This window comes from Neoarius graeffei, chromosome 9, assembly GCF_027579695.1.
Source record: "Neoarius graeffei isolate fNeoGra1 chromosome 9, fNeoGra1.pri, whole genome shotgun sequence".
NCBI classification, from domain to species: Eukaryota; Metazoa; Chordata; class Actinopteri; order Siluriformes; family Ariidae; genus Neoarius; species Neoarius graeffei.
The window spans coordinates 10,304,611-10,376,699 of record NC_083577.1 but is presented as its reverse complement, the minus strand read 5'-3'; the positions used below and the strand labels follow the sequence as shown (position 1 = coordinate 10,376,699).

The window sequence follows — 72,089 nt, the reverse complement described above, 5'->3', positions numbered from 1 at the left end:
TGTGGTGTCACGCATTCAGGGCTGGCTTGCTTAGCGGGGCAGCTCGAATGCCAACTTTGCAGTTGATTTTAACTCTCAAAAATATATTTTTTTTATTCCCATTTATGCAGCATACAAGAGTCAAGGATGGAGATACTATCCACTCAGAAATGTATTTAAAAATAAAGGTTCCAAGTATCTCCTTTAAGCCCAGTGGAACTGCTTTTAATAACAGGAGGAGTGAAGGCGAGCTTCTGGAGCCTCAAAACCAGCTGCTTTGGGTAGATGTTACTCATTAGCATGGGAATGCACACCATTTTGGAGAAGAAAAACTCTGATTCAAAATCTCTGCTGCCTTGCGGCTATAGCTTCAGGAGAAGAGAAGGCAAAGGAGTAAACCCTTCAGAAATCCAGAGAGGAGCCCCTAAGGCAGTAGGACGATGTATTATGTCTCCTTTCTGACAACTCCTGCAGTCAAGCTGATGCCAAATGTACTGCTGCACATTCCTTTGGATTGCATCTGCAAGGCCGAGAGGGGGATCTTGATGTCTGGGCAGCTTAGGATCTCCATATTCACTGCCCAGGTTTGCGTCCCGGAGAGGCCACTCTAGTGCTGCTGCAAAGTGGCAAAAGATCTTGGAGTATCCCTCTGGGGCAACATGGGGGCCATACACCTCCTGAACAGCAACAGATATGTTTAATTATGAACATGTACAATGGTGCGTGAAAGTTTGTGAACCCTTTAGAATTTTCTATATTTCAGCATAAATATGATCTAAAACATCATCAGATTTTCAGCCAAGTCCTAAAAGTAGATAAAGAGAACCCAATTAAACAAATGAGACAAAAATATTATACTTGGTCATTTATTTATTGAGGAAAATGATCCAATATTACATACCTGTGAGTGGCAAAAGTATGTGAACCTCTTGGATTAGCAGTTAATTTGAAGGTGAAATTAGAGTCAGGTGTTTCCAATCAATGGGATGACAATCAGGTGTGAGTGGGCACCCTGTTTAATTTAAAGAACAGGGATCTATCAAAGTCTGATCTTCACAACACATGTTTGTGGAAGTGTATCATGGCATGAACAAAGGAGATTTCTGAGGACCTCAAAAAAAGTGTTGTTGATGCTCATCAGGCTGGAAAAGGTTATAAAACCATCTCTAAAGAGTTTGGACTCCACCAGTCCACAGTCAGACAGATTGTGTACAAATGGAGGAAATTCAAGACCATTGTTACCCTCCCCAAGAGTGGTCAACCAACAAAGATCACTCCAAGAGCAAGGCGTGTAATAGTCAGCGAGGTCACAAAGGACCCCAGGGTAACTTCTAAGCAACTGAAGGCCTCTCTCACACTGGCTAATGTTAATGTTCATGAGTCCACCATCAGGAGAACATGGAACAACAATGGTGTGCATGGCAGAGTTGCAAGGAGAAAGCCACTGCTCTCCAAAAGAACATTGCTGCTCATCTGCAGTTTGCTAAAGATCATGGGGACAAGCCAGAAGGCTATTGGAAAATTTTTTTGTGGACGGATGAGATCAAAATAGAACTTTTTAGTTTAAATGAGAAGCATTATGTTTGGAAAAAGGAAAACACTGCATTCTAGCATAAGAACCTTATCCCATCTGTGAAACATGGTGGTGGTAGTGTCATGGTTTGGGCCTGTTTTGCTGCATCTGGGCCAGGATGGCTTGCCATCATTGATGTAACAATGAATTCTGATTTATACCAGCAAATTCTAAAGGAAAATATCAGGGCATTTGTCCATGAACTGAATCTCAAGATAAGGTGGGTCATGCACCAAGACAACAACTCTAAGCACACAAGTCATTCTACCAAAGAATGGTTAAAGAAGAATACAGTTAATGTTTTTGAATGGCCAAGTCAAAGTCCTGACCTTAATCCAATTGAAATGTTGTGGAAGGACCTGAAGTGAGCAGTTCATGTGAGGAAATCCACCAACATTCCAGAGTTGAAGCTGTTCTGTATGGAGGAATGGGCTAAAATTCCTCCAAACCGGTGTGCAGGACTGATCAACAGTTACCGGAAATATTTAGTTGCAGTTATTGCTGCACAAGGGGGGGTCAGACCAGATACTGAAAGCAAAGGTTCACATACTTTTGCCACTCACAGATATGTACAACCCCAATTCCAAAAAAGTTGGGACAAAGTACAAATTGTAAATAAAAACGGAATGCAATGATGTGGAAGTTTCAATATTCCATATTTTATTCAGAATAGAACATAGATGACATATCAAATGTTTAAACTGAGAAAATGTATCATTTAAAGAGAAAAATTAGGTGATTTTAAATTTCATGACAACAACGCATCTCAAAAAAGTTGGGACAAGGCCATGTTTACCACTGTGAGACATCCCCTTTTCTCTTTACAACAGTCTGTAAACGTCTGGGGACTGAGGAGACAAGTTGCTCAAGTTTAGGGATAGGAATGTTAACCCATTCTTGTCTAATGTAGGATTCTAGTTGCTCAACTGTTTTAGGTCTTTTTTGTCGTATCTTCCATTTTATGATGCGCCAAATGTTTTCTATGGGTGAAAGATCTGGACTACAGGCTGGCCAGTTCAGTACCCGGACCCTTCTACGCAGCCATGATGCTGTAATTGATGCAGTCTGTGGTTTGGCATTGTCATGTTGGAAAATGCAAGGTCTTCCCTGAAAGAGACGTCGTCTGGATGGGAGCATATGTTGCTCTAGAACCTGGATATACCTTTCAGCATTGATGGTGTCTTTCCAGATGTGTAAGCTGGCCATGCCACACGCACTAATCCAACCCCATACCATCAGAGATGCAGGCTTCTGAACTGAGTGCTGATAACAACTCGGGTCATCCTTCTCCTCTTTAGTCCGAATGACATGGCGTCCCTGATTTCCATAAAGAACTTCAAATTTTGATTCGTCTGACCACAGAACAGTTTTCCACTTTGCCACAGTTCATTTTAAATGAGCCTTGGCCCAGAGAAGATGTCTGTGCTTCTGGATCATGTTTAGATACGGCTTCTTCTTTGAACTATAGAGTTTTAGCTGGCAACGGCGGATGGCACGGTGAATTGTGTTCACAGATAATGTTCTCTGGAAATATTCCTGAGCCCATTTTCTGATTTCCAATACAGAAGCATGCCTGTATGTGATGCAGTGCCATCTAAGGGCCTGAAGATCACTGGCACCCAGTATGGTTTTCCGGCCTTGACCCTTATGCACAGAGATTCTTCCAGATTTTCTGATTCTTTTGATGATATTATGCACTGTAGATGATGATATTTTCAAACTCTTTGCAATTTTACACTGTTGAACTCCTTTCTGATATTGCTCCACTATTTGTCGGCGCAGAATTAGGGGGATTGGTGATCCTCTTTCCATCTTTACTTCTGAGAGCCGCTACCACTCCAAGATGCTCTTTTTATACCCAGTCATGTTAATGACCTATTGCCAATTGACCTAATGAGTTGCAATTTGGTCCTCCAGCTGTTCCTTTTTTGTACCTTTAACTTTTCCAGCCTCTTATTGCCCCTGTCCCAACTTTTTTGAGATGTGTTGCTGTCATGAAATTTCAAATGAGCCAATATTTGGCATGAAATTTCAAAATGTCTCACTTTTGACATTTGATATGTTGTCTATGTTCTATTGTGAATACAATATCAGTTTTTGAGATTTGTAAATTATTGCATTCCATTTTTATTTACAATTTGTTCTTTGTCCCAACTTTTTTGGAATCGGGGTTGTAATACTGGACCATTTTCCTCAATAAATAAATGACCAGGTATCATATTTTTGTCTCATTTGTTTCACTGGCTTCTCTTTATCTATGTTTAGGACTTGTGTGAAAATCTGATGATGTTTTAGGTCATATTTATGCAGAAATCTAGAAAATTCTAAAGGGTTCACAAACTTTCAAGCACCACTGTATGCTGATAACTCAGTGGCTTAGAAAGTATCTTGACTCACGTGTGTGTGTGTGTGTGTGTGTGTGTGTGTGTGTGTGTGTGTGTGCGCATATGGGGTTTATTGAAAAAAAATAGCCAACAACTCAAATGGTATGTGTATGCATATTTCTTAACCTATTATTCATTTCGGAACAGCAGGCACTAACTTGTTATAAGTTAGTTTGACTGTCCTGCATCCTTTTAGATAAGCTTTCTTTGAAAAATGTTTCTATAATTTTTTCCCAAATATTCTTGAATTTTGATTACATTTTCCAAAACCATTTTGTAGTGATATCTTTGTATACCTTTCATTCACAAACATGTTAATGCTTCAGTGGATGCCCGAGCTACATGAGCTACCCAGTTGACATTTCTTTTCTTGATATACTTGATATATTTTCTCTGCTTTCCATATTGTCAAAATCTTTTCCATGTTGAACTTCCATGCCCAGTTGATATCAGCACCACTCTCCTCGTCATTGGTTTTTGATCTCTTTCTTGCTTCCTCTATTTCTTTGCATCATGACTTTCTTGACATTCCACCCTGGATCATACATCTAAGAAACTTCGTGTATGAAAGACTTAAGTCTTTCATACTGTCTTTGTGTAAATGACTCACAGCAGTAACTCACAGCAGTAACATAGCCAGCTTCTAACGTTGGTGTAGAAGAACTTCATCCTGACACTTAATTTAAGATGGTAATTATGTATAGTTGTCAGCCCTGTGATGACCTGGTGACTTTTCCAGGGTTTATCCCGCCTCTCACCCATAGTCAGCTGGGATAGGCTCCAGCTTGCCTGTGCCCCTGCACAGGATAAGCAGTTACAGATAATGGATGGATGGATGGATGGATGGATGGATGGATGGATGGATGGATTATGTATAGTCAATGGTAAACAGGGATGATAGAAGATACAGTAGAAAAAATAAAGTGAAGGGAATAGAAACAGCAAGAATAACAACACCCAAATATCAATTTACCAAATACAGGAGGATTGGGAGGATTTCACATCTCGTGAATTAATGTTAAAGCAATGTGATTATCAACTCTTAACACTGAAGCAAGCGGCACGGTGGTGTAGTGGTTAGCGCTGTCGCCTCACAGCAAGAAGGTCTTGGGTTCGAGCCCCGGGGCCAGCGAGGGCCTTTCTGTGTGGAGTTTGCATGTTCTCCCTGTGTCCGCGTGGGTTTCCTCCGGGTGCTCTGGTTTCCCCCACAGTCCAAAGACATGCAGGTTAGGTTAACTGGTGACTCTAAATTGACCGTAGGTGTGAATGTGAGTGTGAATGGTTGTCTGTGTCTATGTGTCAGCCCTGTGATGACCTGGCGACTTGTCCAGGGTGTACCCCGCCTTTCGCCCATAGTCAGCTGGGATAGGCTCCAGCTTGCCTGCGACCCTGTAGAAGGATAAAGCGGCTAGAGATAATGAGATGAGATGAGAACACTGAAGCAAAAATGTATTCAATTTGACATTTGTTGGTTGATGAAAACAACATAGTTTAGCTTCTGAACCTTGGGTATACTGTAATAAAGTGTTGTCTTACTGGGGTCCCTTCATGTTTTGGATCACAAAGAGCACTTTAAAAAAATAACATGAAAAGTTGTAAAACTAGGGCAGTACAGTGGTGTAGTGGTTAGCACCATTGCCTCACAGCAAGAAGGTTCTGGGTTTGAGCCCAGTGACCGACTGGGGCCTTTCTGTGTGGAGTTTGCATGTTCTCTCTGTGTCTGCATGGGTTTCCTCTGGGTGATCCTATCTCCCCCACAGTCCAAAGACATGCAGGTTAGGTTAATTGGTGGCTCTAAATTGACCGTAGGTGTGAATGGTTGTTTGTCTCTATATGTCAGCCCTGTGATGATCTGGTGACTTGTCCAGAGTGTACCCTGCCTCTTGCCCATAGTCAGCTGGGCTAGGTTCCAGCTTGCCCGTGACCCTGCACAGGATAAGTGGTTACAGATAATGGATGGAAGATGTAAAACTTGTAGGGAATGTGATGGGAGAGCTGTATTTGGTGAAAGCCTATGCTGTTCAAATATCTCCAGGATAGACCTGCCTCTAGTAAAGCATGACACTGGTGCTCATAAAGTGACACTGTTTGAACTATTCTTTAATTTCAACTTTGTCCATAGACAGTCTCAAAAACAAAGAGAGAAAATCATATCATGTCTGCTCATTGAAGCACAATGGTTTCCTTTTTCATGATTTCTTGGCTGTCTGGAGGTATATTCCCTCTGTGTCTGTAACTTATTTCGAATGTGGAGGACTGAGTAATCGCCAGCTTCCTGCGCTATCAGGTTTCTGGGAAAAGTGCCAAGTCAGCAACTTAATTACCTTGCAGCTTTCTCTGAAATTCTCCTGAGCTTCAGCCCTTCCATCTGGAGAAATTGGCATTAAAAAAAAAAAAAAATAATAAAAAATCCATGCCAATGCTAAATTCTACAGTGATGTGTTATATTTTAGAAATTACATATCATTTTTGCTGGTGTGTATGTGAAAAGAGCCTGTATCTGATCACATCTAGGAAGATGCATTTTCAAGTTATCAATTCACGTTGACTCATTGCTATCTTCCATGGTGCTATTAATAATCATTAGCTCTGTTATACACTGTAGTGGTTGCCAGATAAGATGTATGAGAGCACTCATAATCCTGACCACAGGCCCTGTACTTCCAGGAAGACACTGAATCCAGACTGAAACATCCTTCTGCACAGGGTTAATGATGATCCAATCTCAGTGAATTGGCATTGTCTTTACAGTCACTGCTGCCAGGTTTAACAATCCTCCTCCTCCTCTTCCTAAACCTCATGCCAGTATGGCATTGAACCCACCAGTGCCACCAAACTCTGTTACCTCTCACAGTCTTGGTTGAGTGCCAGGACATCCTCCAGTCTCAAATTAATCAGCTGGGGGTCTTGACGAATGACATCATTCCATCAGGTGCATGGTCAGCAGCAAGAGCATCTCCATCCCACTGCTGATGGATTAAACTCATAAATGGCTCTTGTGGGGCAGTTGTCTGTGCAGTGCAGGACATGTCCAAGCCAATGAACATGGCACTGTGTGATGGTGCGGTGGATAGTTGGTTTGTTAGTCCTCTGGCAGAGCTCCTCATTGGAGACACAGCTGTACAAATGCACCCCCTCAATGGTCCTGAGGGTGCAGGTCTCAAAGCCGAGAACACAGGTAGCCAAGGTCTTGCTGAGAGGCCAGGTCTTGGTGCCGTAGAGCAGCACAGAGAAAACTGCAGCATTGTAGACCTATAGCTTGGTGCATCGGGAGATGTCACGTCATCTCCAGAGTGGTCTCCAAAGGCTTCTCATGATGTCTGCCACCAGTCCACATCGCCTATTGAGCTCAGTGAAGAAGTCGGCATTGTTGGCGATTTCCAATTCCAGAATTCCGAATCTAGAATGACGTGAAGAACTCGACATGATCTGTGCCAATGACAAAGGGTGGTGGGTCAGGACTGTCACCTACGTGCATCAGCTTGGTCTTGGACCAGTTGACATGTAGCCCAAGGCTGGATGGCTCCTCATCAAAATCATGAAGTGCTCCCTTCAATTCTGCCAGCAAGGTTTGATGGTGGTTTTGAAAAATTAAATCAGAAAAAAAGTGTAACTGTACGTTCACTATCTGATCAAAAACATGCATCAAAATATTTCAAGGTTTTCATTTTCTTTGATACTGATAACATTACTTTGAATGTGAACATATTGTCTTGCATTTGACAAGATTGTTTATTATTTATAAGGCATATGACTGCAAATGTAAATCTGTTTTCCCCTAATGCTGCTTCTTGGAAAACTGAAACCACACAAAAAAATATTATGACAGCACCACAATAAATATCTTAGTAAACACAGATGCAACATGATGGTTTTTGATTAAGAATGGTAATACTTGTCTCTGTGAGTGATAAAATGTGTAAGGTATTCACAACTGGATTTTAGGAATATAAAGAGAAACCTGGCTATAGCCACTTTTACACAGAGATCCTGCAATGTTGCTGTTAAGAAGAAACCTCAATATGCCTGTTTTGGTTGTTTACACTGAACCAAAGAAATCCTGTATAAAGCTGCACCAGTGTGTGTTTTTACATAAGGTGCTGGTGTTCCACAACCAGAGGTATGGAACAAAGAGTATTGGCATCTACAGGGCTTGACATTAACTTTTTAATCCACTCATCCAGTTGGACAAGCAGCAAGAGTTTTCACTCATCCTGACCAAAACCTTTTTATTCCTATGTATTTACTAGTTCAGTGAAAGGAAAGTGGCTAACAAAGTTTATCAAAAAGCAGGTATAGTTATGATAATCATTATGCTTTAATGATTTATAATTTTTCAATAAAACTCAAACTTTAACTGTAACAAACAAAAACTATCTGTAAAGGTTCTCTAGATGTGGGTGGAGCACAGAGGACGGCAGGACAGAGACTGAGTTCGCAAAACTCTTTTATTCGCACTTTTCAGCGGAAGCGTTTCTCTCTCTCAGTCACACACACACACATTCCGGTCCTCGGGTTGTAGAGAGAGCTCCTCTGCTCTCGCTCTCCCTCCTTAAATAGCCCGGTTTACTGGGGAGAACACACACAAAACATAGATTAATCACACTCAGGTGAAGCGATTCTGCCACTTACCTTCCCCAACTCCGCCCTCCTGTCACAGACCGGCGCTTGACCACGCCCCCGCTGCCACATACCCCCACCGCCCGACTCAGGCCGGGCGCCCGTCCGGCCCGCAGCCGACTCCCCCCCCCCTTGACGGGAGAGGAAGTCCGCAACGACCATCTGCGCCCCCGGCCTGTGGACCACCTTGAAGTTGAAAGGTTGGAGCGCTAGATACCAATGGGTGATCCGCACGTTGGCATCCTTCATGCGGTGGAGCCACTGGAGGGGCGCGTGGTCCGAACAGAGGGTGAAAGAGCACCCCAGCAGGTAGTAACGGAGGGCGAGGACCGCCCACTTGATCGCCAGACACTCTTTTTCGATAGTGCTGTAGCGCCCCTCACGCACCGACAGCTTCCGGCTGATGTATAATACTGGGCGATCCTCTCCCCCCACCTGCTGGGACAAAACGGCCCCCAGCCCTCTGTCCGATGCATCCGTCTGTAACAAAAAAGGGAGAGAGAAGTCAGGGGAGTGTAACAGTGGCCCCCCACACAGTGCAGCCTTTACCTCAGAGAAAGCCCGCTGGTACTGCTCCGTCCACTGGACCGGATCTGGCGCCCCCTTTTTAGTGAGGTCAGTCAGCGGGCTGGTGACGTCCGAATAATTAGGTATAAACCTACGATAATAGCCAGCCAGCCCCAGGAACTGTCTCACCCCCTTTTTGGTCTTGGGCCTCGGGCAGGCCGCAATCGCTGCGGTCTTATTAATTTGGGGACGCACCTGCCCGTTACCCAAGTGGAAGCCCAGATACCGTACTTCCACCCGCCCAATCGCACACTTCTTCGGGTTGGCAGTGAGCCCCGCCCACCTCAGCGACCTAAGGACGGCCCTCAGGTGTTGCAGGTGCCGCTGCCAGTCATTACTATAAATGATGATGTCATCCAAGTAAGCGGCCGCATAGGTGGCGTAGGGCCGGAGGACCCAGTCCATCAGCCGCTGAAACGTAGCGGGCGCCCCAAACAGCCCAAACGGAAGTGTGACGAACTGGTGTAAGCCGAACGGTGTGGAAAAGGCCGTTTTTTCCCGGGATAATGGAGTCAAGGGGATCTGCCAATATCCCTTCGTCAAATCCAGTGTCGAGTAAAAGCGAGCCGTGCCTAGTCGATCGAGCAGCTCATCAATACGAGGCATTGGGTACGCGTCGAATTTAGACACCGCGTTGACTTTTCTATAGTCCACACAGAACCGGACCGAGCCGTCGGCCTTGGGAACCAAGACCACCGGGCTGCTCCAGTCACTGTGGGACTCCTCGACGATGCCCATTTCGAGCATGGCCTGAAGTTCTTCCCGAACCACCTTTTTTTTGTGTTCGGGTAATCTATAAGGACGGCTACGCACTACCACCCCCGGGGGCGTCTCTATGTGGTGTTCTATGAGATTGGTGTGACCGGGCAGGGGCGAGAACACATCCGAAAACTCGGCCTGCAACTGGGCGACCTCCGTGAGTTGGGTCGGGGAGAGGTGGTCACCACAGGGGACCGGAGAGGTGTGAGATGCCAATGACCCTTTTTGGACCTCCGGCCCCAGCTCCGCCTTCTCCGGAACTACCGACACCAACGCCACGGGGACCTCCTCATTCCAGAGCTTCAGCAGATTGAGGTGGTAGATCTGTAGCGCCCCCTCCCTGTCCGTTCGCCTAACCTCATAGTTGACGTCCCCGACTCGCCGTGTGACCTCGAAGGGCCCTTGCCACTTGGCGATTAATTTGGAGCTCGACGTGGGCAGCAGGACGAGTACCTTATCTCCCGGAGTGAACTCTCTAAGGCGCGTGCCCTTGTTGTACAGGCGGGTTTGCCGTTCCTGGGCCTGCCGCAAATTCTCCTGAGTTAAGTGGGTGAGTGTGTGGAGTTTTGCGCGCAGATCCATAACGTATTGAATTTCATTTTTGCTCTGTGAAGGTCCCTCCTCCCAATTTTCCCGCAGTACATCTAAGATGCCGCGCGGCTTACGCCCATACAATAATTCAAACGGGGAGAACCCCGTGGAGGCTTTGGGGACCTCTCGCACTGCAAACAACAAGGGTTCGAGCCACTTATCGCAGTTACGTGCGTCCTCACTTACGAATTTTTTGATAATATTCTTGAGGGTGCGGTTGAACCGTTCGACTAAACCGTCCGTCTGTGGGTGATACACGCTGGTGCGGATCGGCTTAATACCCAGTAGCCCATACAGTTCGGCCAGTGTTCGTGACATAAACGAGGTGCCTTGGTCAGTCAGAATCTCTTTCGGGATTCCGACCCGGGAGATGACGTGGAAGAGGGCCTCTGCAATACTACGTGCGGAGATATTGCGAAGAGGCACCGCCTCCGGGTATCGCGTTGCATAGTCCACCAGAACCAATATAAAGCGGTACCCTCGTGTTGACCGATCTAATGGCCCGACGAGATCCATCCCAATTCTTTCAAACGGGGTCTCGATTAATGGTAGGGGGCACAAAGGCGCTTTTGGAATGGCCGCGGGATTTACTAACTGGCATTCGCGGCACGCCGTACACCACTTACGGACGTCGCCGCGAATCCCCGGCCAGTAGAACCGGGCCATTATCCGGGCGAGTGTTTTATCCTGCCCGAGGTGTCCCGCCATGGGATTAAAGTGAGCCGCCTGGAATACCAATTCCCGGCGGCTCTTTGGAATTAACAACTGGGTGACACGTTCCTTCGTCTGAGTGTCCTGCGTCACTCGGTACAACCTATCCTTTAAAATGGAAAAATAGGGGAAGGTCGGGGTGGCGTTCGGCTGGAGCGTTTGACCATCGATTACTCTCACTTGGTCAAACGCGTGTCGCAGAGTTTCGTCTCGCGATTGTTCCAGTGGGAAATCCACGAGGGATTCCCCAATAGAAAGAGGAGGGGCCGGGGGCTCCTCACTCTGTCGCGGAGATGACGTAGACGGCTCTGCGACCGCAGCTCCAGCCAAAACGACACCGGGACCCCCCCCCGCTAACCGGCAGGACCCACTCTTTACTAGGTGTGCCATCAACCCCCGGAATCCCGGCCAATCAGTCCCCAATATCAAAGAGTGGGTAAGGCGAGGATTAACCGCCGCCTTTACTATGGATTTGTCCCCTCTGAAATGTATGTGGACCGACACCAACGGGTAGCAGTGAACATCCCCGTGCACACACAACACCTTCACCCCTTGTGCTCCCCCCAATGCCTCGTCTTGCACCAGGCTTTGGCGGATCGAGGTCTGGTTGCAACCCGAATCCACCAACGCCTGATATGTCGCCCCTTGTACACTTACCGGTATGCAATATGCTCCGGCCTGATCGAGGGCAGCCTCTGGCGCGTCGGGGATCCACACCACCGCCCCCACCTCCATCGCAACACACTGTTGCTGCAGGTGGCCCGGTTCCCCGCAGCGCCAGCAAACCGGCCCGGGCCTCCCCTCTGCAGCTGTGGTTTGAGGGTCACTCACCTGAGGGGGGGGAGAGAGACACAGAAGGGAGAAACGGGAGGGCACCACGGGTGCGGCGGGCCGGCTGGGGTGGAGCCGGCCCCCGCCTCCGTGGTGGGGGAATGGGGCGAGGACGGGACACGGGAGGAGGGGGGAGAGAGAGAGAGAAGAGGAGAGAGAAGAAGATGACAGCCATTGTCCTGCCGCCGGGACAGCCGCCAGATGATCCTCCGCCAGTCCTACGGCCTGATCCAGCGACGCCGGGCGGTGGCACTGGACCCACTCCGCGGTTCCGGCGGGTAGGCGGGCGATGAATTGTTCCAGCGCCACCTGGTCGATGATCCCCTCGGCGTCGCGATCTTCGGCCCTCAGCCACCGCCAGCAGGCGTCCCGGAGCTGCTGGCCGAACGCGAATGGGCTGCCGACTTCCTCCATTCGCAGCGCGCGGAAGCGCTGGCGCTGCTGCTCCGGCGTGCGCCCCACGCGCTGGAGGACAGCCCGGCGAAGGTCGGCGTAGGCCAGCCGGTGGTCGGCGGGGAGCTGTAGTGCGGCTAACTGCGCCTCTCCCGTCAGGAGGGGGAGGAGGCGCGCCGCGCACTGCTCCATCGGCCACCCCGAGGCTTCGGCGACCTGTTCGAACAACGCGATGAAGGCCTCGGGGTCGTCCTGCGGGCCCATCTTAGTCAAGGTGATGGGAGACGGGCCCGCGGCCGGTGCGCTGGTGGACCCCGCCGACGCGAGGAGGCGCCGGAACGCCTCTTGGTCTTCCTGTTGAGCCAGCACCAGGGCTTCGAAGCGCTGCTCCTGCTCCTTCTGGAGCGTGACGAGTGCCTGGTGCTGGCTCTGCTGAGCCGTGGCGAGGGCGTGGATCATGTCCGCGAACGGGGAGGATTCCATGGGGCTGCAGGACAGGTGCTCCACGCTCCCGGGTTTCGGCACCACTATAAAGGTTCTCTAGATGTGGGTGGAGCACAGAGGACGGCAGGACAGAGACTGAGTTCGCAAAACTCTTTTATTCGCACTTTTCAGCGGAAGTGTTTCTCTCTCTCAGTCACACACACACACATTCCGGTCCTCGGGTTGTAGAGAGAGCTCCTCTGCTCTCGCTCTCCCTCCTTAAATAGCCCGGTTTACTGGGGAGAACACACACAAAACATAGATTAATCACACTCAGGTGAAGCGATTCTGCCACTTACCTTCCCCAACTCCGCCCTCCTGTCACAGACCGGCGCTTGACCACGCCCCCGCTGCCACACTATCCAAAGCCCTATTATGGTGCACGTGTTGTTATACTGTAACCCATTACCTGATCTGCAGTTTTAAGAGTTAGACTCACCCAAATTCAAAGCTTCTGGAGGAAATAAAGTTAAATCTTGATTAATCCAGTAAAATTTGAAGTATAAATTAATTTAAAGAAATGAAACCAAAAGAAAACCAGTTGGACATAATAAGGGTGACAGAATCATGTTATGAATGAAAACAAACCGTAAGTGAGTTGACATTGTCGTAAAATTCCCCTGAAATATTTTGTGACATTTGTGATGGTTAATGTGAACCATACAAAAGAAAAACACAGTGAATATCTGAATGAAATGAAGATTCACTACAGATATTTATTTTATTAAGGTGTTTGATCGCCATTTCTCCGATTTCAATGAAGTCTAATAATCCATAATTAGATATAATGACATGGTTATTTTTACATACACACCTGCTGTACATGGCTTGCCCAGAATTTCATAAACAATAACATAGTCGGATCACTGAGGGGATTGAACTAGTTTTGTTGGAACCTTATTATTGTAACTATTGAATAATTATGATAAAAATTGTGATTTTCAACAAATATTCAACTTACCCTGTTGGACAAGCGGGTGCAGATTTGACTTGTCCGGACCAAACATTTGGTTGTCCCAGACAGTCAGACTGCCCTTAATGTTGTGCCCTGGTCTAGTGTGACATATAACATACTGCACGTCGGAAATATGAATACCCCGAGCATACCAGTGTTGCTTTCAAAACAGTAATGAATGGAGATGTGCTTTTTGGAGCTGTGCATATTTATACCAGTCTTCAAACATATCATGAACATGTTGAAGGAGAAACTGAAAAGAACTGGGAAGAGATTTGAGGCAGAAAGACAAGCAGACCTTAAGGTACGTCACATTACAGCTTGTGATGCTTTGCAATGGGTTATTGATGAAAATGAGGCGTTTTGGTGGTGATGCATGGAGATGAACAGGTGAGCTAAAAGTTTTGGTCATGCAGCAGGCGAACACTTGACCATCATGCCTTTGTGTGCTCGAGCCTGGCGCAGCTCAAGTTATATTACTATAACTTGATACATTATAGGCCGTACGCACTCACGGAGCACATTGTGAGTGCTCTTGGGACCCAGTCATTATGGGAAACACCTGACACTGATTTGATTGCAATCAGCATGCACATATCAGGATGCTGTTTTCACAAAGACTTTGTGAAATATTATCATAATCACTGTCAGATTCCCCTCCTAGAACTGCCACCTTATTGTGGTGGAGGGGTTTGTGTGCTTGAATGATCCTAGGAGCTATGTTGTCGGGGGCATTATGCCCCTGTTAGGGTCTCCCAAGGCAGACAGGTCCTAGGTGACAGGCCAGACCAAGAGCAGTTCACCAAAACCCTTATGGAGAATAATCGATCAAGGACCGTGACATTGCCCGGTATGGTGCAGCCGGGGCCCCACCCTGGAGCCAGGCCCAGGGTTGGGGCTTGTATGCGAGCGCTTGGTGGCTGGGCCTTTGCCCACAGGGCTCGGCCGGGCTCAGCCCGAAGCGGTGACGTGGGCCTGACCTCCTGTGGGTTCACCACCCACAGAGGTAGCTGTAGGGGGCCGGTGCAGTGTGGATTGGGTGGCAGTTGAAGGCAGGGGCCTCGACGACCTGATCCCCGAACTCAGCGGCTAGCTGTTGGGACATGGAATGTCACTTTGCCGGGGGGGAAGAGCCTGAGCTTGTGTGGGAGGTTGAGAGGTACTGGCTAGAGATAGTCAGGCTCACCTCCATGCACAGCTTGGGCTCTGGAACCCAGCTCCTCGAGAGGGGCTGGACTCTCCACTTCTCTGGAGTCGCCAATGGTGAGCGGTGACGGGCTGGTGTGGGCTTGCTTATAGCTCCCCAGCTCAGCCGCCATGTGTTGGAGTTTACCCCACACTGAAAAAAATGGCCTGTTAAATTAACACAAAAAAATCTTGTACATTGGTTGCACTTATTAAAATCATATCCACTAAGACCAATTAAGTCATGTTCGTCAAACAGAACATGACTTAATTGGGCTTAGTGGATATGATTTTAATAAGTGCAACTGATGTACAAGATTTTTTTGTGTTAATTTAACAGGCCATTTTTTTCAGTGCAGTGAATGAGAGGGTCGCCTCTCTGTGCCTTCAGATTGGGGAGAGGGCTCTTGCTGTTGTTTGTGCCTACGGGCCGAATAGCAATATAGAGTATCTGGCCTTCTTGGAGTCCCTGGGAGAGGTACTGAGAGGTGCTCAGCCTGGGGACTCCATTGTTCTACTGGGGGACTTCAATGCTCATGTGGGCGATGACAGTGACACTTGGAGGGGCGTGGTTGGGAGGAACAGCCTCCCTGATCTGAACCCGAGTGGTGTTTTGTTATTGGACTTCTGTGGTAGTCACGGTTTGTCCATAACGAACACCATGTTCAAGCATAGGGGTGTCAATAAGTGCACGTGGCACCAGGACACCTTAGGTCGGAGGTCGATGATCGACTTCGTTGTTGTTTCATCTGATCTCCGGCCCTATATGGGTGTTCACATGGCACATATTTGCATCAATGCTGCACCAATGTATTTTGTTGCAATATATCTTACACTGCAGTGGCGGCTCCTGAATTTTTTTTCAGGGGGGGCAATTTTCCCCCGTTATGTCTACACGGACTGTAAATGTCCACAGGACTGAAGTAAATTGACCTAGGTAGCAAATCAATTGGCCGAACTTGTTTTTGCCTGGTAAATTCAGATATCAATATAGACAATATCTCTTCTCTCCACTAGGTGGCAACACTAAACAAGTTAAAGGTGGCAAACTAAGGTAGCCTAGTAAACTAGACCCACCCGCCTAGCGGCCAAAAATATTTTTGCTTACGAGTGGCAAATATTCACATTTAGTCTGGCTTGCCAGGCTAAAACTAAGGAAGATTCATTGTGAAGCCTTCAAAGCAAAACATCTGGCATCACAATCAATTAATATTACATTACTCATTTATTTTCTCATATTATTCCAGTATTCTATAAGAAGTAGACACAAATTCTTAATTATAAACATATTCTAATTTCTTCATTATAAAGAATGCAATTAAAGTGGCAGGATATAAATCCAAAACAAGTGTTTAAGTTTTGAAAAAGATGAAGAAAAGCAGAACCATCAAACAAACATGTGCAGCTTAATTATGTGGGTTTTTTTTAAATATGGAATTGCACCATTTTAACAACAAATAATAATTCTAAATAAATTCTGCAGTTTTTTTTCCCAAGAATTCCTCCAGAAAGCCATGCCTTAAAAGGAAATTTAAAGTATTACAAGCATGTCAATGAACACAAAAGGCTTTAGTTATTTAGCTATATACACACAAGGTTACACAAGGTTTTGTAGTCAGTGCAACTTGCTTAACAAGTTGGAAAAAAGGTAAGGTGCTGCTGGCTCCAATGAACACATATACTGTACAATATATAAAAACTGAAAATATGCTTAATTTACACCAAGTCAGAGAGAACTTGAGGCTACTGAAATATATTCCAAGCATGGCAATGTTAAACTGCCATTGGTAAAACAAAAACATGGCAATAAACTGCCATTGGTAACACACACACACAAACAACTTTTGCCTAGTACATTCAAATATCAGATATCACTGTACCGTCTGCTGTGCTACTTCCAGGGTGTGAGAACGCAAGGGTAGCAAAAAAGAGCACTGACTACATCACAGGCAGCTCGCCAAGTTTTCCGGTGGTACCAGTTCTTGTTAAAACCTCTTGAGTAGGTCTTCTCCCCCTTCATAGACACTTGCTTGATGTTTAAATTCGGTCTAGGAGGTCCTAGCTGTTTGATTGCCGTTTTCTCCTCATTGGTACGACGACTAAAGGGAACTTCTTTCAGAGACGCTATCGTATTGTTGCACTCAATACTCGCCGCCATCTTCATAGAATGTTCACACATTTCCCACGCAAGTTGCGTTTTCCAGCCCAAAATTATGTTCAAAACCCGCCAAAATGCACTTAAAACCAATCTGGCAACACTTGCGCGGTGCAACAGGCGTATGACATAAGCACGCTGCTTGTGCGAGCACATAAAACCTAATAGAAAATGCATTGGGAGCATGATTTTCGAAAAAAACGTACGTACCATTAGTGTCAATGGGAGATTTGGGGGCAAATCTGAACCTGACAGAAATCGCCCCAAAAGGGCGTGGCTACACCAGGCGCGACCTTAGCCTGATTGGACAATGACATTACTGTTGCCGTGGTAGTAGGAGTAGATAAAAAAAAAAACTCCCTCCCTGTTTGGGAGTGCGTCGCCCAAATCGCCCCTATTAACGAGCCGCCAGTGTTACACCGGTGTAAATTTTGTGGAGCGTTCACACGTCACAAACCTGCTTACTAGAGAGAAGCGTGTTAGCACCGGTGCAGCCCCACTTGCGTTCACACGGCAGTTTTTGCGACCGTGCTATATGATAGTAATAATGCGGAAATGAAATATGCGCATGCGTGAAAATGTACTTCCTTTTCCTGCCTTGTTTGTGATTGATATATCGAAAAACCATGGTTTATACTTCTCCAGACAAACTTTCTACGTTGTGGTCTATCATACACCATAAAAGGGTAAAAGAGAGAAAGGAAAGGTTGCGCAAGTACAAGAGAGCATGAAAACAACGCATTCTACAATTCATTCGGCAACAAATCGACGACTTCGTGTTGTTCATGGCCATGTGGACGGTTGTCATGGCATCACCAAGCACCGGGAAAACAACATGGATGAAGACACACAGTTCTGTTTGGTGGGAGAGAATTGTCAACGGATTGTTTACTCATTCAGACTGGATATCAAACTTCAGAATGAGCAAGGAAGCATTTGGATATTTGTGCACTAAGCTTCGTCCATCCCTCTCACGTGTAACGACTGTCATGCGAGTGCTGATCAGTGTTGAAAAACGGGTCACGATCACCCTATGGAAACTGGCTACCAATGCGTGCTATAGAACGATAGGACATCTTTTCGGTGTTGCTAAAAACACAGTCTGTGTCATCGTTCACCAGACTTGTTCTGCCATTGTTTCGGAAATGAGCCAAGATTTTATTAAATGGCCTGTTGGTGAACTGATGATTGAAAATGTCCGAAATTTTGAACAGCGCTGGGGCTTTCCTCAAGTTCTGGGTGCGATTGATGGTACACTTATTCCTAGTATTCGACCACACGATTGTCATACTGACTACTACAACAGAAAAGGATTTTATTCTGTTATTATGCAAGCAGTTGTTGATAGCAGCTATAGATTTATAGACATTTTTATTGGCTGGCCAGGTAATGTACATGATGCACGAGTTTTTGCAAACTCGCCTCTATATCAAAACATTTTATCTGGCTCATTGTTTTGGGGAGATAAACGGGATATTGGTGGAGTGTCAGTACCGTTAGTGCTCTTGGGTGATGCAGCATATCCCTTATCAACGTGGCTTATGAAGCCTTTTTCAGACAATGGTTGACTGACACAATCTCAAAAAGAATTCAACTATAAACATAGCAAGGCACGGATGGTTGTAGAAAATGCATTTGGCAGGTTAAAAGGTCGATGGAGGATTCTGCTCAGAACACAGGAAACACACCTGGAGAACCTCAATAACATTGTTGCAGCATGTTGTATACTGCATAACTTGTGCGAGAAATGGTGAGAAAATTTTGACAATGAATGGATGGTGGCAAGTTGTGAAATTGACAGTGATATGAGAGATGAAACGAGAGATGACCAAAGACCATGTGACAGTGCAGCAGTCATACGACAGGCCCTACTAGTGCATTTAACAAATTAATGCCTTAATTGTATTGATGTAATTACTAGTAATGTGTATTCAATAAGCTACAAAATATTACATATTATTGATTTTACAAAACAGAAAAAGTATTGCTATACTAAATAAAATTTTTATTTTCTGAAAAATGCATATGATATTTTATATGTTTCTTTTATCCGTGAAACTTTAAACACACACACACACAATATATATATATATATATATATATATATATATATATATATATATATATATATATATATGTGTGTGTGTGTGTGTGTGTATGAAAATACTTGTGATTTGGCACTCGAATACAAAATTTAATTTGGCATAGAAATCTTCAAAACATCTACACATTCATATACTATGTGAATTCTAAAATAATATTAATTACATTTTATCACTTTCAAATATGAACACATATATCATTGATTTGAAAATCTCGAAAAAATACTGCCATTTTAAATATACATTTTAAATATATATATTTTTATTATTTTCAGACAATGGCATATTTTTATGTTTTTATCCTTAAAACTTTAAACATGCTATAACTTGAAAAATATGATAAGAAAATGCTTATAACTTGGCACTTGAATTTGGCACAAAAATCTTCAAAACTTTGTGAATTGTAAAATAACTATATTAGAGTCTAATTACATTTTAGCACTTTCAGATACTATTCATGTAAACATTACTAATAATATAACCTTTGAACCGAATCTCTACATGAAAATTACAAAAGAAAATACAAATTTGGCACACACACATGCACACACACACACACACACACACACACACACACATTATGGCAACAGGGTCTACATATCTTGGTACACGGGAGGGTCTAAAATATCCAATGCACTCGTCATTGAATGATTCGGTGACTGCTCGTAGCCACCTCCACTGGTACCAGCACGACTGCCAGGGTTTTGCAGTTGTAAAAGCATGGACATCATGCGAATCTGGTGTTCCCGATCTTCTCTCCTCCTCCGGTCATCCGCTTCCCTCTCTTCCCTTCATCTCTTCTCTTCTGCCTCTCTCTCCTCTTTCCTTTTCTGTTCCTCCCATGCCATTTCTTCCCTCCATCTCTTCATTTCCATCTCTTGTTCTAGAGCCATCTTTTAATTTTCATTATCAATGAAGAGCTGAAATAATAATAAACTTATTTAAAGAACTACTTTTATAAAATAACATCATAAATGATAAATCATTTTTAAAATCACTGTGTGTGTGTACCTTCATATTTGCTTTCTGGCTCTCCGCAAACATTTCAAATGTCTCATCTCATCTCATTATCTCTAGCCGCTTTATCCTTCTACAGGGTCGCAGGCAAGCTGGAGCCTATCCCAGCTGACTACGGGCGAAAGGCGGGGTACACCCTGGACAAGTCGCCAGGTCATCACAGGGCTGACACATAGACACAGACAACCATTCACACTCACATTCACACCTACGGTCAATTTTAGAGTCACCAGTTAACCTAACCTGCATGTCTTTGGACTGTGGGGGAAACCGGAGCACCCGGAGGAAACCCACACGGACACGGGGAGAACATGCAAACTCCACACAGAAAGGCCCTCGCCGGCCACGGGGCTCGAACCCAGGACCTTCTTGCTGTGAGGCGACAGCGCTAACCACTACACCACCGTGCCGCCCCCATTTCGAATGTTTCCTCCATATATTTTTTGAATTGATCAGCTTTTGTTTTCCTTTTGGTTGGTTTTGGGGTTGAAGTAGGCCTATTCCCCAGGCTGATATCACCAATGCTTTCTTGGTCATCATGACCGCTGTCCTCACCTTCTTCACTGGCACTTATATCGTCTACCGATGCTGCACTCATACTGGGAGCGGGGGCGCACGCCGGGGCTTCGTCCATGTCTCTGGTCCCCTCGTCACTGCGGCTCTGGCAGCGTGCTCGGGCCAGGGGACGGCGAGTTGGAAGCGCCAATGCCGACGAGGTGATGCGGTACACTGGCTAGATGGTGCCCGAGGATATCATGTAGTCGATCATAAAATTTGCATGTTTTCCTCCCCCTACCAGATTTGTTGTTATTATCAGTCACTTTTTTATAATCTTGCTTAAGACTTTTAATTTTTTGGCGGCACTGATCGCCGGTGCGGTTGAATCCTTCTGCCCTTATTTTCTCACCTAATTTTTGGAATACCGCTTTATTTCACCGGGATCCTTCTAGTTGGGCTTGGATGGTCCCATCAGCCCAAATAGTTATCAGTGCTGACATTTCATCATCGCCCCAGTTCACTCCTCTGTGCTCGTTTCTTATCTCACACATGTTGTTGTTGATATTCGCCATTTTGAAAGCACAAAATACCAGGATGCAAATTATGCAATGCCCGTATGTAATCAACTCTCCTCACGTGTAGTGAGTCTACCCCTGTAGCGTTCAGAGGTCCCATTTTATATTGGTGCTGCCCCGCAAACTAACATTTACTCCGGAGTAAATTTCTTAAACCACTTCCCGAGCAGGGTTAGATTTGCACCGGTTTAAGCAGCTTTCAGGGGCTACACCGGTATAACTTTGTACCATGTGAACGCTCTACCGGGGCAGCCCCGGTGCTACACCAGAGTAAAAGTTGCCGTGTGAACACTCCTTATGTCTTGGACACTCGGGTGAAGAGAGGGGCTGAGCTGTCAACTGATCACCACCTGGTGGTGAGTTGGATCCGCTGGCGGAGGAGGAAGCCGGACAGACCTGGCAGGCCCAAACATATGGTGAGGGTCTGCTGGGAACGTCTGGCTGAGCACTCTATCGGGGAGGTCTTTAACTCCCACCTCCGGGAGAGCTTCTCCCAGCTTCCGAGGGAGGTAGAGGACATTGAGTCTGAGTGGACCATGTTCTCTACCTCCATTGTAGATGCAGCTGTTTGGAGCTGTGGCCGCAAGGTCTCCGGTGCCTGTTGTGGTGGCAATCCCCGGTGGTGGACGCTGGAAGTAAGGGATGCCATCAAGCTGAAGAAGGAGTCCTATTGGGCCATGTTGACCTCTGGGACTCCTGAGGCAGCTCACGGGTATCGGCAGGCCAGGCGTGCCGCAGCTCGGGCAGTTGCGGAGGCAAAAACTCAGAACTGGGAGGAGTTCGGGGAGGCCATGGAGAAGGACTATCAGTTGGCCTCGAAGAAATTCTGGCAAACTGTCCAGTGCCTCAGGAGGGGGAAGCAGTACTCTGCCAACACTGTTTACAGTGCGGGTGGGGAGCGGTTGACCTCGACTGGGTACATTGTCGGGCCGTGGAAGGAATACTTTGAGGATCTCCTCAATCCCACTGTCATGTCTTCCACTGAGGAGGCAGAGGCTGATGACTCAGAGGTGGACTCGTCCATTACCCAAGCCGAAGTCACTGAGGTAGTTTGCAAGCTCCTCAGTGGCAAGGCACCGGGGGTGGATGAGATCCTCCCTGAGTATCTCTGGATGTTGTGGGGCTGTCTTGGCTGACATGCCTCTGCAACATCGTGTGGTGGTTGGGGACAATGCATCTGGAGTGGCAGACTGGGGTGGTGGTCCCTCTTTTTAAGAAAGGGGACCGGAGAGTGTGCTCCAATTATAGGGGAATCACACTTCTCAGCCTCCCAGGGAAGGTTTACTCCAGGGTACTGGAGAGGAGAATTCGGCCAATAGTCGAACCTCAGATCCAGGAGGAGCAATGCGGTTTTCGTCCTGGTCGCAGAACACTGGACCAGCTCTATACCTTTCATAGGGTGCTCGAGGGTTCATGGGAGTTTGCCCAACCAGTCCACATGTGCTTTGTGGATCTGGAGAAGGTATTCGACCGTGTCCCTCATGGTATTCTGTGGGAGGTGCTTCGGGAGTATGGGGTTCGGGGCTCTTTGCTAAGGGCTGTCCGGTCCCTGTACGAATGGAGCAGGAGTCTGGTTTGCATTGCCGGCAGTAGGTCAGACATGTTCCCAGTGCATGTTGGACTCCGGCAGAGCTGCCCTTTGTCACTGCTTCTGTTCATAATTTTTATGGACAGAATTTCTAGGCACAGCCAGGGGCCGGAAGGAATCCTGTTTGGGAACCACAGGATTTCATCTCTGCTTTTTGCGGAGGATGTTGTCCTGATGTTGTCCTTCTTCAAACCAGGACCTTCAGCATGCACTGGGGCAGTTTGCAGCCGAGTGTGAAGCGGCTAGGATGAGAATCAGCACCTCCAAGTCCGAGGCCATGGTTCTCAACCGGAAAAGGGTGGCTTGTCCTCTCCAGGTTGGTGGAGAAGTCCTGCCTCAAGTGGAGGAGTTTAAGTATCTCGGGATCTTGTTCACGAGTGAGGGAAGGATAGAGTGTGAGGTCGACAGGCGGATCGGTGCAGCCTCTGCAGTGATTCAGTTGCTTTACCGGTCCGTTGTCCTTATATGCGCATGCTGATTGCACTTAAATCAGCATCAGGTATTTCCCATAACGACTGGGTCCCAAGAGCATGCTCAACATGCTCTGAAGGATCTAAAGCAGGGGTCATCAAACTACGGCCCGCGGGCCGACTCCGGCCCGCCACCCCCCTTTGACCAGCCCCCCACCACTTGAACCGGCCCTATGAGGCAATCCCAAAAAGTTGTCATGGCCTATTTTTTAAATTGCTTTTTGGCAAATAATAACATGTCTGCATCTTGTATTTTGTTGATTTTATCAATTAAAATTGATATTTAGTTATAAAATGAACTATTCATATTTTCTGAATTTTCGTCATATGCTCACAATCAAGCAGTGACAGGCAGCACATGTGCAGAGAACTGTCGGTGTTCAGGACAGCAAAATGGCTAGCGGTAAGCGAAAAGCTGACAGAAAGTGCAGAGTTTTTAAAGAACAGTGGACCACTGATTATTTTTCATTCAGTGTAAGGACTGTGCAGTTTGTCTTGTATGTAAAGAAAGTGTGTCGGTTTTCAAAGAATATAATATGCATCGTCACTATGATACCCGCCACAAAGAGTATGCTAGTTTGCGAGGGCAAACAAGAGAAGACAGGATTCGGAGGATGAAATGCAGACTGGCTGCACAACAGAATGTATTCCTTCGCCAAACCCAGATCAACCAGGCTGCTGTCCGAGCTAGCTACAGTATAAGGTAGCTCACCTACTAGCTACCCATGGAAAGCCGTTTACTGATGGGGACTTTGTTAAAGTATGCATGCTTGCTGTGGCCGAGGAGGTGTGTCCTGACAAGAAGGATGCGCTCAATGCGGTGAGTCTCTCCGCACCTGCTATGACCAGGAGAACCGAAGATTTGGGGGACAACATGTATGACCAGCTGAATGAGAGAGCGTCAGAATTCGAGTTTTTTGCTTTGGCCATGGATGAGAGCAATGACGTGCAGGGCACAGCACAACTGCTGTGATCTATTGATCTATTGCTCATATTATTATAATTTCACTGTTTTTTTTAAAAATGTATTTATTTTATAGGTCTATTTATTTTACCTTTTTTAAGTGCTGCACACAATTATTATTAATATTATTAATAATATCAACCTACCTACAATTTATAATTTTCCACTCACCTTTGCCAGTGTCAATCACCTCAACTAGGCAGATGTTTCTTACCTTGACAGCTTTGATGTTATTTTTATTAGAAAATAAATAAATGGAATATCTGTGGTATTTCAAATTAAAACAAAGTGTGAAGACTCGATTACTACTTTTGCAAACCACTAGTAAAGATAAACAAATATGTGCCAGGAATCAAGTGTTGATATAGTAGTGTGGATATAATAGTGGGGATGGCTGTGCCAGGCTAGTAATCTCTACTACACAATGAGCCCTGCTGGTGGTCATATTTGTCTGGGTCATACAATTCTATGTTATATAGCTGACCCCACCCCGGCCCCCCATCACAGTCAGGAATGACAATGTGGCCCCCAGAGAAAAAAGTTTGGTGACCCCTAATCTAAAGGATCCCTGAATTTAAATGCACTTTTCAAGCCTTGGCGAAGGTTAGGCTATGCTGAGCCGCTGTGTTGACAAAGCTCCCATGAGCATTGGGGACATGTATTCGAGACAAATAGAGTGGCGGCTACAATTATCGACACCTTAACGATCTTTTGGCCATTCAATATGTAAATTGTGCATGAGTAATTACTCAAACTTCCACTGGAAAAAAAATGAGTTGATTCCAATTACTTAGTGTATCAGATCATGTGACACCGTTCCACAATTATCGACACCTTTGTCCACAGTTATTGGGAGTGCAGGTGGCCAAGTGGTTAGAGCGCTTGACCGCTAAGCGAACGGTCCCTGGTTCGAGCCTCAGCTTGACGGGGATCTGGGGCTCGCTCCCTGTCCACCCAGCAGTGAATGGGGACCTGGTGGAAACACTGGGGAAGTTAAAGGCGGCGAGGAAAGGAACTGGCCACCCTACCTCACTATGCCAATGGCCCAGGACAAGTGCGCTCTCTAACAGGCACTCCCCCAATGTACGAATCGTATATGGGACTCCCCTTTGCTTTGCCACAGTTATTGACACTGTTGGCACTATTATTGCCACCGTACGTGACTTCTCAAATGCATGTTTAGATACAAAATGGCGACTATCAAATGAAAGCGTAAGAAACAAAGTAGGTTTCAACAAGGATATCATGAAATATTGGTGAATTTGATAAGTAAAAACATGTCCATGATCTTTCCACCATGCTTGCCAGTGATGATAATGTCCAGATTTTCCTCAAATTGTTGATCATGCTAAAAAAATTCCATCTCAGATAACAAGCTGTGTCATCAGATGACAAGATCAAAGGGCGGCAGTGGCGGGGGGGTCTTCCTGTTAATTAATTAACCAATAATAACTGCTGTAACTGAAACTCACCTTTGATTTTTTTTTTAATTGGCAAATCTGAGGGTGGCACGGTAGTGTAGTGGTTAGCACTGTCACCTCACAGCAAGAAGGTTCTGGGTTGGAGCCCAGCAGCCAACAAGGGCCTTTCTGTGTGGAGTTTGCATGTTCTCCACTTGTCTGCATGGTTTTCCTCTGGGTGCTCTGGTTTTCCCCACAGTTCAAAGACATGCAGGTTAGGTTAATTGGTGGCTCTAAATTGACTGTAGGTGTGAACAGTTGTTTGTCTCAATGTGTCAGCCCTGTGATGCCCTGGCGACTTGTCCAGGGTGTACCCCACTTCTCACACATAGTCAGCTTGGATAGGCTCCAGCTTGCCTGTGACCTTGCACAGGATAAGCAGCTAAAGATAATGGATGGATGGTAAATCTGAAAAGGTGTTGATAATTGTAGCCACCACTCTACATCTCAAGAGGCTTGACAAAGTTTCCCAAACTTCAGGAAGTATTCCCAAAACCATCTGTAAGTATTTGCTATTTAGTTTGCCAACGAAAACCTTGCCACCAAATTTCAATGCATGCATAAAATTTTTTTCATGACATTTTTCACCACTCACAAGGTAGAGACACACCAAAAAACAACTTATGAACTTGGAGAACATTTGGCGTTCATCACATGATGGGTGGTGATGCTACCAGTTTTTCATGCCAAGTATTCACCAAGTATTTGCGAGCTGTAGTGTGACACCATTGACTGAACATTTGAATTCACACTGGTCGCAGAAAAAAAGAATGTCAATGTCAAAAATGTTGCACCCTTCTCCCACCATGCCAGCTTGTTCCTTTTACACAGATGTTGACTCTTGGCTCTATTACTAACAATTGTTCTGGGCTAGAGGTGGAACAAAATGATCCCCCCCCCCATTCCATAGGGGATCAAAAAATTCACAGCATTCCTACTTGAATAGGCTGCATGAAAAGACTTATGACTCATGGAATCAGGAGTCCATGTCCATGTTTGCTCTTCACATACAATCAATTCACTTTGAAGAATCCCCCCTCCCCCCCCATTTCTGGTTGAGAGTACATCTTGTGCATTCTGGTTGCCACTTCTCACTGGAGCTTTTTATTTTATTTTCTCTTTTGTTTTTCTTTTTGGTGTTTGTGTAGTTTGATGTTTGTTTGTTTTTTTACTGTTTTGTCTGCCAGTTGTAGTGTAGCTCTGGACCCAGTTTTGGGCATTGGTTCCCTCCAGGCCTTGGTTTGACATGGGTGATGTCTGTGCTCCTTGCTCTGGACTGCAGTAAGCACGTTGCTAATTTTAACATCAGGGTTGTCCAGCACTCTGTGCAGCAGTGCTTTTGTGCTTGGCGTGGTGTTCCAAGCGATGTTGCTCAGTGGCATCACGGTGGCTGTGCAGGCAGTTTGGGACATACCAGCGCTCTGCATGGTGGTGCTTCTGTGCTTGCTTTGTGGATCCATGGCATGGTGTTCCGGGCAGTGTCGCCCGGTGGCATCGCAGTGGCTGTGCAGGCAGTGTGGGACTTGTTTTCATGCACCTTTTGGGGGGACTGTGGCTGCTACACCATTGGAATGACATCCTGACCTTTATTTGGTGGACTTTTTTTTCTTTCCCCTCCCATTCCTTATAATTGTAAAGCGACCTTGGGTATTGAAAAAGGTGCTATATAAATTTAACTTATTATCTCATCTGATTATCTCTAGTTGCTTTATCCTGTTCTACAGGGTCGCAGGCAAGCTGGAGCCTATCCCAGCTGACTATGGGCGAAAGGCAGGGTACACCCTGGACAAGTCGCCAGGTCATCACAGGGCTAAACTTAATAATAATAATCTCATCTCATCTCATTATCTCTAGCCGCTTTATCCTTCTACAGGGTCACAGGCAAGCTGGAGCCTATCCCAGCTGACTACGGGCGAAAGGCGGGGTACACCTTGGACAAGTTGCCAGGTCATCACAGGGCTAAACTTAATAATAATAATAATAATAATAATAATAATATTTCAAATATAGAAATTACACCATGGCCACCCATTAAATATATCACTTAATTCCCAATCTAAGCAAATCTGTATAAGAATCACATCTCACACCAAAGTTATTTAACAAGTGGTTGTCTTCCCTTGCCTTGTTGAGAGGCAAAACCTTCAAGATGCACATACTGGGGTAAAATAGTGAGTTTAGCCTTTGTGTTGTTAAACTTCAACTTATCAAGTCAGAAAAAAATAGAAAAAAGAAGAAGCACAACAGAGAGGAGAATGTTGGCGATTCTGGGACACCTCGGGCTTACACATCACTCTTTCACAGTATTTCTGTCGACAAAGTAGATCCAGGGTGTGTGTGGACCAGTATAGGTATGTAAAAGCCAGGTAAAGACAAGGGTATGTTCTCCTTTGATCAGCCAAATCCTCAATATTTATCAGTGTCCACCTTTTCTCACTGAAAGACGATGCGAAACTTGGTCCCTCTACATGAAAGGGAGCTTTCATCAATTATGAAACTGGCTAAACTTTTTATAAAGTGTACAGAAAAAAAAAGCTGTGGAAATAAGCCAGGAATGATAAAAGTTCTGCAGTTGTTCTTAACCTTCAAGAGACCAAGCTATTTTAGCGACTGATATGGCCAGGTGGGGTCATTTATGACCCCATTATATTCAGTACATGAATCTGTATACCTAGTTATTTTCTTTTGTTTTCCATACATATACCACTTCCTGTGTTCAAGACAGATACTATAAAATATATAAATGTAGATAGGTATAGTTTACAACAAATTTTAATGCAGAGAGAAGGTAAAGAATGGGAATGTTGGAATGGACGCTGTGTGAGATGGCTGCCTCTCCAGTAGCTCTGTAGTTTTTAGCTCTTTAAAACTCTTTTTCCACCTTTTTTTTTTACTTTTTTGCTCTTATTACGAAGACATAGTGTTGTTTTACTTATATCACATGGATATTTTTAACTTTAACAAGCAACCAGGAGCCAGTTTTCTCAATTATTCGAGAGAGGAGCTGCTGGCCCTGAAAACAATGGGACGAGCCAGGATATGACACCCCATCCCAGCTGAGTTGAGGAGGAAACCCAGGGGCTGCAAAGCTGGAGCTAAGCTAAAGGCGAGGCTAGCAGACAACCAGTGGTGCAACAAACCATCCATTCCCTCCGTTATCATGGGGAATATGAACTTGCTGCCGAATAAAGTTGACGAGCTATCCACACTGAACAACCAGCAGATTTATCGGGAGAGCAGCTTATTTATCTTTATGGAGACATGGCTAACACACCTTGTACCAGATGCTAACGTGGACCTGCGGGGACTCACTGCTGTGAGAGCCAACAGAGACACTAAACACATGTGGGAAAAGCAAAGGTGGGGGACTTATCATTTATGTTAACAACTGCTGGTGTAACCCGGGACATATCTCTGTAAAGACAGTTTTATGTTGCCAGGACTTGGAGCTGCTAGCCATTAGCCTGCGGCCATATTATCTGCCGAGGGAGTTCAGTCACATGATCACCATCTGTGTTTATATCCCTCTGAGGGCAGCCGCAGCCACTGCATGTGAGAGGATTCACTCTGTCACAGCAAGGCTGCAGACAGCACCCTGAGGCATTTATGATCATTTCTGGGGACTTTAATCATGCTACTTTGGACTCTACTTTGGCTGCTTTTTACCAGGCTGTGGATTGTCCAACAAGGAACAACAGGACAATTGTTGTATGTCACATAAAAGCTGTATGCTAATGTGGGGGATGCATACAGAGTCACACCCCTCCCCCCACTAGGGAAGTCTGACCACAACCTGGTTCTTCTACAGCTGAAGTACACCCCCCTGGTTCAAAGGCAGCCTGCAACAACTAGCTCCATCAGGAGGTGGTCCCCTGAAATGGAAGATGCCCTCAGAGACTGCTATGACATCACGGACTGGGATGTGCTGCTTAGCCCACACTGTGAGGACATAGAGGGACTGACACACTGTCTGATGGATTACCTCAACTTCTGTGCAGACGTGGTCTCCCCCGCTAAGACTGTATGGTGTTACCCTAATAACAAGCCATGGGTAACACAGGAAGTCAAAGCTGTCCTCAACAGGAAGAAGGCTGCCTTCAGGAGCAGGAGTAGGGAGGCAATGAAAGCAGCACAGCAGGAGGTGAAATGCTGCATGAGGGAAGCTAAGGACAGCTACAGAAGAAAGGTGGAGCAGAAGCTGAAGGAGAACAGCATGAGGGAGGTCTGGGAAGGTGTGAAAACCATCACAGGCCACAATACAAATACCAGAGTCATTGAGGGGACAGTGGAGAGGGTGAATGAGTTGAATGACTTCTTCAGTCGGTTCAGCCAGCCCACGTCCCCCCCACCCTCCCCATCACTGCAGCCATCTCTCCTTCTTCCCTCAACACACCTCCACCCAGTCATCACAGCAGCCCCCTCCTCCCCCACCTCAACACAGACTCCTCCATGCATTACTGCAGACCAGGTCAGAGGTCAACTGAGGAAGCTTCACCCCAGGAAAACAGCAGGCCCAGACAAGGTGTGTCCCCAACTACTGAAGACCTGCACTGCTGAACTGGGTGAACCACTCCAATGCATCTTCAACCTCAGCCTGCAGCTGGGGAGAGTGCCCACCCTTTGGAAGACATCATATATCGTTCCAGTTCCCAAAAAGAATTGGCCCAGCGAGCTGAATGACTTCCAACCGGTGGCACTCACTTCACATCTGATGAAGACGTTGGAGCAGCTCTTCTTCAGCCTCCTCAGACCCCAGGTACAACATGCCCAGGACTGTCTGCAGTTTGCGTACCAGGCAGGTGTTGGTGTTGAAGACGCCATCCTCTACCTGCTACACTGAGCCCACTCGCATCTGGATAAGGGAAATGGCACAGTGAGGATCCTCTTCTTGGACTTCTCGAGTGCCTTCAACACCATCCAGCCCCTACTGCTTCAGGACAAACTGAACAGGATGCGAGTGGACCCCTGCCTGGTCACCTGGATCTCCAGCTACTTCACTGACAGGCTGCAGTACATCAAGCTGAAGGACATCACATCTGACACTGTGATTAGCAGCACCGGAGCACCCCAGGGCACGGTGCTGGCCCCTCTCCTCTTCACCCTGTGCACCGCGGACTTCTGCTACAACTCGGAGCTGTGTCACATTCAGAAGTTTGCCGATGACACAGCCATCGTTGGGTGTATCAGTGACAACAGAGAGGAGGACTATAGGAGCCTGGTGAGGGACTTTGCTGTGTGATGCAACAGGAACCATCTGCAGCTCAACACCTCAAAGACCAAGGAGCTGGTCATTGACTTTGGGAGGTCCAGACCAAGGCCACGACCAGTCCTGATCGAGGGAGTCGAGGTGGAGGCTGTGGATTCCTACAAGTACCTTGGGCTGTGGCTGGACAGCAAGTTGGACTGGACTTGCAACACCAATCACTTATACAGGAAGGGACAGAACAGGCTATACTTCCTTAGGAGGCTGTGGGTCCTTTAACCTTCCTCTAGTGTTAGGGTCAGCACCGACCCATTTTTAGGTTTAGCATGCATAAAAGTACTACATAAATTTGTTTATTGCATCAAGACTTTTTGACTTTGTCAGAAACTTCTATTTAAACAAAATAAAATCCAAAAAAATAATTTTACTAAATTATAAAATGCTCTGGTGAAAATTGTGACCTTTGTGCTGTTAGGGTCAATTTCGACCCAGTTAAAATATAAGATTATAAAACAATAATAAATGCCAAAACTGAAATCATAAACACACAATCAGCCAACAACCTACAGCCAGCTCTTCCTCCAACCACTTGAGCTTCAGTCAGGGGCTTTTCTCTTTGCCTGTTTGACAGAACAAACAAAGACAGACATGTCAAGGCATGTAAGGCCAATTGAGTTTAGTGTTGGTGACTTGCAGAGTACACATCTCCAATTTACAGCATGCAAAAATGAGAAGAGGACTGAATGTAAGCCAAGCTCTGGATCATATCTTTGCTGATAATGAGGCAGAGGACACAGAGCAGTATAGAGATGGAGATGAGCAGGTCTCTGAGGAGAAAGATGATGTGGCGTATCAACCGGAAGACACAGACATACAGTGGTGCTTGAAAGTTTGTGAACCCTTTAGAATTTTCTATATTTCTGCATAAATATGACCTAAAACATCATCAGATTTCACACAAGGCCTAAAAGTAGATACAGAGAACCCAGTTAAACAAATGAGACAAAAATATTATACTTGGTCATTTATTTATTGAGGAAAATGATCCAATATTACATATCTGTTAGTGGCAAAAGTATGTGAACCTTTGCTTTCAATATCTGGTGTGACCCCCTTGTACAGCAATAATTGCAATTAAAGCCGCAAGCGGCCTCGACGGGCCCTCGCGCCAGCGGCCAAGGGGGGCGGGGGCATGCGTCCCCGCGAAAGACCTTCCACAGCTTCTTCGGCAAGAGACATTACTCCCACAATGGCGACAAAGCACAGAATTGGACACATGGCAACAATAGGGTCTCGCACTGTACGGTGCTCGGGGGGCGCTATAGAGGCCCTGAGGCCCGCCTGGATCTGGGCTTCTGGTTCTCAGTAGCGGTGGCAGTCTAAGAAAAAGGAGCCAAATTTCGTGTGTTGTCGACCATGGCAAGCGCCCCAATAAGGGTCTTGTAAAGAGTTTGCTTGCCAAGTTTGACAAATCAGAAGCTGCAATATCATTTCTGCCATAACCAGCACCCCCAGGGGCGAAAGTGCACAAAATTTGGCGTACATGTCAGGTGAGCTATGAAGAGTTTGCGTATGAAGTTTGATGACAATTGAGTAAATAGAAGATGAGATATAGATTTTTGAAGAATAAATTTTTTGGTTTTTCCCATGTCAGTAGGTGGCGCTATGCTGTACATGAGCGATTATGAGTTGGAGAAATAAGTGTCTACAACAGCAACGCACTATCACAAGGTAGTGGTGTGAAGGAAAAGCATTATGGAATTATTTACCAAAAACCCGTTTTGGAGCAATTGCGTCGGCCAAAAACAGCGCCCCCCCCATGGACGAAAATTCCCAAAATGTGGTATACATGACATGGGAGGTAGTAAGAGGGTGGCCGTGAAGTTTGACCAAATTTGAGGAAAGATTGGATTTTTTGCCCAAAAATAGCGCCCCCAGTGGCAAAATATCACAGAAATTGGGTAACATGTCAGAAGCCCAATGAGTGATTTGCGTGTGAAGTATGAGCAGTTTTGAGCAATTAGAAGATTTGTTATGAGTTTTTAAGCATGTAAAATTTTGCATTGAAAATTGATTGACATTTAACTTCTGAACGGTTTATGCTATGTGAAACGTATTTAGTAACCTTTGTCAGCCATGTCTGTAGATGATGTGTATCAATTTTGGTGACATTCCTATGAACGGTCTAGGAGGAGTTGCGCCGTGTTCGTGGCCATGCATTTCGCACAAAAGTGAAATTACCTCACTTCCTGTTGGGCGTGGCTAATGCATTGGCATTACATTTTTGTCCGGCTTAGTGAGATACATATGCGTACCAAATGGCATGCCACTACTACAAACTACATGGCAACCAGGCACCTTAATGCGGGAGGCCAAAATCACAACGAGTTAGGGGGCGCTATAGAGGCCCTGAGGCCCGCCTGGATCTGGGCTTCTGGTTCTCAGTAGCGGTGGCAGTCTAAGAAAAAGGAGCCAAATTTCGTGCGTTGTCGACCATGGCAAGCGCCCCAATAAGGGTCTTGTAAAGAGTTTGCTTGCCAAGTTTGACAAATCAGAAGCTGCAATATCATTTCTGCCATAACCAGCACCCCCAGGGGCAAAAGTGCACAAAATTTGGCGTACATGTCAGGTGAGCTATGAAGAGTTTGTGTATGAAGTTTGATGACAATTGAGTAAATAGAAGATGAGATATAGATTTTTGAAGAATAATTTTTTTGGTTTTTCCCATGTCAGTAGGTGGCGCTATGCTGTACATGAGCGATTATGAGTTGGAAAAATAAGTGTCTACAACAGCAACGCACTATCACAAGGTAGTGGTGTGAAGGAAAAGCATTATGGAATTATTTACCAAAAACCCGTTTTGGAGCAATTGCGTCGGCCAAAAACAGCGCCCCCCATGGACGAAAATTCACAAAATGTGGTATACATGACATGGGAGGTAGTAAGAGGGTGGCCGTGAAGTTTGACCAAATTTGAGGAAAGATTGGATTTTTTGCCCAAAAGTAGCGCCCCCAGTGGCGAAATATCACAGAAATTGGGTAACATGTCAGAAGCCCAGTGACTGATTTGTGTGTGAAGTATGAGCAGTTTTGAGCAATTAGAAGATTTGTTATGAATTTTTAAGCATGTAAAATTTTGCATTGAAAATTGATTGACGTATAACTTCTGAACGGTTTATGCTACGTGAAACGTATTTAGTAACTTTTGTCAGCCATGTCTGTAGATGATGTGTATCAATTTTGGTGACATTCCTATGAACGGTCTAGGAGGAGTTGCGCCGTCTTCGTGGCCATGCATCTCGCACAAAAGTGAAATTACCTCACTTCCTGTTGGGCGTGGCTAATGCATTGGCATTACATTTTTGTCCGGCTTAGTGAGATACATATGTGTACCAAATGGCATGCTACTACTACAAACTACATGGCAACCAGGCACCTTAATGCGGGAGACCAAAATCACAACGACTTAGGGGGCGCTATAGAGGCCCTGAGCCCCGGCCAAGTTTGGGCGTTTGGTTCTGAGTAGCGGTGGCAATTCTCGGAACTGGTGCCAAATTTCGTGCGTTTTCACCCATGGCAAGCGCCCCGAAAATGGCCCTACAGCGGAGAAAAATAAAGAAGAAGAAGAAGAAGACGGAAGAATAATAATAGTGAACTCTTACAAGAACAATAGGGCCTTCGCCCATAGGGCTCGGGCCCTAACTACACATTTCTGGTAACTGTTGATCAGTCCTGCACACCAGCTTGGAGGAATTTTAGCCCATTCCTCTGTACAGAACAGCTTCAACTCTGGGATGTTGGTGGGTTTCCTCACATGAACTGCTCGCTTCAGGACCTTCCACAACATTTCCATTGGATTAAGGTCAGGACTTTGACTTGGCCATTCCAAAACATTACCTTTATTCTTCTTTAACCATTTTTGGTAGAATGACTTGTGTGCTTAGGGTCATTGTCTTGCTGCATGACCCACCTTTTCTTGAGATTCAGTTCATGGACAGATGTCCTGACATTTTCCTTTAGAATTTGCTGGTATAATTCAGAATTCATTGTTCCGTCAATGATGGTAAGCCGCCCTGGCCCAGATGCAGCAAAACAGGCCCAAACCATGATACTCCCACCACCATGTTTCACAGATGGGATAAGGTTCTTATGCTGGAATGCAGTGTTTTCCTTTCTCCAAACATAACACTCCTCATTTAAACCAAAAAGTTCTAGTTTGGTCTCATCCATCCACAAAGCATTTTTCCAATAGCCTTCTGGCTTGTCCATGTGATCTTTAGCAAACCAGATGAGCAGCAATGTTCTTTTTGGAGAGCACTGGATTTCTCCTTGCAACCCTGCCATGCACACCATTGTTGTTCAGTGTTCTCCTGATGGTGGACTCATGAACATTAACATTAGCCAATGTGAGAGAGGCCTTCAGTTTCTTAGAAGTTACCGTGCGGTCCTTTGTGACCTTGCCAACTATTACACGCCTTGCTCTTGGAGTGATCTTTGTTGGTCAACCACTCCTGGGGAGGGTAACAATGGTCTTGAATTTCCTCCATTTGTACACAATCTGTCTGATTGTGGATTGGTGGAGTCCAAACTCTTTAGAGATGGTTTTATAACCTTTTCCAGCCTGATGAGCATCAACAACGCTTTTTCTGAGGTCCTCAGAAATCTCTTTTGTTCGTGCCATGATACACTTCCCCAAACATGTGTTGTGAAGATCAGACTTTGATAGATCTCTGTTCTTTAAATAAAACAAGGATGCCCACTCACACCTGATTATCATCCCATTGATTGAAAACACCTGACTTGAATTTCACCTTCAAATTAACTGCTAATCCTAGAGGTTCACATACTTTTGCCACTCACAGATATGTAATATTGGATCATTTTTCTCAATAAATAAATGACCAAGTATAATATTTTTATCTCATTTGTTTAACTGGGTTCTCTTTATCTACTTTTAGGACTTGTGTGAAAATCTGATGATGTTTTAGGTAATATTTATGCAGAAATATCGAAAATTCTAAAGGGTTCACAAACTTTCAAGCGCCACTGTATCTGATCAGTCTGATGAGGATGTCACCGGTGCTGAAGCTGCTCCTGCTGAAACATTCAGATCCAAAAGTGGCAACATCTGTTGGAGCTCAGTACCTCCTGATGTACATGGCAGGACAGCTGCTGCAAATGTCATCAAAATGACCCCTGGGATCACAAGGTTTGCTGTGACAAGAGTAAGTGACATCAAGTCATGTTTTGATCTGTTTATGCCATTGTCACTAAAAAAAGTCATAATTGCTATGACAAACCTTGAAGGAAAAAAAAGTCCATGGCAACATGTGGAATGACATGAGGAATGCCTGGATGCCTACATTGGTGTTCTTCTCCTTGCTGGAGTGTACAGATCCAGCAATGAGGCCACTGATAGTCTCTGGGACGCATCGACAGGCAGGAATATTTTCCGGGCAACAATGTCACTTCAGACCTTTCGAATGATATCAAGAGTCCTCAGATTTGACAACAGAGACACCAGAGCAAAATCTGACAAGCTTGCTCCCATCAGGGATGTCTGGGAGAGATGGGTGCAACTCCTTCCACTGATGTTCAACCCAGGGCCAGAGGTGACAATAGATGAATGCTTTCTCCCTTTCCATGGAAAATGCCCATTCCGGCAATACATGCCCAGTAAGCCAGGCAAATATGGCATAAAAATCTGGGCATGCCTGGATGCCTACATTGGTGTTCTTCTCCTTGCTGGAGTGTACAGATCCAGTAATGAGGCCACTGATAGTCAACAGAAAAAAAAGACTTGTTTTTTGCCCTTTTCTTGAAGTAAATATATATGTGTCGAAATTGACTTGAAACACCATAGATGTTACTATAGTTGATAATATTAAAATTAAAATCTTTTTTTTTTTTTGGAACATTTAAGAGATGTGATCTAATACCCCTCAGTAATAGTCAGGTAACTGGACAACCTTTTATTTGTTTACATTATTCTCTTGAGGTTCATTTGACCACTTTTTTATATTGAAAACAAGGGGTATGATGTTAAAAGAAAGGCCCAGGGGGCCACAACAAAAATATGAAAACCAATCTTTTCATGGATAAGGAAGCCTAACAAGGTAACCAAGAGGTAAGAAACAAATTGGATGATAAATAATTGTTTTTAGGGTATTTTATGGCTGATTTAAAACACAGGTCAAAACCGACCTGTTAACATCAGAGATAGTAACAGAAAGCTAACGCCAGAGGAAGGTTAACATCTGCAGGAAACTCCTGTGGATGTTCTATCAGTCTGTGGTCGCCAGTGTCCTGTTTTACACTGTGGTGTGCTGGGGGGGCAGCACATCCAAGAAGGACACATCCAGGCTGGACAAACTGATCAGGCGGGCCGGCTCTGTGGTTGGCATGAAGCTGGACTCTCTGGTGATGGTAGCAGAGAAGAGGTCTACGGACAAACTATTGAACATCATGGATGATGCCAGTCACCCTCTGCACATCGTCATCAGCAACCAGAGGAGCCTGTTCAGTGACAGAATGCTCCTTCCCAAGTGCAGGACGAACAGGCTCAAAAACTCCTTTGTCCCTCATGCCATTAGACTGTACAACTCCTCTCTGGGGGGATGAGAGGTAACAGGAGGACAGAGGATGGGAAGGAGCAGTAGTCTAGCCTAACAATAAGCAATACCGGACAATGTGCAATATAAAGTGCAATATCTTTCCTGCTGCCCCCTCCCTTTTCCCCCCTCTTCTCTCTCCCCCTTCCTCTCTTCTCCATATCTTATTCTTTTTATATTTGTATCTGTAAATACTTAATTTATTTTAATTTATCTAGAAGTTTTTCTCTATTTCTTTTCTCTGTTTATCACCCCATGGGGACCCGGGGTAGAATAGGTCCCTAGCACCCCCTTGCTGATCATAAGAGGCGACAAATGGGGTGACTTGTTTGCCGTAAGTTGCTACCCGTGTCAGTGGAGGACGATTGCCTGGTTCTTGAGGAATGTGGCTGGCTGCGGCTCCCACAAGTCCAACACAGTGCTTTGGCTCCTACTTCACTTAGACGGGAGGTTGGAAGGGCCTGATCCAATCAATCGGCTTGTCAAAGTCTTTTATTTTTCCTTAAAGACTTTGGCTGAGGGTCAATCGAATGATATGAACATTTTTGTTTAAATTGCTCGAGTATACCATCCCTGTATCCTTGATGCATATCTGGAGGAGAACCGCAGCTCTGCACATCCCCTAGTTGGGCTCCGAGGTGGGTGAGGAGCAGAGATGATGAATTTTTATCCACAAATGTGGCTACTAATCAACCCAATAAGAGAAGATTCATGGATCAAGACTTGGATAACGGCTCTGAAATGGCATTGATATACCCCCCTAAAATAAATAACTGGCCCAAATTTATTGTTCTGGAATCTGCAACACCAGACATGCCCCTCGCTAAGTTGTCCCCTTTTGTGATTCAGAAAGGAATCTCAGGAATAGCGGGGGCTGTTAAAGATGTTAAGAAACTGCAATCTGGTCAGATTTTAGTTGAATGTTCAAGAAAGTCTCATGCAGACAATTTATTACACTGTAATAGTTTAGCAGGAGTACCTATGCGGACCTTCCCTCACCCCCATCTGAATAGCTGCAAAGGAGTAATCCGCACTAGAGACCTCCATAATATGGAAGAAGCTGACATAGCTACTGAATTGAAAGAGCAAGGCGTGACTCATGTAAGGAGAATTACCTTGAAAAGGGATGATAAAATCATAAAAACTGGTACCTACATTTTGACCTTCAATCTACATGACCATCCTGAAAGAATCCTAATCGGATACTTAAGTGTGCAGGTGGATAAATACATCCCTAACCCTTTGAGATGCTTCAATTCCCAAAAATTTGGCCATGGCTCTGCTAGTTGCAAAAATAAATCAGTTTGCTGTACCTGTGGAGAAGATGGGGATGAACTAATCTGTACAAGACCACAAAAATGCTGCAACTGCCAAGGGAACCATCCAGCCTCATCAAAGGACTGCCCTGTATGGATTAAAGAGAAAGAAATTCAAAGGATTAGGGTCACTAAGAAAATAAGCTATCCACAGGCAAGGAAACAGGTGGAAGGGTTTCCTTGTACAAGTTCCAGCAATCTTTTGCTTCTATTGCGAAACCCCCTATGAAGTTAACTGATTGTCAAACAGACTTTACCTGGCTGAACAAAGATAAGCCACAATTGATTAGTGGAAACAAAACATCTTCAACTTCCAATAAAAACAAAAACATGAATTCCCAGTCTTCTGCCAGTCAAACGTCTGTCATGATTGAACCTTCCCAACCATCAAAAGAGAAAAAGAAATCGACAAATACTACTTCTCAGTCTAAATCAAGTCAAGAACATAGGAATGGAAACTATAAGGATGTGGAAATGAAGGAACCCTCAACCCCTCGTAGCCGAAGCTCCTCCCCCAAAAGTAGGAGCAAGGGCCCTGTTCCTGTTCTACCCACATGACAATAGTTAGCCATATTATTCAATGGAACTGTCGTGGTTTTAAAGCAAACTTCTCTGAACTGCAGCGATTAGCTGCTCTTTTCAATCCTCTTGTCTTCTGTCTTCAAGAAACTCACCTATCGCCAAATAATATTATGTCCTTAAAAAATTATACAATGTTTAATGCCTATGGCCCAAATGTTCATTGTCCTTCAGGTGGGACAGCTGTCCTGGTACGGAACGACATAATTCACAGCCACCTTGTAATTACTACTCATCTGCAAGTGGTAGCAGTCTGTATAACACTTCATAAAGTAGTTACTTTGTGTTCCGTCTATATTCCTCCTGATGTCACTAACTTTGCATGACCTGGATGACTTAACTGACCAACTGCCTACCCCATACCTCCTCTTAGGGAACTTTAATGCACATAACCCTGCATGGGGTGGGAATGATTCAAACGCTAAAGGCAAGACTCTGGAAGATTTTATCTCTAAAAATGACTTATGCCTGTGGAATGATGGATCTTCTACCTATTTACGTCCAGGCCATGGTACTTACTCAGCAATTGATTTATCAATATGTGATCCTGACATCTTGCTTGACTTCTCTTGGCGACCCTTGGATGACCTTTGTGGGAGCGATCATTTTCCCTTGATCATGACATCTACTGAAGCAGATATACAGTTAAGACCTCCTAGATGGCAACTTAAAAAAGCTAATTGGAATGTCTTCCAACACCTTTGTGATGCCCAACTTGGTCACTTACCCAAAAATATTGAAAATCCTGTTGAGCACTTCACTGAAACATTGATAGCAATTGCGGAGGAAACTGTCCCTAAGACCTCAGGAAAGCCCCACCGTAAGTCTAACCCATGGTTTAATGACAACTGCAAAAAGGCCATTGACTCCCGGAAGAAAGCAGAGAGAATTTTTAACAAACATCCAACAACAGAAAATCTCACCAGATTGAAAATCTGCTGAGCTCAAGCATGTAGGACTATCAATGAGTCTAAAGCACAAAGCTGGAGACAATATGTTTCCAGTCTTACATCCGATGCATCCTCTAAAAAGGTGTGGAGTTTTATTAAAAAGATGAAGGCAAAAGGTGGAACCTCACAAGTTCAGCACTTGAAATGTCAAGAAGGTCTTCTGACAACAAAGCAGGACATTAATGATAAACTTGCTGAAATGTTTGAAAAGAACTCCTCTGTGGAAAATTGTTGACCTGAATTTCAAGCTCTGCGCAGGAAAGAGGAAGGAAAGGACTTGAATTTCCTGTCAGATAATTCAGAACCGTACAATCAGCCTTTCTCAATGGATGAACTTCTCTGCTCCATAAGAAACTCCCATGATACTGCAGTGGGCCCTAATGCAATTCACTATCAGTTCTTAAAAAACCTGCCATCCAGTGCATTAGCCCATCTTCTGACAATATTTAATGCGATCTGGGAATCAGGAAATGTTTCACCTTCTTGGCAGAAAGCATTTATTATCCCCATTCCCAAACCAGGCAAAGATCACACTGACCCCACAAACTACCGTCCAATAGCCTTAACTAGTTGTTTATGTAAAACCATGGAAAGGATGGTGAATAATAGACTAGTTTGGATGCTTGAAACAGCAGGACATCTGACTGAATATCAATGTGGCTTCAGGAAGGGGAAGAGTACAGTGGACCACCTTATTCGACTGGAGTCCTTTATACATGATGGATTCATTAGGAAAAAACATGTGGTAGCAGTTTTTTTTTTACCTTGAAAAAGCCTATGATACAATGTGGAAATATGGTATTCTAAAGGATCTGTACTGCATGGGATTCAGAGGCTATCTGCCCATTTTTATCTCAAACTTTTTGTCCAACAGACATTTCCAGGTCCAACTGGGTGCTACTTTTTCAACTCCACATTTTCAAGAGCTAGGAGTCCCTCAAGGCAGCATTCTCTCTGTCACTCTATTCAGTGTCAAAATCAATAGCATCGTACAAGCAATCAGCCCACATTTGTTTGGCAGCCTTTATGTCGACGACCTCTGTATCTGCTACAGAGGAAAATATACGAGTACAATTGAGAGACAACTCCAATTATGCATAAACAAGATCAGTACTTGGTCGATTCAAAATGGCTTCAAGTTTTCTAAATCTAAAACTGTCTCTACTCATTTTTGTCAACTTAGATCATTACATCATGATCCTCTTCTCTACATGGATGGTGCACCAATCCAAGTGGTGAAAGAAGTTAAATTTCTTGGACTTACCTTTGATAACAAATTATCCTTCATTCCACACATGAAATGTCTCAAGAAGAGATGCTTTAAAACTTTGGATATTTTAAAAGTTCTATCAAAGACAAAGTGGGGAGCAGAGTGGACTGTGCTGCTGCGTCTTTACAGAGCACTAGTGAGGTCCCGTTTGGACTATGGGAGCATTGTCTATGGATCAGCAAGGAAATCATACATCCAGACACTGGACACTGTGCATCATCAAGGCTTAAGACTGGTCTTGGGAGCCTTCAGAACCTCACCAGTTCAGAGCCTGTATGTGGAGGCAAGAGAACCCCCCCTTCAGTTAAGGCACTTAAAACTTGCTCTACAGTATGCAATCAAACTAAAAGCAAACAAAAATAATCCTGCTTACTGTGCTGTCTTTCACCCCCAGTTTTTGCAGTTTTATGAAGCCAAACCTAGGTCTATCAGACCTTTTGGAATACGTATACAACCCTTCCTGGAGGACTTGAACATTGATCTGGACAGTCTGCAATCTTCACATGTCTGTTCCACTCCCCCTTGGACCTTGAGACAACCTGTAATTGTGCAGGACCTAAGTCACAGAAAGAAATCTAGCACACATCCAAGCGAGTACCAGAGTTGTTTCCTTGATGTAAGACAGCGCTTCCCTTTGCACATCCCAATCTATACTGATGGCTCAAAAACGGATACTTGTGTGTCATCAGCAATGGTAGTTGCTTCTAACCAGCATGGAATACACATCCCAAACCTGTGCTCTATTTTTACAGCCGAAGCCCAAGCCTTGCTCTTGGGCCTTGAATACATAGAAGAGTTCAATCAACAAAAATCTTTAATTTGCACAGACTCTAGGTCATGCCTTCAGGCATTGGAGTTTTTAAAGACTGATCATCCCTTGATTACCAAAATACTTGAAAAAGTGGATCACCTAACTAAACTTAACATGGACATTATTTTTTGTTGGGTCCCTGGTCACGTGGGCCTGAGTGGTAATGAAAAGGCAGACAGTGTTGCTAAAGGAGCCCTGAATGAAGACATTTCTCAATGCCAAATCCCTGTCTCTGACATTAAACCTGTGCTTTGTTCTTACATAAGTGATATATGGCAAGCCGAATGGGATGAATGTGCTGGAAATAAGCTGCATGACATATGTAATACAGTGAAACAAGTGATAACCCAGTCATTTTCGTGCAGACATGATCAAGTTGTGTATACAAGGTGTAGAATTGGACATTCTAGACTCACCCATGGTTTTTTATTAACTGGGGGTGAACCTCCCCTTTGTGATCTTTGTGGTAGTCTCTTATCAATTAAGCATATGTTATCTTGCTCTGCCCTTAGAGTAAAAAGACAGAAATTTTTTAAAGAAGATACTATATTTGATATTTTTAATAAGGTCCCACCTTTAAAGGTTTTAAACTTTTTAAAGTGTATTGATGTGAACAAACTTATTTAATGTATTTATTTGATTGTTGGTTTTGAATATGTCAAGTTAAATTTATTACCTGTATTTGCCATGAAATAGCCACAGCTGCTTAACTGGCAATAAACAAAAACAAACAAATTCTCTGTTTATCTGTAATGATGCTGCTGGAATCTTAATTTCCCTGAGGGAACCCTCCCAAAGGGATCAATAAAGTTTTGTCTAATCTAATCTAATCTAATCTAATCTAATCTAATCTAATCTAATCTAATCTAATCTAATCTAATCTAATCTAATCTAGAGACATAGCATAAGAAGAATATAATGTGATCTAGACAGTCTTTGTTATGTCTTACTGGAAAATTTACTTAATTCAACAACACTGACTGAAAATGTATCATGAAAAGAAAAGTATGAGCAAAAACATCCATTGCAGTGTTGTTGGGATCTTTGTAACATCAAAACTAGTGACTAACTAATATGCTAATACTAGCTAACATGCTATTTCTAGCGGATATGCTAATATTAAAATAAACAAACTGTAATCAAATAATCATGGTCAGAAAATGTTTTCATCTATTGCCACTAAGATGTCTTTGTTTAAAAAGAAAAGCTGTACAAACATCTTGTTTGCAGTAATATGCTGAATCATCTTCATCAGTTGAGCTATTTTCATCATCACTTTGGGCTTCAAGTATCTGTCTCAATGCTTCTGCAGCTGTAAATCTAACTATTCTTGGTCTATTTGCCATGGTTCATTGCAACAAAAGTACAACATACAGATAAGTAGTTGGTAAAAGCAAAATTTGATAAGGAATTACTGCAAGAAATCCTATGCTTCTTTCTGGGGTCATAAGTGACCCCGCACAATTTTTTATTACTCTTGCCATACCATCCGGCCGTTCCCTGCAAAAACCTATGAATAGTTGTCGGACAAATTAACTGACGAATTCATGGTAGGAAATATTTTTCGGATCAAATGTATAAAAACTGCACACAAAGTTATATGCCCGGGGTCATAAATGACCCCACTCGGTTGCTTGAGGATTGACATTTTACTGCAGCATGTTCTGTGAGTTGTTGAACAGCATTTAACTGAGATGTTGTTATAGTATTATCATAAAGTTTAAAATAACCATAAATAACTTTCAGTGATCCACTGATTCTATGAAGTAGACTGAGAACTTAAATCCTCCAGTTATTTAAAGGTCAGATGACAGATACTTGGCTCTTTGAGGAACATTGATGAGGACAGTTTGACATTTAACCTAACTTTGACATTTAATGACATTTGTTTTGGCATCTTTGTCACAAGAGCTTAGGACACTTCCACTCCCTTCCAGCAGAGGTCATAATCATCAGCTTGTTCACACTGCTGCTAACAACCATGTCCCGGTTACTTCCAAGTTTTTTAAAAGATTTAACAGCTCATGTTATCAGCGTGATTGCAAAGTCTTGCCTACCATGTGTCTGTTGAAGAGCACTTTTGCCTTAAATTAGATTTTAGAATTAATTTGTGCTAGCAGCGCTCTTGGGGTTTTCACACATAACAGTCTGTAGTGTTTACACAGAATGGTGCAAAAAACAAACAAAAAAAACATTGAATGAGTGAGGGACAGTTCTGTGGATGGGAACAAATGCCTTGTAGATAAGAGAGGTCAGAGGAAAATGGCCAGATTGGTTTGAGCTGCCAGGAAGGATACAGCAACTCATAGCAACTCTTTACAACCATGGTGAGCAGAAAAGCATCTCAGCATGCAACGGCAGAAGACCTTATTGGGTTCCACTCCTGCAGCCAAGAACAGGAATCTTTGAATCAAGAACAAGTTCCTATTAAAGTGTCCAGTGAGTGTATGTTAACTAAGTACATACTTTCTGGCTGAAGTCACTGCATATTTGAGTCAGTGAATGACCCAAAGAGTGAGTGACTCAGGAAGTAATTCAGTAACTTGAAGCACTGAGTTAGTGAGTGAATGCGGGAAGTGGTGAACGAGTCAGCAATTGATTGAATGTGTAAGTGATAAATGGAGTCAGTGAGTTAGTGACTCAATCAGTGAGTGAATGAGTCAGTGAATACTAAGTGCATGAGGCAGTCAGAATGGTTGTCTATGTCTATGTGTCAGCCCTGTGATGACCTGGCGACTTGTCCAGGGTGTACCCCGCCTTTCGCCCGTAGTCAGCTGGGATAGGCTCCAGCTTGCCTGCGACCCTGTAGAAGGATAAAGCGGCTAGAGATAATGAGATGAGATGAGATGAGGCAGTCAGTGAGTGAGTGAAAGAGTGAGAGAGTCAGTATTGTGAGTCAGAGTGAGTCTGAGTCAGAATTAGTGAGCAAATCCTAGTTTCATGTGGTGCTTTGCATCTAAAATTATTTTTATTATTGTACAACTTGTATCCCTTCCTCCATAAATTCAGCACATGCAATTTGCCATGTTGCCTCATAGTGAGGTTAACCATCATGTTATTTTGTGAACTCAGGACACACTGACCCTCCTATTACCACCTCCTCCGTCTGCTTTCATGCCAACAGGGACATTAGTGAGTGCATCGCTCATTAGAGCTTATGTTTCTAGCAGGAGCACAGCAGAGCACAACGTTTTAGCTCAGCATGGAGCGTTTTAACTGGAGACATTTAAGAAAACCCTATGAGGAGCCCTGCTGAGTGTGTAACCTTGCCTTTTCTTTGTGTGAATGCCAAAAGGAAAACTTTCTTCCTGAGATTGGGTGCAGTGTTTTGTCAAGGCCTGAACATATAGGCAATAAAATAGGAAAATGAAGTACCCTTAATGGTTTCATTCATCAAGTGGAGTGTGTGCGTGTGTGTGTGTGTGTGACTCTACAGGATACAGGCCAATTTCTCATTCAGTGTCTCAAAACTCATGTGTTTGGGCTTGTCCAGTCTGACATGTGAGGAAATGGAGTGTGACGTTCTGCTGTAAACCTACCTCCGTTCTGTCAATCATTCTGAAGCTGCTCTTTTTCTGCTGTCAGTTCAACAGCCGGAAAATCCTGCTTTGTCACATAGCAGCCCGGGAGCAACCTCTGACCAACAACAAATTCACTTCTCACACACATTGTGTAAGGGTCCTGCATGAATAATTTCTGAACTTGAGTCTATTAGACTAAAGCTGTGACAGTACAATGTACGGCTCTGTAGATAATCACAATCTGGCTGCTTGTTTATTCTGTCTTTGCATTGTTTTGTTTTTATTTTTTTATGAATTTGAAATGGAAGCCAGGGGGGATTTTGAGTAACCTATTTGAGTAACACAACACATAAAATGAAAGTAATTTAAGATTTTTACCCAGCAACCCTTACTGTGCCCAATCTAGGTACCTAATAATCAGAGAATTGAGTTTTCAACCATTCCTGAGAAGCAACAGAGATAAACTCATCCTAAATCAGGCAGCTCACAAGTATTTGCAGGTATGTCATGCCGCTTTTAACATGTCAATCAGTTGCTTTGTTAATGGACATTGTCACAAAGCAGCTTCACGGAAATTGAGATGTAGATTTAGATTCCTAATCAAATCAACAAGCCAGAGATAAGGAAAGAGATAAGTGAGGAACAACTTCAACACAAAAGGAAAGTCTAACCATACTAATGGTGTGAATATGTTCAAACGACCACAGCCATATGTCAAGGAACATGTTTTCTGCTATGGTTATGCGACATAGCCTTTGAATCTGCTGACAGCTTTAAAGGCAGCAAGACATCAATCTGATGATACATGGGACAACTTTTTGGGCAATGTTGCTGGGCAATTGCGCTTCGACACGTTCCCATTGAGATTGGGCAACACAATTTCTATCTGAAAATTTTGATCATTTTGGGCAACTTCTTAAGATCATCCAGTCACAGTGCTAGCAGCAAATCACATGATCACCTGGGAGCTTCTGAAATTCTCAACAAAGATGGCGGTGTCTCCAGCAGTGGACCGAAGAAAAAAAGAGAGAGACAGCTTATATCTTTTTATGCCAGTAAGTTATGTGTAAACCCAAAGTGGTGAATTAACCTCATCAAATGCTTAGAAAACCAACAGACATCTATTTTTATGTGCTCAGGCTGTAATGAAGACATCTTTTTTTTTTTTTTGCTAAGTGTAAACTGCCATTAGCTAACCACCCACTCCTCAGAGATTGAATGGGATTTAGCTAACTAGGCGTGGTTTTTACTAACATAGATGAAAGTTATTGCTAGCTATGTAGGGATAACATTAGCTCTCATGCATCAAATTAAAAGTGATGGGCAGCTCATTTATATATATATACATGTATATGGAAGTTTCAAAATTCCATATTTTATTCAGAATAGAACATAGATGACATATCAAATGTTTAAACTGAGAAAATGTATCATTTAAAGAGAAAAATTAGGTGATTTTAAATTTCATGACAACAACACATCTCAAAAAAGTTGGGACAAGGCCATGTTTACCACTGTGAGACATCCCCTTTTCTCTTTACAACAGTCTGTAAACGTCTGGGGACTGAGGAGACAAGTTGCTCAAGTTTAGGGATAGGAATGTTAACCCATTCTTGTCTAATGTAGGATTCTAGTTGATCAACTGTCTTAGGTCTTTTTTGTCGTATCTTCAGTTTTATGATGCGCCAAATGTTTTCTATGGGTGAAAGATCTTGACTGCAGGCTGGCCAGTTCAGTAACCGGACCCTTCTTCTATGCAGCCATGATGCTGTAATTGATGCAGTATGTGGTTTGGCATTGTCATGTTGGAAAATGCAAGGTCTTCCCTGAAAGAGACGGCATCTGGATGGGAGCATATGTTGCTCTAGAACCTGGATATACCTTTCAGCATTGATGGTGTCTTTCCAGATGTGTAAGCTGCCCATGCCACATGCACTAATGCAACCCCATACCATCAGAGATGCAGGCTTCTGAACTGAGCGCTGATAACAACTTGGGTCGTCCTTCTCCTCTTTAGTCCGAATGACACGGTGTCCCTGATTTCCATAAAGAACTTCAAATTTTGATTCGTCTGACCACAGAACAGTTTTCCACTTTGCCACAGTCCATTTTAAATGAGCCTTGGCCCAGAGAAGACGTCTGCGCTTCTGGATCATGTTTAGATACGGCTTCTTCTTTGAACTATAGAGTTTTAGCTGGCGACGGCGGATGGCACGGTGAATTTTGTTCACAGATAATGTTCTCTGGCAATATTTCTGAGTCCATTTTGTGATTTCCAATACAGAAGCATGCCTGTCTGTGATGCAGTGCCATCTAAGGGCCCGAAGATCATGGGCACCCAGTATGGTTTTCCGGCCTTGACCCTTACGCACAGAGATTCTTCCAGATTCTCTGAATCTTTTGATGATATTATGCACTGTAGATGATGATATGTTCAAACTCTTTGCAATTTTACACTGTCGAACTCCTTTCTGATATTACTCCACTATTTGTCGGTGCAGAATTAGGGGGATTGGTGATCCTCTTCCCATCTTTACTTCTGAGAGCTGCTGCCACTCCAAGATGCTCTTTTTATACCCAGTCATGTTAATGACCTATTGCCAATTGACCTAATGAGTTGCAATTTGGTCCTCCAGCTGTTCCTTTTTTGTACCTTTAACTTTTCCAGCCTCTTATTGCCCCTGTCCCAACTTTTTTGAGATGTGTTGCTGTCATGAAATTTCAAATGAGCCAATATCTGGTATGAAATTTTAAAATGTCTCACTTTTGACATTTGAGATGTTGTCTATGTTCTATTGTGAATAAAATATCAGTTTTTGAGATTTGTAAATTATTGCATTCTGTTTTTATTTACAATTTGTACTTTTTCTCAACTTTTTTGGAATCGAGGTTGTATACAGTGTGTATATATAATGACTTGTAATAGAGATTGTCTAACTTGTCGTCTAATCTAATTCACATACAGAGCATGACTACTTGTGGAACCCGAGGGCGAAACAGTATAAATGTCAGGATCTAAAAAAGAAAGCCTTTCGGGAGCTCGGTCGCCCCTTTTCATCCTCAGCAGCTATCTCCTAGTCCAGGTCCTCTATTTATTTATTTATTTATTTATTTATTCAGAGATGAGAATTAAGTGATTGTTTTTTGTGATGTATGTGTCAGTTACTAGTTATGTGATTGAGGCTAGTAGCATTTTTAAAGAGAATCAAAAAGTGATTATTAATAAAATAATGTGGTTATTTTTGACTTATAAATGTTAACTTAGATGCATAAGTGGGGTACAAACATACCCCAGTGGTAGTTTTGTTGCAAAATCTTTGTCATTTTACATTTATATTGTCTAACCTTCCATGTATTCCTCAGATAGGGTGTTTTTGATATGGTCTCATTTGGATTTGTATGTATAGTTTTTTTTTCTTTTAAGTTATTTTATATTTTGTATCAATACCCAACTTTTCCATAAGTGGGGTCCAAACGGACCCCAAGCATTTTATATGGAGTTTCGGTTGATATCCCTAGGAACTTTTTATTTTTGTCACCTCTGGTTGTCAGGAATACATTTGTTGCCGATCAACACATCTACTGCTTACATTCTCACCACCCTGAAGAGCATTTTTACTCAGCAACACACATGTAAGTATTATCATCAGTTTTATTCACCATACAATAGTCCTAAAATGTTAACTTATTTTCAACATCAATGAATCTTGTGTGATTGTGTTGTTACTGCATACTTATGTTGTTCTATACTTATTTTTATTACACTAGCTTACTGTGCTAACAGTAAAGTACGGCTTCCAAACTGCAACCTCAATGATGAGAAAACCTTGAAGAAAAAGGGAAGAGGGACATTTGATGTCAGAGTGGAGGAGAACCACAACATTTGTGCTGTGACATGGTACGACACCCATCAGGTGACACTTGTGTCATCCTTTACTGGCCCAGAACAAGTGGAAAAGGTTAAACGTTGGGACAAAACTGCCAAAACATTTGTGGAAGTTCAGAGGCCTAACATCGTGGCGACCTACAACAAAAACATGGGGGGAGTGGATTTGCTGGACTCATTTGCGGCCAAGTACAAGTTTCCTCTCAAGTCCCATCGTTGGTACATCTACATCTTCTGGCACACAATTATTCTAGCTGTGATCAACGCTTGGCTCCTGTACAAACCCAGCAAACAAGCCCGTACGGGGCCCGTGTGGGCTTTCCTCGGGCAGTGTGGGCTAGGGCCAGCCCTAACCTAGCCCACACAGGGCCAGCGAGGGCTTGCCCACGTCAGAACCCCAGCCACGGGCTAGCTGTGGGCTGCCCGCAATTACCCGATTGCCCCAGGAATACCACTACTGGCCCAATGCGGGCTAGCCCATTTGGGCCCATATGTCGTTTCTTAATTGGGCCGATGCGGGCTTTCTGTGGGCAGCCCACAGGCGAATCGTTTGTGACGCCATTGTTTACATTTTGACACATTCCATCACAGACAAGAAGCAGAATACAGACTGACTTATGATTTTACATAGCATAGCAGCTACATCGATTGTTTTGCAAGTTTAACTATGTCGACTGTTCACTGTTGCTGTGTGGTTTGGTATACACCCCTCCTGACATCAACAACCTTCAGACAACGATTAGAGCGGTATTCACAAACAGCCTGATTATGGCCGCTATGCAACACAAAGGCGCCCAGACAATTCAGTAAGCCTCATTAAATCAATTTCCAAGTAAAACCAGTGATGGCTTTCTGAAATAAAATACTTACATTTGCTTCAACTGATAATGCCACAGCAAGAATTTCAGCACTATAGGACATTGCACACTAGGCTACGCGGTTTCTTCAAGTAGTCCTAGCTGAAGAAATGTAGTCCTAATCCCTATAACCATTGATGCCGATGTATAACATATTCTCACCCTTTAACGGTGTCTTCGCTCCTTTCTTGCAACCAGAACCCGTGAATGCCTCCCATTTATTTCTTTCCATAGAACAGACTGATATCTATAGAAAAAATGTCACCAAACTAAGTCATACTAATTGCAATTTGTTTCACCTTACTGGTAGCGTAATAGGCATCATTTGTGGACGTGAATGGGCTGCAGGTTAACCCTTTTGGTGGCTATCAATATATCACCTTGGTAAATTATTGCCGTGTTTAGTAGTGTGCAAGTAGGCTTTTATCTCTGAGCTACGTCATCAAATGGTTCAAACATTTTCAAACTCATAATAATGAACCAAAATGACATGTGTTTAGACAGTACCAATAAAATCCATTTTAGATGAAGATTTGAATGGAGTGAAATTAAATCACATGACTTCACCACACTAATGGTCATCTTCCAGAATATAAAAAGCATTGTCATTAAACTTACATTTTCAGGTGAGTGAATAAGCCTTTTCAGACTGCCTTAAAGTGTCTGAAATTTCCATACCTGTAAACCTTGCTTTGATGCTACCCACTATTTCAGTTTTTCTACTTAAAATAATTTCAAATAACCTCTTGAAGGTACAACACAATACAAAAATAGTTGTGCATGGGTTTTTATTATTAAATGTGAAATTGTGTGTTGAAGGGGAAGATGAGTATGTCTTTCTGCTGGCCTGAGGGATCCTTAAAAAAAAAAAAAAAACAACTGACTTTTGAGAAAACATTTGATTACTAACAATAAGAGGGTTGATGGTATGACCTCAGATGGTGACTATGAAAACAGTGACTCAGAGGATGTTTGTGAAACTGATGAAGATAGTGAAGATGAATGTTCAAAATTGACAAATGTTCTTTGTGACTGGGATCTGAGGAACGATGCGCCACAGAACACCTCTGATCTTCTTAGTGTGCTACAGGAGTTCCATCCAAGCCTGCCAAAGCAAGCTCGAACCCTGCTAAAAACAGCTAAAATAGCAGCCTATGGAGCGGAATATTTACACATTTGCATTCCTAAACACCTCCAGACAATACCAACAGATGCCCTCCACAATGTTAGCGAGTTGATTGGTTTACAAGTTAATGTGGATGCTTTGCCCTTGTATAAGAGCTCAGCTTTGCAGTTGTAGCCAATCTTCGGCAAAGTGCCATTTGATACACAACCATATGACTTTCCCTAAGACAGCTGTGCCCCGCACAGATGACCAGTTTTTGAGAAAAGTGGATGAGGACCACCACAAGGGCGACTCCCCCCTTACTCGAATTAATCTAGGCATGATAACAATGTTCATCCTGGATTACATGCATCTCGTTTGTCTAGGCGTCACTCGAAAACTGATGCGTTTTTGGATGAAAGGAGATCTGTTTTGTAAGCTGGTTTCTCAGGCAGTGATGGCTATGTCTGCAAGACTGGTGCAGCTAAGATAACACATCCTAATTGAATTTCAAAGCCAAGACGTTTGTCAGAAATTGAGTTCCTTCTGTGCCCAATTGTTTTGTAAGGCATCGTTCCATCTTCCCAATGCACCAATTTCCTCAATCTCTTTATTACCAATCTCAGTCCCATTTTTTGAATGAATTTGAACAATTATATGGAGCAAATGAATTGGTGTATAATGTGCATAATTTATGCCATCTAGCTTATGATGTCAGGAGATATGGAACATTGAATGGAGTATCAGCCTTTCCATTTGAAAACTACACGAAATTAAAAAAGTTTGCAGGAAACCCCAATTGGTTTTACAACAACCGGCACATCACATTGGAAAGAGCCTTCATGAAACCCAGAAAACTCAAAGACAATATTGAAAATCAAACATACATGTGGACCAACAATTGCCACCTTGCCTCACTTGCGATGAGGGAACACAAAAAAAACGTACATAACTTTTTAGGAGGTTTTTGAAACTAGTCACTGTTCTTCAGCCCCATGGACTCAAAGGACATTGGATTTTATAAAGCCAGTCATCTAGAAAATACAGATCAAATGTATCACTTGTCAGATGTCGCCAAAAATATGTTTTGATACCAATGACATCAGATATGGAGCAATTACTGTCTTAGGTGAGTAAAAAACAAAGCGTGGCAAATCCAGCGAAGACCAGCACCTGTGAAACGAAGCACAAAGAGGGGATTGCTTTTCCATCATTTCCTTTCTTGGACAACGTTGGATAAAAAGGCACACAAGGGAGGGTAAGTGTAAGTTTCAACCATTCTTTTTCGTTGTCATTACATCATTAAAGATAATCATTTCTAACTTTCTTAATCCTATTTTAAGAGGAAACAATGCAGTTTTAAGCCTGTGTACTTTGATTAAACACACATGCTCCTCACACCACACACACACAATAAGAGCTCTTCCTGCAGGTAACAGGATTTACAGAAGAGCTGATTCAGCCTCCTACAGAAACAAGCAAGTGAACAAAGACTGCACAAGTGTGGCCTTGAAACAGGAAGTAGATTAGTCAGCCTCCAGGTTAAATCACATGGCTGTGCGTGTTACCTACCATGGCACTGCTGCTGCCGTTTGCCCAGCAGGAGCCACAATACTGGGGGATGTGCTGACGTAGTTGGTGCCGTTTATGTTCTACTAGTCCCACGCCTTAGGTACGTCCTGAGAGAGAGGAGGAGAGTGCAAATTGAATGAACACACGTGAAATCAGATATGAAGTAAGAGTCATTATAACTACATAAACCAGAAAGGTAGAGCAAGCCAGGTGGTGATGGGCGATTCACTGAATTTCTCTTAAAAGAGGATTACGTTGGCGACAGTCGGACACGAACCTGTTTTTAAAGTGAGAATTAACTTTTCACCAGCCATTAACTCCTTTGATGCCAATGACTCAAAAATGCGTCATTACGAATGGTAACGCCCCGTGCCAATGACGCGTTATCGAGTCAATTGCGTTTTTTTATAGGGGAGGTGGGGTAATCATCTGATCTAGCTTGTGTCAAAAAAATCCAAGTTGTAATCACAAGGGAACCCATTCTGTGGGCCGCAGTAGCAGTATGAGTGTGAATATGTGATCATCTAACCTTGTCTGAAAGATGTCTGATTGACGTAAACAGCCTAGAGACTGGACCTGGCTTGCTGCTGGGTTGCTCACAGATAGTTAACACACTGCTAGCCCGATACAAAAAACAAGTCAGCGTGTATGTTGACAATCAGCTCACACTGGATCAGCAGAACATAGTGTAAATTTCGTTCCGCGACGTTAGTTTTTTTTACTATCCCTCCTGCCCCCCATGGAATACATAGCTTCTCCCTCCGCCACTTGATCAGAAAGTTTATATTACGCAGCAACAATCAAGGCGGCATTTGTTTTAGTGCGAGTGGCATGTGATCAGAGAAAAGGCGAAGAAGACGCACTGTCTATATAAGGAAAACACAAACAGCATATGTGTCAGACAGCATGACAAGATAACGCGCTAATAAGGGTGAGCCATCGAGCTACCTAAAACAATTAGGCCTATAATCAAAGACAGTTTCTGCTTGAAATGTTGCTTGTTACAAAAGGCCGATTTTCTCAGCATTTTGGTCAGAAATCAGCGTTTAGTTAAACCCACCCATGTTCTCCAGGCAATTACTAAAGAATGGAAAGAGGTACAAACAAACGTTTTTTTTTTTTCTGGTGATAAGGAAAGTCTGAAGTTTAGTTTGGTATGTTTGTTGTTGACATGAACATAGAACTGAATTTTCTGTGGGTCTTGGAAAAACACTGAAATGCTCAAAAAACCCTGGCACTGGGACGTGACCAAATTTGAAAATGGCTGGCACTGAATGAGTTAAGGGGAAAAAGAAATTACAAACTGTTCGGATTAATGTTTGCATTCAGCATTATTTTCAATTCTTGAAAAAAAGAAGTAAAGTCCTACCTGCAGTGCCCAAAATTACAATGGTGTGGGTGGTCCACGATGGTCCAAGGACTTCATGCATCAGTAATGCCATTTTGATTGGGATCTGCATAAGATGGCCAGAAGGCCATGGAATGGTCATCAGTAGTCCAGGCAACATTCTAAATGCAGAAGGATAAAATACATATTATATAAAATTAATTTTGTACTCCATGAACTTTAAAACTCAAGACAATTATTTAATTATTTAAATACATCTATGCAGCCTAACACACCCAGGACCCCCAGGGGTTGAGAGGAGAAGAGACCTTATGAACGTTGAATGCTTCCACATAATGTAACCATTCCATTCCATAAATTGATAACCTATTTATGGGTAATGACTGTTTACATTAACTGTGATTTTCACATCAAAATTTAGCAATAATTCTGCTTTGGGTGCCTTATAGATCTTTCCCATACATAACTGGAGCAACCGATGGAACATGTTCATGATAGAAAACAGACAACTAATTATAAGTGATATAAATTCACTGAATTGTAAATTTCTCTCTCCCTCACTCCCTCATCCCCCCCCCCTTTCTCTCCCTCCCTTCCCGTGGTTCGTTAAAATGCACTTGTAGATGAGCTCTGTATCCTTACTGCATTGTATGCCATTGCTTATGTCCTTGATTGTAAGTCGCTTTGGGTTTAAAAAGCATCTGCCAAATGCCATGTAATGTAATGTTAATGTAATGCTATGTACACATATTTTGCATCTCTGACTTTGATCTTAAACGCCAACATTAACATATAGAATGGACAACATGAATATAACCTAGATCATATGAATAGCTCTGTCAGGTAAGTAACATAAGGCCACATACACAGCACACCACATGTGTCTCTCTCTCCCCCTTGTTTGCTCCTCCTTCCTGCCCCTGTGCCTCCCATCTCTCCCCTCTCTTTCTCTCCCTCTCTTTCCGTGGTGCGTTTAAATGCACTTGTAGATCAACTATTTTCACATAATTTAATATACCATTGAATGCCCTATGTAAGCTCTACAATGGTACCAAACGTACGTTGTACATGCTCTGTCCACCAGACATTTTAACACAGTAAAGGACGTCTGAAAGCACTTTCACTGCCCCGTCATGACGTAAATAACAGAAAAAGGGCTCGTGCTCACCTGTACAGTTTAAGACTCGTAACCAGGTGATAGTTTAACTGTTGGGTATCCAGAGTCGAGACGGAGACGGTCGATTTGTTAGTGCGTTAGTTAGCGGTTTTGATACATTTCATAATTTCACTGTAGGGGAGAGCGAGGTAAGATGAGCCAGAGGGTAAGATGAGCCACCCCCTGTTTCTAAGAAACAGTAAACAAATGTGACCATGTGACCACATTCAAAGGGGGGCGGGACCATTTACTTACACTTGTGGAGAGGAGCACCACATGTCAAACTAGGTGAGGGAGATATTTATAAAAATGTGTTTTTTGTGCTTTCTAAGTCAATTCCATGTTTGTCCACAGTGAAGATGATTTAGAGAAGACAAAAGTAGAATAATATTTAGACACATTAGGGTTAAGTTAGTGGCTTTCTAAGCTATGATATGAATGCTAATAAAAATTATTTTGATTAGCCTAATCCCCTTTATTAGCATTTTTCTACAAAATGGTGGCCACGGGGTAAGATGAGCCATTAGATGTGGGGCAAGTTGAGCCAATCAACTTACCCCATTGGTGACTGAGCTTACCCAATATGGATGACACTTAAGTTTTCACATTTACTGGTCATATATGACAACAACAACAACAAATAAACAAACAAATAAATAACATGTTAATATAAATAATATGTTTAAAAGGTTTTTAATAAATAAAATAATGCCCTCTGTTATTACAGGTGTGCATGATGCGCATGATCTACGCATATCTCTCTCTCTATCCATCTATCTATCCCTCCCTATCCCATCTCGTTCTATCACCTCTCTCTTCATCTCCCCTTCTCTATGCAACGGCCCTATCCCCCACTTGATTGACTTGACTTGATTCATTGATTGCATTTCTAATAATAAAAGTTGTTTACTTTGTTAACCTAACATGTTTTGTGTTGGCTCAATTTACCCCACACAGTGGCTCATCTTACCCCATGCATGGGGTAAGTTGAGCCACTTGACATTTTTTTTTCAAGAGGTAATATCACTCTAACCATAAGAGCTTATCAATTATTTTTTGCTCATATAGTAACAGTACACTTTGAAATTTGGTATGGTGTGTAGACTGGAAGCAAAAATGGCTTTAACATGTAGTTATGATGAAAAATGTAAAAAGTGGCTCATCTTACCCCGCTCTCCCCTATATATTTAGAATTAGTTTTAATCACTAGTAATCATTTAGTTCTTAGATTTAGTAAATAGGTTAGTTTTTTTGTATTTCATAGTGTAGTTTTGTCACAGTGTTTAGTTTTAGATAGTTGTACAGTTGTAAATAATAGTAGTTCTAGTGATTCAGTTGTTGTAATAATAGTAGTAATCGTAGTTTTAGTGTAATATAAGGCGAATAGTTAGGTGTAGCTTTCCATCGATTCGTCTCTGAGGTGAGTAAAAAATTAAACTATTTTTTTATCTCATTATAAAGAATGAGTTGACGTTGTCAAAGTGAAGGTTTTGAAAACCTACGTTTAGACGGAGGATAAAACTATTGTGTTCAGCTTGGATTTCAATAATTGCCAACTATATTTATTCACAGCGATCCGATATTGTCTCTATAAACATTTAAGATGTCCACAGCGATAGCCACCATTGTATCAACGCATTCGTTGGCGGTTAGCCAACTCTGTTACTGTATGCTAGCCTGACTAGCTAATGTCCAGCAAAGAGGGCACGCGCGCACCCCACCTTTCACCCGTAGTTACATTCGATCCAAGCCGTAGTAACCTACTGAGAATATTGACGGCTGTGAGTTCAACAAATCTGCTTGTTAAGTAGTCACCCTGCCTGGCTCCCTTAAAATGAAAAACCATTTGAATTTAAAACCCTAAATAAGTGGTAGCCCTACACAACAGAACACAGATGAAGCCAACGGTTATCAAAGGGGTAAATGGCTATCGGAGCCACCCCGGGGACATGTCGGTCCATGCTACGTTGTTATCGACGTCTTAAATATTCTACTTAAGCTTAAGAAAATGAACTTACCGATCTGAAACCTGTCATTGTCCATCATCCATCAACCTGTATAACACATTACAATTGATAAGGCATTAGCGACAGCCCGAGGCTAGGCCTGTAGCTGGCTACTGGCTTGTTGCCATGTGATAACTCTGCTGGCTAGTTACTCAGCCACGTGGTGTTGATTCGACATTAAACCACCGACCATCGTAGAAATTACACAATACAACAATATTACATTAGTGGATTGTTTCCAAATTCCGTCTACGTGTTATTGCTTACACAACTAAATAATAAGCATACTTTACCGTTTGGCTGAATAGGATGCCGTTATGCTTAGTTCGCCTCTGGTTGATGGTCCGCCTGAATTTTGACGAAAAATCCCCAATTAAAATTTACCACAGTAATATATTAACAGTGCTGAGGTTACATGTAGGCTAATTGAAGGATAATCAACAGAACTTACCGTTTCAATGGTTCAGAAGCTGCTTTGTGCGCTGCCTGAGCACAGGCTCGTGTCTGACTGTCGCCAACATAATCCTGCCCAAGAATGAGATGCACGACGCACTAAGCACTGACTGTACACTTCAACCCCGCGCCAGATGATGATGCGTCATACCTGATCTAACCAATCGCACATTTCCCTGATCCCCAGTAGCAAGAAGTGGAACTTGCGCACTCAAGCAAGCAGTGCAAAAAGTGCCACCAACAGTGAAAAAACATTTTCGGTCACCAGCATTCTCCATACAAAACAGATATGCATGTTGACCGAATATTTAACCCCTTACATTCCAGGGATTATTCAACAATGGTTTTAAATTGCTAAGGCCGAACCACAAAGGAGATATTCATGAAAAAACCTCAGCTGTCCCACTTTACCAGTGGTCCCACTTTACCAATGTTCACCCCAGTGTATAACCTATATATAAGTATATTGTATACTAGTAGGCCAAGCTAGCACACAGACAGAAATAGGCTGTTTTAAACACGATGTGAATCTCAATTGAAATTATGAAAAGTGCATTAAACATAAATGTTGTCATATTACAGTGTATGTCTGAAGGAATGGGATTGGAATGGTGCTGCCTATGATGATAGTCCTATAGCCCAAATTTGATCTGCTTACAGGAACATGGCATCCAGGAGTTATTGGACTAAACGCAGACGCACATTAAGAATCCTTCAGTCTTTTGAGTCACATTCTGACAATGGAGGAGATATTTTGGATGCTGTTGACCGTGACATCAGTCAGGCCCCGAATGACAGTGCTGAGGAGGAAGACGATGTTTTCATGGACTGCACAAGTTCATTTGATGACTGTAACGATAAGAGAGTTGATGGCATGACCTCAGATGGTGACTATGAAGACAGTGACTCAGAGGATGTTTGTGAAACTGATGAAGATAGTGAAGATGAATGTTCAAAATTGACAAATGTTCTTTGTGACTGGGCTCTGAGGAACAATGTGCCACAGAACACCTTTTCTGATCTTCTTAGTGTGCTACAGGAGTTCCATCCAAGCCTGCCAAAGCAAGCTCGAACCCTGCTAAAAACAGCTAAAATAGCAGCCAATGTAAAGAACATAAAAGGAGGGGAGTATTTACACATTGGCATTCTCAAATACCTCCAGACAATCGCAACAGATGCTCTCCACAATGTTAGTGAGATGATTAATTTACAAGTTAATGTGGATGGTTTGCCATTATATAAGAGCTCAGCTTTGCAGTTGTGGCCAATCTTGGGCAAAGTGCCATTTGATAAGGATCCCTTTGTCATTGGAATGTTTTGTGGCAAGACAAAGCCTCTAGATTTAGAGGAATATTTGCATGATTTTGTGGAGGAGGTAGCACAGCTTGAGAAGGGGTTTCACATGGCTGGAAAGACCTTCTTTTTAAGAATTGACTGTTTCGTCTGTGACGCTCCCGCGAGGTCATTTCTAAAAAACATCAAAGGGCACAATGGGTATTTTGGATGTGAGCGTTGCACTCAAGAGGGAGTCTATGTCCACAACCATATGACTTTCCCTGAGAAGACAGCTGTGCCTCACACAGATGACCAGTTTTTGAGAAAAGTGGATGAGGACCACCACAAGGGCGACTCCCTCCTTACTCGAATTAATCTAGGCATGATAACAATGTTCATCCTGGATTACATGCATCTTGTTTGTCTAGGCGTCACTCGAAAACTGATGCGTTTTTGGATGAAAGGAGATTTGTCGTGTAGGCTGGGTTCTCAGGCAGTGATGGCGATCTCTGCAAGACTGGTACAGCTAAGACAACACATCCCAATTGAATTTCAAAGAAAGCCAAGAAGTTTGTCAGAAATTGACAGATGGAAAGCAACTGAATACCGCCAGTTCCTTCTTTATACAGGCCCAATTGTTTTGCAAGGCATCCTTCCATCTTCCCAATACACCAATTTCCTAAATCTCTCCATTGCCATGTACCTCATGCTCTCCCCTGCTCTCTGCAAATACTATTGTGACTTTGCTGACGCTCTAATGTCTCATTTTTTGAATGAATTTGAACAATTATACGGAGCAAATGAATTGGTGTACAATGTGCATAATTTATGCCATCTAGCTGATGATGTGAGGAGATATGGAGCATTGGATGGAGTATCAGCCTTTCCATTTGAAAACTACATGAGGAAATTAAAAAAAGTTTGCAGGAAACCCCAATTTGTCTTACAACAACTACACCGGCACATCACATTGGAAAGAGCCTTTATGAAACCCAGAAAACTCAAAAACTCAAAGACAATACTGAAAATCAAACATACATGTGGACCAACAATTGCCACCTTGCCTCACTGCACCCAATACAGAAAGGCGGTTTTTGAACTTTTCAGTGTTGCCACAACTGTTGGTGACAACTGTGTCATGGCTCAAGGCAATCTGGGACTTGTACAGAACATACTCTGCGATGAGAGAACACAAAAAACGTACATCATTTTTAGGAGGTTTTTGAAACTAGAGTCACTGTTCTTCAGCCCCATGGACTCAAAGGACATTGGCTTTTATAAAGCCAGTAATCTAGAAAATACAGATCAAATGTATCGCTTGTCAGATGTCACCCAAAAGTATGTTTTGATACCAATGACATCAGAGTGGGCAGCCATTCCTCTCCTCCACAGTAATTAGCCACCCCCCCACCCCCACCTGACAGTTTTTTTTATCTTTTTTTGATTATTATTATTTTTTTACTTTCAGGCCAATCATGTATTTTGTTGTGGAGTTCCTTGACAACTCTGTTGGGATTGTAAGCAACAGCTGGACTAATGGTGACAATTCGATGACCTTCTGGCCACCTTATGCAGATCCAAATAAATTTAAAATGGCTCTATTAACACATGCAGTCCCTGGACCAGCGTGGACCACCCACACCATCACAGTTTTGGGCACTGCAGGTAGGACTCTCCTTTTTTCAAGAATTGAAAATAATGCTGAATGCAAACATTAATCTGAACAGTTTGTAATTTCTTTTTCCCCTTAATGGTTGGTGAAAAGTTTATTCTCACTTAAAAAACAGTTTATCCATTTTTCCACAGGGTTACAACAGGAATGTCAGAAGCAGTGATGCCTGATGAATTGATATGGTATATAAATTTGGGTCTGACAAACTTTTGCCTTTACAGATGACTATGAAAAGGCGAGAAAAAAGGCCAAAATGGCAGAAACACATTTAGCTGTCGCCAGTGAGCCTGAGGAGTTGGAGAAATGCCAGCGTTCAAGACAGTAAGTTTGAGTTGTGCCACTGTAGAAGACATTGGGTTAAATTGTGCCAATTATTGAAGTAGATGATAATAATTCTGTCAGGACCATTAAAGTCTGAACACACTTTCTTTATTGAAAAGTTATGAATTAGATTTGGTTAGGCTTTGTTCAGAGGAGCACCGTGAAAAAGCAACCAACCAATTTAAGATTTGGAGAGCAAACATTCCCCTCATTAATTTAAGCAATAAGCCACGAGAGGCCGTGGGTTTACGCTTGATTTACAACGGCTGGGGAGTTGGAGCACGACGCCTATGCCATGTTATTCACAACAAGGAGCTGGGTAGGTAAATTATGAATGAGAAAACAAACAACTAAAGTTATCCTGTTTCTTTGTGCAGACCAACGAAACGTTACATCACCCTGCCTGAGCCTGGACCAAGTAGACCATTGCCACCAGTTCCACCAGCAGCGATGAACCTGACTCTTATGAGCCCACCCCCACCACCTTCACCAGTGAGGCAGCCATCATTGTCCTCATGTAGGTTATGCACATTTACACATTTTCCCCATAAACTCTAGGCCTATAAATCTCCCTCATGCACACACAAAGAAATGTCTTCTTTAATATCTGTGTGAATGACTGTAGTCGCATCAAAAGACAATTCTCTGAGGCATAGTGTAACAGAAACTTTTTTTTCTCATCTTTGCAGCAAGTTCACACTCAGGCCAAGCCCATCACATGGACACCCAGCTGTTGAGCCCACCTCAACCCCTCCCAATTCACCCCCCTTTGAGGCAGCCATCATCATCCTCAAGTAGGCATTATTTACAACTTTTTCCCATACCCCACGCCCCAATACACACACACACACACACACACACACTCAAAAGATATGTATCATCTTGTTTAGTGTGACTGACTGCAACCACGTCAAAAACAATTTTGTTTGACACACGTGTAACAGTTTTTTTCTCATCTTTGCAGGAAATCCATCTGAACAAGTGGACGACCAACTTAGTCCACCCCTCCCTATTTACCCACCTGCAAGGCAGCCATCATTATCCTCAGGTAGGTTATGCAGATATACCTTAAGTGTTCAACTGGTATTGAGTCCAAAACTTTTACTGCTATTGCATCCATCAAGCCACTTAAATGTCCCTATAGCTGTCTATATCAGACTTAACTTGGATTGAGAATTGAGCTCTGATGGACAGTGAAGCAGTGACTGAAGTTATTTTGGATGTAGACAGTTCTAAAAATAGAAATGGTTTGATGGATTCAAGATCAGTTAGGAGTTTGGAGAAAACTGGAGGGTCTTTTTTATTGCATATTCATCCGTTTGTACACATTTTATATTTTTCCCCTTACATTCTGTATTAGGGCGGCACGGTGGTGTAGTGGTTAGCGCTGTCGCCTCACAGCAAGAAGGTCCTGGGTTCGAGCCCCGGGGCCGGCAAGGGCCTTTCTGTGTGGAGTTTGCATGTTCTCCCCGTGTCCGCGTGGGTTTCCTCCGGGTGCTCCGGTTTCCCCCACAGTCCAAAGACATGCAGGTTAGGTTAACTGGTGACTCTAAATTGACCGTAGGTGTGAATGTGAGTGTGAATGGTTGTCTGTGTCTATGTGTCAGCCCTGTGATGACCTGGCGACTTGTCCAGGGTGTACCCCGCCTTTCGCCCGTAGTCAGCTGGGATAGGCTCCAGCTTGCCTGCGACCCTGTAGAAGGATAAAGCGGCTAGAGATAATGAGATGAGATGAGATGAGACATTCTGTATTATTTATCATAGCTCATTGAAAATTGGTGTTCATTCGTCTATTCGCATTTGGATACAAAGCAAAAGACATAAATCATGATACCTTTTGAAAAATCTTTAGAAAACATGTTAGCATGATAGCACTATCCTGACTGTAAGCTTCTCTCAAGCACAAAAGCCACTCAGTTCAGTGTCTTTTTCCTTTCAGGCCTTGAGAGATATTTGGTCTCTACGCTGGAGGAGATTAAGGATAGGCTGTCTGCATTGGAGCGGACGGTGACAATGTTGGCCAGATCAGGCAGCAACAAACACGCAAAGCTGCCAGACAACTTGGAGCTACCTCTCCAGAACTTCCAGGACCTCAATGGACTGGAGGAAAAACTGGAGGACAGCCCCTACCAAAAAGAATTGGTATGTATATTGGTTTCTAAGTTGCAGCCCCTTTAAGTTCTTTGAAAAGGTATTATAGTAAAGGTCTGAGGCGAATTCCTCTCTATGATCAAGAAGTTATAAGTGATGATATATGGAGTTACCTTAACTGATGTTTTATGATGTGTTATGATGCTTTTGAAAAATGTGCACAAGTGGGACTTTTGATTCAGTAGTTTGTGTTGTATCAGCTTGTTTTTTTATGTCCACATTAAATCTATGAAAATGGCTTATAATGTCCATTATTGTGGGAGCAGATGAGCTAATCTTTACTTTTCTTTCCTTTAGACTGCTTATCTGGGGACAATTGGTGGTGCCACTGTCCAGGCCACAACCAGGAGGGTCCTGGCCACCGTTTTCGGCCATTCATTGGCCATGACCATCAATTGGAATGGGTGCAATGACAAAAGGGCATTCCGGGACCTAAAATTAAAGAGGGTAGTTGTAGGTAAGTTTTTTTTAATCTCCTACGATAAAATTGGCTGATCATCACTCTTTGACTGGCACTTAAGACACTGGATTCTCTTCATCTACAAATTGGATTCCAAAGTGAAATTTTATTTTGTGAATAACAACAAAATAATTTGCCGTCACATTTTTAAAAATCTGTTGCATGTATCAAATAAATGAATACATATTTCCCACGAAACAATATTTTTTCCTCCATCTTATGTGTAGATTGAATGTTTAAAAAGTGTTTTGTTTTATTCACAAAAATTCCAATTGTCCCAACTTTTTAGAATCTGTCCTGTACAATGTGCATTTTAAGTAATTCCTACTGTGCTTGTTCTCTGTTTATCTAGCACCCTGGTCCATATTGCACTCACTCTTCCAGTTTTAAACTAAACAAACTGCTAAAATTACACGCTGGACCTTTGAAATGAACTTCAAATCAAATATATCAAAAGTGCTGATTTTGCAAATAACCAAACATTCCTCTTATCTTGAAAACATTTTGCCCATCTATACAGATGCTGTTAGGAGAGGCTCAATGGACTCCCCACCAGCAGCACAGATTGAGGACGAGGTGAAGGTGTGGTTCCGGAATGCCCGAGATAGGGCGGGTGGCCGTAGGCAGCGGTACATTCGAGTTGCAGCACAGGACGTTTAATGTGTGTGTGTGTGTGTGTGCGCGCGCGTGTGTGTGTGTGTTGTTAGTGGTGGAAGATATTCTTTACTTTTGAATGACAACCTCACTGGGATGTTAACCTATATACGCACCTGTCAATTTACAGAGGTGTGCAAAAGCATTTGATGAACTGTATGTATTTGTTCAAATTTATTTATTTATTTATTCATTTATTTATGTGAAATTATTTATTAAAACTTGGACTCTGAAATTTTGACTATTTCACATTTTTTAAACATTATTATGTATTGTCAGAAACACAATAAATAATAAACACTATAGAAATTACTATTCAAACACACACACATTTTGATATTGATATTGTATGGGTCTAGGAAGGACAAAGTATTTATCAAGTCAATTATAGAATTCTTTAAATAATCTATACATTTTTTAAGTTTTTGTGTGCACACATTGTAGAATGAAATATCATAAATATTAATATATATAAAAATATCAATGTGTGTTTTCTGCGGGCCAGGAGAGGGCTATGCTTAGGGCAGAGTGACGGCAGCCCATTCAGGACCTGTGTGGGCTTATTTAGGGCTAGGTGTGGGCTGCCCGTATGGGGCCCATACTGAGGGGCCAGTACTTTGCCAATGAGCAAAGCCTCATGGGCCCTGTGCGGGCAGCCCGCAGGGGGCCCCTAATATGGCCCATGGTGGGCCCAAAGGGGGCCTGCACGGGCTTGCTTGCTGGGAATGGGACTGCAAGGCCTGGGCTATTCCAAAGAAAGAGATCCTGATCAGGAGACGGTTTCAGGCCCAGTTGGCATCCTCCCTTATCCTGACTGGCACATCTGTCCCAGTGCCAAAGCGAGGGCGGCCATCCTCAAGCCCTATGAGTTCTCCAGCTGCTAGGCCCTCTAAGAGGAGAAATGCACACCCACCAAGTGATGTCTGCAAAGACATGACTGGGCATTTCCCCATCAAAGCTGACAGGGGAAGGTGCAGACAGTGTGCTAAAGGCTACACTAACACTGTTTGTATGAAGTGTGATGTCCACCTTTGTTTTTCAGAACAAAGAAACTGCTTTTTGGACTACCATAGGTAAAGAAGGGAGATGTAAAAATGCATCTTAAGTTTGTTTTCAGATTTGTACATACAGCATTCATCCAGTGTTTTTAAAGAGTGGAAATTACTTTTTTTGAATAAATTACTTGTCATAAAACAATATAACATGTCTGACTATTATTGTTGTTGTTTGTTGTGAAGATACAATCACTTCTGTGACCCTTTATCAGCAGGAAAGTGAAGACAAACACACCCAGATCATTTACAGTGTGTGAATGATGCCAGTGAAATTCTGCTACCTACCCTTGAGAGCCAACGTTGTAATTTTACAACATTTCCCCCAAAAGTTGCTAAAATGTCAAAATTAAAAAAGAAACAATTTTTGCATCAGAGCCTTCCTAGAACAACATATATTAGGATGAAAAAATTTTTTTTACACTTTTTTTTCTATATTTGGGTGTTAAGGGGATAAGTAAGCATGTAAATAAAGTGCATGAGAACATCATACAACATCATACTGTTGTCATTGTGTCATTACTGTTTCTCTCATCATTCTCTCCACTGGAGAATATGTTATCCTCTGAGATACCGCTATATGGATGAGCACACACACAAAAAAAAATTCAACTGTACATGTACAGACATACAAAAATAAACAAACAACAAACAAATTCACACAAGACAAACACAAACAAACATACAAAGTGGTGAATGAACATGTCAAATATCAAAATATGGCATTAACAATCAACTCTGAACAACATAAAATCAGTTTCCACTCAAAAATGCCCTAATTCCAATTGGGGTCATTTTTGACCCCACTCATGGAAGAGTGTAGGTCTGGTCGTCCATGCATCTAAGGGTTAAAATAATGGCTAATTATCTTTTGACCAGATTATCTATTCAGTTTTGTTCCAGAAGTAATACTTACTTGAGCGAAATAAAGGCTGAAACCAAGATAAACATGACCACTGCAAATGTTTCAGTGTCCATCTTTGTGGTGTGTGTCTCCCTGGCAATCAATTTGCTCTCATCTGATTGGTTGTTGCCAATTGTCTGTTGCCCTAATTAGTTGCCCTGTGTCTCACCTAGTTTGCATTGCCAGCAACATTGACTGGCAACATTGCCTAAAAAGTTGCCCCGTGAATCATCACCTTAAGATCTAAAGGCAGGAATTGTGGCTGCTAAACACAACTACACAGCACAAATAGAAAGCCAATTTCTCAATAAATCAGATCTTATTGACTCACTGCATGAATAACACCTCTCACAGTACACTGGATATTCCATATCCACTGATGAAGTCATGTTGATGAAGTCCTGAATAAGACACACAAACAATATTACTGGCCCAAGACTACCACCCCCACCATCCCAGTACTATCACCCCATTGCACTCACTACCATCATTATAGCATATACAGTGGTTTCCATAAATATTCAGACCCTTTAACCTGTACTCTTGAAAAGTAATGATAAGTATGGACCTTCTATTTATGTAAAACTCCTCAGTTAGTATGGTCCCATCAGATGTCCCATAATTAGTAATTGTGCAATGTGCAACACTATTGATATTACATAATTTTATTCTTCTCATTATTATTATTATTATTATTATTATTATTATTATTATTATTATTATTATTATTTCACCACATTTTTGGACCATATTTCCTCCCACAGTTTTCGAGATAGAGACCCCAAACCAACTTTAAACCATGTGGTGTAATCGGGAATGGTGTGCTTGTATACAGCTTTTGGATCAATGCACCCATTCTCTCGTTCTTGTCATTCTTCTGTCATTTTTTTTCATAGAAAATGAATGGGGCTCAAAAATCAAATCGTCCTGCTTGGACATGCTTCATCAGAGACACACCAAAGTTCATCTGATACCTCAGGCCAACTCTCGTGACACATACATTCAATCGGTTATGACCTGCAGTCATTTTTTTCCTTTCTTTTCACTGATCTCTTTCCCCCATTCACTTCTATTCATTTTTGCCCCACTCTAATGAACAGAGTTTTGGGAGAAAAACTTTTCGTCTCCGTCCATTTTTTTCACCGAGTGACATGAAACTTCACGTGATACCTCAGGCTAAGTCCCCCCACATATCCACCCCCCTCAGCTGAAAGTTGCACTCATATTTTCCTTTGTTTTCATGCATCCCTTTATCCCTCCATACACGTCCATTCATTTTAGGCCCCATTCAAATGAATAGAGTTTTGCTCAATAACACTTCACCACACATCCATCAAACTTCATATGGCACCTCAGGCCAACTCACCCATCACACACATGATATTATGTATAACCTGCACTCATCTTTATCCATTCTTTTTTCTAAACATTTCATCCAACCATCATTCAATAGTTGAGTTAACAGTCTGCTGCAATGTGCAATCCTCCACATTATCTTCAAAGGATGCACTTTCTGGTTACTGAAATTATGTTGTGCAAACTTAAGTGTCATGTGACCTTAATATAAATAAAGCCAGGGTTGACTTGAGTATATACCTAAACAGCATCATGAAAAAGAAGAGCTATCAAAATAAATCCAGCTCAATGTTCCAGAAATGTATTGATCAGGATTTGATTATGGACAAATTCCTGATATTGGAATATCCTATGGAGCACCACTAAATTCATTATAAAAAAAAAGTAAATAATATGTCATAACTATGATTATGCCAAGAAGTGGCTATCCACCAAAAGTAAGTGACAGTCTGTGAAAATCAGTGCTAATGTTGTTCACAAATGGTCTACATCCATTGGGGAACAGAGACATATCCCAGTCGAGTTGGAGCTGTAAATTGCAGTCCAAAGCTTTTTTTTTTTTTATGTATGTAGATATTTATTTGTTTGTTTTACATTCAGAACATGAGCTGCACTCAGAGATGGTTATATAGGCACTTTAATGAATATTGCAATGCTATTTATTGATTAAAAATCTCCAGTCATTTAAATGTAGCAGTGTTGTAGTTGAGTCACTAAACCTTGAGTCCAAGTCCAGTCTCAAGTCCCCAGTGTTCAAGTCAGAGTCAAGTCCAAGTCATTAACCCTTTGATGCAAAACATGGGTCAAAAGTGACCCAGCTGAGTTTTTATCTTCTATATCTTTGCAATAAATTAATTCCATCATTCAGTATTCAAGGTATTCCTCAATTAACTTGTTTTTGATCATCATACATCCTTATTTTATTTTTTACTTTCTTACTTTTTGAATAAAAACCCTTTTTGTATCACTACCCTTCTAATGCACAACATGGGTCAAAAACGACCTGCATTCATTTTCCAGGTTATTTCATGTATGGCTGAGTGTTTCTATGATATTCTTTTGAAATAAATTCATTTTGTCATTTACTTTTCCAAATATGCAGTAAATATCTTGTTTAGCACAAATCATTTTTATTTTTCCTTTCTTAAGTTATGAACAAGCACAGCTTTTCTAATTCTACATCAAGTTTACACACATGGGTCAGAAACGACCCACATGCATTTACTACAGCATTTGGTGGGAACTGTGAATTGTGCTTGTGTCAGACATTTCACAGCTCAGCACAGCGCCCTTTGCCCATCTAATACATGCAAGTAATCTTTTTCAATTGTTCTAACATTACCTTAGAAAAAAATTGATTATGTTTAGGTTACCTTGAGAGTGAGTAGATTACTTGTAACTTTGACAAGTAATTACTATTAGCTACCTAGCTGTTGACATTCTACTTTAGTTAGTTTTACTTTAGGTCAGAAGAAGAAACCAGAAGTGATCCAGTACTACAATAAAACAAAAAAGGAGGAGTGGACACAATGGATCATATAGTTAGCAACTACACATGTCAATGGAGAACAAGGAGATGGCCCATGGTTCTCTGGTACAGTATGCTGGATGTTGCCACACTCAATGCCTACACCAACGTCACTGCACAACACCCTGATTATATGGGTGGTGCAAGCAATGCACGCCGGCTATTTATCAAGGAGCTGGGCAAAGAGCTCGTCATGCCACATATGAAGAGGTGCATGGAGGGCACACCCAAACTCCAGAAGCATATTATTGAGGCAATGGGAAGGTGTGGGTTTTTATTAAAAAACACCCCCACACACACACCACCCAGCTACAAGAGGATATCAGACAGGAGGGCCAAAGGAAGAGGTGTGCGATCTGCCCACTTTCAAAAGACAGAAAAGCCAGCAGCTGGTGTTCCCAGTGCACCAGGCCTGTGTGCAAGGAGCACAAACACGTAGTGTTCATTTGTGAGGCATGTGCCGTAAAAATTGAGATGGCAATTTGTGCTCTACTGATGTGTTCAGTTGTGTTTTATTTTGTTTGGTCACATTTCACCAGTTTACAGTTGTTAAGCCACAGATAAAGTTCAGTTCAATAACCATGTTATCTGTTATCAGGAGGTGTATGTGTGACAAAATGACAAACGTTGCAAATATTAAATAAATAACTGCCACCATTCACTACTAAAGTAATTACTTGAAACAAATTATTATAGTATTATGACATTTAATTTTAAATCACACTTGGATGACCCATGTGTAGTAATATAAAAAGTATTTTTGTTCATAAAGTAGGAAAGAAAAAATTAAATTAATGATTTGTGGTAATTAAAAACAAGATATTTAAAGAATACTTGGACTATTCAATCATAAAATAAATTGATTTCAAAAGATAGAGCAAAGAAAAACTCAGTCAGCATGAAATAACCTGGAAAATGAATGCGGGTCATTTTTGACCCATGTTGTGCATTAGGAGGGGTGTGCATATGTTTTGCATCAGAGGGTTAAATTTATAACCAGGTTTGTGTTACACCTAGATAATCATTATAAATAACCGCGACGCCTCCTCCTCTGCCAGTTAGACGAGGCTGGTGTATATAACTGTATCCAGGACTCGCTTCATTTAATGCTATATATTCATTTGGCTTAATCCATGTTTCAGTTAAACAAAGTACATTAAACTCCTGATCAGTAATGAATTCATTAACCATTAGCGCTTTAGATGTAAGAGATCTAATATTTAATAGCCCCACCTTTAGATCAAAGGTGCTGGCAGCAGCTGTACAGTCAGTATGACCTAATTTTATATTGATTAGGTTACTGGAACAAACTCTGAATATTTCTTCCTTTTTGTTGAGCTCGGGGAACAGACACAGTCTCGATGTAGTGGACCCTGAGTGACGACTCTGTGCAGCTAGCAGTCAGTCGGTTTAGCCTGTTCGTCTGCTCCTTGGCCTTGCTCTGGATTGTCAGAAATTAACTAGGCCTGTTCTGAGACTATGACCTATGCTGCAGGAAATGAGAGGAGCACCTTCCCAAGTGGGATGTATACCATCCCGCCCTAACAGGCCAGCAATGCCTTCAAAATTAGCCCAATTATCTATAAAGTCCACACTGCTTTCAGAGCACCACCTGGACAGCCACCAGTTCAGCGACCATAACCTGATGTAAGCTATAATCGCCATGCCGCATTGGGATGGGGCCAGAACATACTACAGGATCGGACATCGCCTTCACTAAACACCTCTACAAAGTTACTCTTCGTAACCCTGAGACTGACAAAGGTGTATATCATTAGCTCCTGCATGGATAACTATCTTTGAGAACCTGTGCTTGCCTTGGACCCTAAGATTACCTGCTATGTCCAGCACCCTGGCTCCTGGTATACCCCTGACTAAAGCTGCTGGTGCCCCTAAAGGCTGAGCTAATTTCACATGCTGTATGATAGAGTCCCCTATAACCAGAGCTCTTTCATGTTTCTCAGCAGGTGCATCACTAAGGAGAGCAAACCTGTTCAACACGTGATGCAGAGAGGAGTGGTGCTCCAGTGGGCGAGCCTCAGCGGTAGCTTTGGCTCTATGCTTATGCCGCCGAGCCGTCACCCATTCGCCCCGCTGTAAGGGCTCTAATGCCAGAGTTGGGGGATTACCGTATTGGCTCGAATATAAGACGGTGTTTTTGTTGTAAAAAATAGCTCTTAAAAAGGGGGGTCGTCTTAAATTCGCGGACTAGA

The 72,089-nt window shown here is 42.9% G+C and overlaps 1 protein-coding gene and 1 long non-coding RNA gene across 3 annotated transcripts; one reads left to right on the top strand and one right to left on the bottom strand.

Moving 5' to 3' along the window:
- Nucleotides 1-52,900: 52,900 nt before the first annotated feature.
- On the bottom strand, nucleotides 52,901-58,543 carry LOC132891130 (uncharacterized). 2 transcript variants are annotated; one of them, XR_009655280.1, is made up of 6 exons: nucleotides 58,502-58,543; nucleotides 58,344-58,398; nucleotides 58,063-58,098; nucleotides 54,910-55,049; nucleotides 53,541-53,647; nucleotides 52,901-53,141 (listed from the first exon to the last, which is right to left on the bottom strand). It is a non-coding gene; the product is annotated as an uncharacterized LOC132891130 (long non-coding RNA). The 2 variants fall into 2 exon arrangements; XR_009655279.1 differs by having other exon boundaries at nucleotides 58,344-58,528.
- A 3,579-nt stretch (nucleotides 58,544-62,122) lies between these two features.
- Nucleotides 62,123-65,044, top strand: LOC132891129 (uncharacterized). Its single transcript, XM_060928592.1, has 6 exons — nucleotides 62,123-62,288; nucleotides 62,461-62,565; nucleotides 62,736-62,819; nucleotides 63,711-63,913; nucleotides 64,220-64,379; nucleotides 64,903-65,044. The coding sequence occupies exons 1-6, from the start codon at nucleotides 62,222-62,224 to the stop codon at nucleotides 65,040-65,042; spliced, it is 759 nt and encodes a 252-aa protein (XP_060784575.1). The 5' UTR covers nucleotides 62,123-62,221; the 3' UTR covers nucleotides 65,043-65,044.
- The last annotated feature ends 7,045 nt before the right edge of the window (nucleotides 65,045-72,089 follow it).

Bases quoted from the DNA above. Each gene is read 5' to 3' on its own strand.
- LOC132891129 (XM_060928592.1), top strand. From the start codon at position 62,222: ATGAACCTGACTCTTATGAGCCCACCCCCACCACCTTCACCAGTGAGG. The intron at 62,289-62,460 runs GTAGGTTATGCA...TCATCTTTGCAG, and splicing joins GCAGCCATCATTGTCCTCAT to CAAGTTCACACTCAGGCCAA. The intron at 63,914-64,219 runs GTATGTATATTG...TCTTTCCTTTAG, and splicing joins GCCCCTACCAAAAAGAATTG to ACTGCTTATCTGGGGACAAT.